This window comes from Chelonia mydas, chromosome 8 (assembly GCF_015237465.2).
Source record: "Chelonia mydas isolate rCheMyd1 chromosome 8, rCheMyd1.pri.v2, whole genome shotgun sequence".
NCBI classification, from domain to species: Eukaryota; Metazoa; Chordata; order Testudines; family Cheloniidae; genus Chelonia; species Chelonia mydas.
The window spans coordinates 62708209-62770966 of NC_057854.1; the positions used below are offsets into that span (position 1 = coordinate 62708209).

General features: G+C 44.8%; 2 protein-coding genes across 2 annotated transcripts; one reads left to right on the plus strand and one right to left on the minus strand.

Annotated features, from left to right (window-relative positions):
• The first annotated feature begins 3294 nt into the window (after positions 1 to 3294).
• Positions 3295 to 14843, plus strand: LOC102942019 (complement factor H-related protein 2). The gene is made up of 7 exons (XM_043520695.1): positions 3295 to 3445; positions 3651 to 3729; positions 6447 to 6599; positions 8084 to 8260; positions 8959 to 9147; positions 11323 to 11505; positions 13579 to 14843. The coding sequence occupies exons 1-7, from the start codon at positions 3386 to 3388 to the stop codon at positions 13770 to 13772; spliced, it is 1035 nt and encodes a 344-aa protein (XP_043376630.1). The 5' UTR covers positions 3295 to 3385; the 3' UTR covers positions 13773 to 14843.
• A 9265-nt stretch (positions 14844 to 24108) lies between these two features.
• Positions 24109 to 60656, minus strand: F13B (coagulation factor XIII B chain). The gene is made up of 11 exons (XM_027826111.3): positions 60558 to 60656; positions 50831 to 51031; positions 48490 to 48675; positions 42220 to 42396; positions 41869 to 42045; positions 36640 to 36819; positions 36021 to 36212; positions 26869 to 27051; positions 25316 to 25522; positions 24747 to 24929; positions 24109 to 24355 (listed from the first exon to the last, which is right to left on the minus strand). Exons 1-11 carry the CDS (start codon positions 60619 to 60621, stop codon positions 24141 to 24143), a joined length of 1965 nt encoding a protein of 654 aa, XP_027681912.1. The 5' UTR covers positions 60622 to 60656; the 3' UTR covers positions 24109 to 24140.
• Between the last annotated feature and the right edge of the window lie 2102 nt (positions 60657 to 62758).

Here is a 62758-nt window from a genome sequence, read left to right on the forward strand (position 1 = left end):
CTGAAACACTTCAGAAGGAGGTTAATGAGTAACAAATAGCAAAAACTAACAAAACGCATATCAAGTGAATTTCATAACCATTTGTGTTCCACTTTGTATAGCTTGCAGGATTTTAAGATGTTTTCACAAATAGACACTTTTCTTTCTGAATATTTGTTAACAAAAATGTAACAATACACATTCAACAACGAACATGAACTCCAATTTTATTTGAGAAAGTATTAATGAATCAGCTTTCAAAAATATTTGCCTAGCTCTAAGTATTTCATAAGTATGACTATTTCACAAAAAGCGATTAAGAGCCAGTTTTTAAAGGTATTTAGGCATCTAACTGCTTTTGGTTTCAGTGGGACTTAGGTTCACAGAGATTCAGATAAATTCCTACTTGGATACTCCAAAGCACATAGGCACTTAAGTTCCATTGAAACCAAAAAGAAGTAGGCACCGAAATACCTTTGCAATCTGGCCCTAAGCCTTGACTGTTAGGGTAGAATCCAGGCTCCACTAAAATCAGTTGAAAAACTCTCATTAACCTCCTTGGGTGCAGAATTTTACTCTATTTCCATGTCCTTCCCCACTCTATCAACCTTCTTCTCCTCTCTCCCACTATTTGTAAAAAATGTATAGTACCAGTGGCCATGGGAAAAATCAGTCTGAAAGGGGAAGGTGAGCCTCCAGCCTGGACTGAACCCAGGCTCCTGCTAGTGTATAGGGTAGTATCCATTTGAATACTTTGTGAGCTCTCTAGTGGTGCTTAACTGTGTTATCTTTTAGAAGCTATCAAAATGCAATCAGAACATCAGTATCTTTGTAGGTAGGCCCTGTATGCTTGTAATATTTTTTGTAAATATGGCTATTTGGGATCCCGCTGTGCTTGCGTGATTTCTTCATGCTGTTTTTGGTTGTGTAAAGGATGAAAGTCCCAACCTATGATCTCAGTATCAAATTGCAGCGTAGCCTGTTTTAAAAACCTGATCAAGTAACTGACAAAAAATTAGTTGCTCAACAGGGGGTGACCTCCTAATGAAGGTAAAAGATGATTGCACTCTTCATGTCTGGAGATACTTCAGGATGGTCTTAAGAGTGGATCCACTTGCCTAATAAGTACAGGTTTCACGATATATAGTTAGAGTCCATTAAATAGTTTAATCATTTTTAGTGCACAGCACAGAAAATCTAGGATGCATGAATGACACTAAAGCTGAGCAATATCATTTCAGCGTTCCACAAAGTAAACTAAGGACTTTTGAAGGCTAATGTACTGTTGCACTTGGCTCTGGATATTGCTCTCAACAAATGCTTTTGGAGACTGAGTATTAATCTCCTCCACCACCTCACCTTAAATATCAAGGTAGAGAGAGAGAATTTATTTGAGCTTTATGAAGAATACAGTCCAAATTATTGTAAGTGCTTCTTTTGCATTACACTGAATTTCTCTCCACTTAGTTGGCATGATCCAAAACCCATTAAAATCAACAGGAAATCTGCCATTGACTTCAACAGGCATTAGATCGGGACAGTGGGATCTATCATTGTATTCACCCTAGTTGAGATCAGTCTTGTTCAGATACCATAATACTTAGATTTAAAACCTCTCCTAGCTCCTAAGAACCTTACTGACCTGGAGCCCATACAGCTGGATGGGAGTCAGTTGGCTCACTTGTTCAAGGAAACGTGGGAGGGGAATTACCGGAAGAAATTGATCTTTTTGAACAACTAAGACTGCTTTTTAAATTAAAATTTGCATACATTTGTGATGCAATATTGACAGAGTGTGGGGCCCAGCAGCGAAGGGATTATAAACAAGAGGACAGCTTTTAAAAGACATTGGTAAGGACAGAGTCCAGGGCACAGCACTACACTACACCAGCACTTTAAAATTGCGGGCCAAGCTTTTGAGGCACAGAGATGACCCAACTTGGATATATTGCCATTCTGGTATTATGGGCGTCCTCCACTGCATTAGGTAAGATGTTAAGATACAAACAAAATACAGACTCATAAAAAGACCATGTAAAGGTACAGAGATAACTAGAAGGAAAAGATTTTTAGCACATACCACCACCTAGGCCTATTGGGGTAGGAAAAGCAGATGGTGACTTGGTAGTACGACTGAGGGGCAAGGTAAAGCAGTGACACTGCTTCAAGGGCAGAGCCTGTTTTGAAGATGCTAATGGAGTAACTGTCACTTTGTCTGTGTAACAGCTATACAGAAAATTCTTCCTCTCCAAATTTAGCTGTTAGCTAGTTTATACCAGCTGAATACGCCAGAAATGCACAATTCTTTGCATCATTGCTGCCCCTTTTCCATAATATTTCACAGAGATTAAGCATCACTAAGTTATTGGTGATATAGTCTTGACATGCTCATCTCACCCACTTCCACCAACCACAGGTGGAGTTCTATTCTTTAGAGCTGGGTGAAATCATTCAACCAAAACTGCTTTCAGTGAAAAATGCAGATTCAGCAACTCTGCAACATTTCACAAATTTGTGTTGATTTTGCCAAATTGTTTCAGTAAAAAAAAAACAAAAAAAAAACACCTTTAAAAAGTCTCAAAAAAATTAAATAATTTCTTGGGACTTTTTTTTGGTTACAATTTTTGATTCTAAAAAAAGATGACCTTGTTTCAAAATTCTTACATTTTATTTTAAAAATTAAAAGTGTTACACTAGGCTCAGAATTGAAATGAAACATTTTGTTCAACCCAAAACAATTTTGGGGGTATTTTTATTTGCTGCAAATTTTCGGGGGGGGAGGGGGGACATTTTTAGCTCAATCCAACATATTTTTTGTCACCAAGATGAAAAATCCATTCTTTGCCTTAGCTCTAGCATTCATACAGCAACTTCTCTGCTACCACAACCGTGTGTGCTTGTCCATATGTTCCATGCTGCCTCACCATATTTGCATTAGTGCATTTTGGGGAAATCGTGGCAGCAAACAAAATTCATTAGCAATGGTGAGAGCTCAATTTAAAAAAAGTCATGTTATATAAACTGCTTTGCCTATTTGTGTGTCTTAATTAACTTTCATTGGTAATTCCACTGTTAGTTACCCATGGCAGTGTTTTCATTTTAAACCTTTACTAGGAGAGTATTCATTTTGTTTCACCCAGAAGATGTTCCTCAGCTTTTCCAAATGGCTCCAACCAAGTTTAAATCCTTTTTCATTCTCTTTAAAATGTATTATGCTGTGCTAGAAAATATCAGCAGAATATTCAACCCGAGATTTCAGAGTACATACAGTATGTCTGAGTTTATGCATTTGCTTTGCTTTCAGCTGTTTCATGTGGTAGCATAGAAAATGGGAGGGTAAAGCCAGGTTCCTTCTTCCACAGAAGAAAAAGAACATTTGAATGTAATGCCGGGTATATAGCAGAAAATGACAACAAGAGAATTGAGTGTACTTCTTCAGGATGGTCTCCTGTACCCAGATGCATTCGTAAGTGAGCTTTAAATAAGGTTAACTTCTTCTATATTGTCCTTCAAAGAGAGATACATTGCAGTTTTTATAGTACTCGAGATGTACTGAAATACTTACCCATTGTACATGGGCTGTATGCTGCTTATTTACTTTCATTATATACACCAGTCTTGGAACAGAACAGTCACAAAGGGCACTCACCTCAGTCAACCCCCTTTTTCAGAATTCTCAGCAAAACACCAATGCCAAGTTCCCAGGAAGCAACTCTGCAACACGGATCAGCTGTAATTACAGAGATGAAGGTAGAGGGCAAACTCTCTTACTGTTTTCCACAGCTCCCCCACCAAATGAGCTGCATCACAAAAATGAAGAACAATATATGTAAAAAGTAAAAGTTTTGTTATCTGGCATGTTGGGGGAATGGGGGGTGCAAGTTCATCAAAAATTCCGGTTAACTAAGAGCTATAGTTACCCATGGAATACCAATTTTCAAAGAATTAGAATACAATAAAATGGGTAAAGTATAGTCGTAGTAGTACAGCACTGCAGAGAGCTTGGCTTCTTGAAGCACTTAGGTGTATACAGGTAACATTTTCTATACAGTAGGTTATCTTATGACACTACACATCACTATGGGCAGTGCATGGCCTACACTCAGATCACTAAAAATACACTTAACACTAAAACTATACTGAACATAATTTAGTTTTTGATGATTCAGAAGGCACTTCAAGATCTTGCAGAGCCTCAGGGTCATCATTAACATCAATTATAATTGTAGATGTAGAGAAGATTGGGCTGAATCTGTAATGGCCCTATGATACACCCTGGAAGCTGCTTTTTGAATAACTGGCTGGTAACGGGGGACAGCAGCCAATGGGAGCTTCGGGGAAGGTACCCACAGGTGAGGGCAGTGCACGGAGTCCTCTGCACCCCCCTCCCCCAAAGCCTGCGGGGATGTGGTGCCCGCCCCTTCTGGGAGCGGTGCGGGGCCAGGGCAGGCAGGGAGTCTGCCCTGGCCCCAGGGCACGCTGGTGCCACCCCAGAGCCGCTCATGGTAAGCGGCGCCGGGCCGAAGCCCGCACCCAGAACCCTTCCTGGACCCCAACCCCCTGCCCTGAGGCCCCCACCCGCACTCCTCCCTGCACCCCTGCCCTGAGCCACCTCATACACCTTGCACCCCTTCTCTACCCCAACCCTTGGCCCTGAGCCTCTTCCTGCACACCACACCCCCTCCGACACCCCATGCTCCCTCCCGCACCCCATCCCTCTGCCCTACATTCTTGGCCTTGCATGCAATTTCCTCACCCAGATGTGGCCCTCGGGCCAAAAAGTTTGCCGGCCCCAGCTTACAGCCTTGTCAGCAAATGGTGGATTCCACATCCATATGGAAGCATTCTCTGATACAGCAATTTCATAGCATCAACCAGAACTGAAATTATCCATCCCACTTCTCCAAATTGTCACAACACCTGCTCCAGAGTGACCAAAACTGATACAGTAACGATAGCAGAAAATTATACACGCTCAGTACATATATGATTCTTTGAATATCATTACACTTCACTTTGTACGACTTTCCATTACATTTACACTGTTATGCCATACAGTTTCTGAACTAGTTTTGTCACCTTTTAGGGATAATTCAATATATGTGTACACTGATAATATCACAAACACAATCTAAAAGAAAAATTAGGACTGCACAAAAATTAGCCAAAAACATGTACAAAATTAGACAAAATAGTGCTATTATAAAAATAAAACTAATGTAGCACCTATGTTTTGGTGAGTAGGTTGACAGCAAGATACTATAGAAGGGATTAAACAAAACAAAATATGGAATGAAATTTTTCAAAGCCAGTGAGAGGATTTAGCTACATCATTCCCATTAATTTATGGGATGTTTATATGGCTAAAACCCTGTCTAGATTTGAAAAATCTTAACCATAGATTTTAAATGAAAAAACAACATACTTTAGAGCACTATTGTCATTGTATTTGCCTTTAAGTACTACAGGTAATGTGCAGCATTACCTCGTCTAGCATTATTGAACAGATTCAATCCTAATCCTTCAAAAAACTTGAGTAAATCAAGCAACTATTTTAGAGAAGAGAGCTCCTTCTCTGCACTTTATCAGTATTATTGTTTATTATTTGTATTGTAATAGCCCCACTCAGGTTCAGAGCTGTGTTATGCTAGGCACTGTACAAACATATAGAAAGATAGTCTCCAGGAGCATTGCATAAACTCTAATAATTTAATGTACTTGGTAGTTACATTTGGATGCTCTTCCTGTTTTAAAAGGGAATTTGCTCATTAGTGGGAATTTTCCATTTGCCTTCACTTAGTCAAGCCAAAGTTACAAAACACAGATAATGTCCAGTTTATGCTGTAAATTGCAACCATGTTCGTACTCAGTTTAGAGAACAACCATGTTTTAATCAAGGACCCTGAGAATAGGTGTATTTTAAGAGTCAACAGAGTTTTTGTCTGCTCATGTTTCCAGTACTTTCATATGAGCTATAATTAACTTTGAGTTTCTGTCAGTGACTTAATTAGATCTAGAGAATCTGGGGTAATGTTTTCAGAAACACCTACCTGAGTTAAAGCCTAAGTCCCAATTTCAAAGTGACTTCGACACCTCGGCTCCTAACTACCACTGAAAGCCAATGGGACTCTGGGTCCTGAGTGCATAAGTCACTGTAGAAAGTCCAGGTGCTTTAAAAACAATTTTACCCTGTTCAAAAAATGCTTAAAGTTTTCAAAAAAAAATTTCATAGACATTTCAAAAATTTTCAAATAGACTTGTCATAAAAATCACAAGTTTTTTCACAAAATATTTTGTGCTTTTTGAGAAAACAAATGTCAAAAATTTATTTTTCTAAATTGACTAGCTCTACTAATAATGCATTGCTAACTATTATGGTAGTACAATATGTTGTATACAGTACACCATGAATTCCTGTATATTATCTGCAATAGTCTTTTTGGTTATGTTGCTCTGTTTTTGTTCAGCAATACAATGTGGAAGGATAGAAAATGGGAAAATAGTGAACAAAGTTGAAGAAAAAACAACCTTTCAATGTAATCATGGATATAAATCTGAAAATGGAATTAATGAAACTACCTGTACCTCTGAAGGCTGGTCTCCAGTACCTACATGTACTGGTAAGAAAGCTTTCATTTAAGATTAACTTCTGCTAGTTTTTTTTTCCCCCTCAGACACATTGTGTTTATTTGAAAAACCATCAAGTGTTTTAATAATCAATCAGTTGTATAAATAATGTGGAATGTAATGTGTTCTTAAAACAGACACCAAACTCTCGAGTTTGGTAATACAAAACCAGGTAAAATTTTTCACAGTACCTAAAACGAAGAAGGACCAGAGCTTGAATCCTAAAAAAAAGAAGTGCCAGAACACACAATTTCAACAGCAAGAATCTCTTATAATAGTAATGTACATTTTTATTGCTCACCTGAAAGATGCTATATGTACGCACACCATATTCTTCATTGTCTACCCAAATACGATATCAGTTTGCTGCTTGTGCTGCCTCTTCAGGTATCTTTTTCCGTGATTTTGTGTCTTCTGCAGATTGATGCTTTGCAAGCCACTTCTTCACGTATGGACAAGCCAGGCCATCGCACTCTTTGACACCCTTTTTCTGACAGCATTACATATTTATGAAGTAGACAATTTATCATTTGTCTTTTTGATAAACTGATGCTGGCAAAAAGCTGGAATTAGTAGGGTTGTGATACAGGATTTTTGAAAAAGCGCACTAATGAAAATTCCGATATTTTAGCATGAATAATCATTGGTTTACTTTACAATTATCAGAAATACCGGAATGCTATTCTGCCTCCTCCAAGAAAAGGGCTAGAATGGTGTTCTGGATCAACATGAGTGCTGAGGAGGACTTGCCTCTCTAAGCAATTATCCCAAACATAGAGAGGCAGGAAGACATTCTTAGTACCGTAAAATATATCTGCTATTCATTCAGAGCTTGATCCTGTACTCAATGAAGTCAGTGTCAAAGCTCTCACTGACTGTAATGGTGCCGCATCCGGGCTTTAGAAATATAAGAAAGTGTGGTGATGTGGAAAGTTTATAAGGAATATGACCCATATTCAAAGATAATGTTGTACAGTGGTGTAAATTAGATCACCATATCCTAGCTTAAACTTGTATTTAGATCCCCTTACACCTATTCTCATCACTTAATGATGTATCAACTTTAAGGTCAAGACATTAATTACAAACAGAAACAATATTACTTCTTTTCTTATGTCAATTAACTGGAGCTTCTTCCTATGGATGTACATCAGTGAAAATAATATTCTAACACAGAAAATGAGAGGAGCAGTGTTTCCGCATGACCCATCAAACATTCATGAAGTTCTCACATCAGACTTTTATTTTCATCAATTTTGATGATGGAAATATCCCCCATTAATTATTATTTGTTTTGTTCTAGCCACAAAGACCCCAGCCAAGATCAGGGCCTCATTGTGATTCTACAGCATCTAACATAAGAAATAATTTTTACCCCAAAGAACTTACCACATAAAATTGATGTAACACTGTTGCTTCTTCAATTCGGTTCCCCCTCGACCCCCATCAGTAATAGGTTAACACGTGTGTGTTGCAGTTCAAGTGTGTCCACATCCAGCTGACATCGATTTGGCAGAAATTGTCAGTGGGGAGAAAGCAGAATATCAGGAGGGTGATGTTGTTCAGTACAGGTGCTACCCAGGATACACTCTGGCGGGACCTGAAAGGACAACGTGCAGTGGAGAAAAATGGACACCTCCTCCAAAGTGCTTGGGTACGATAATGTTTTGATTCTTAATTCATTGGACTAAAGTAGGTAGGGAATAACGTCCCTCTCTTGTCTCATAGTATTATTTAATAATGGATACTATTCTATGAGTGGATACTTAATGTTTCCAGCACTCCCATAGTTTCTGATCCTGCTCCCATACAATGCAATGCCAAAATTCCCATTGACTTCACTGGTATCAAAGGATCATGCTGAAGCATCATACACTATTTAATTTTAGGTAGCGCTGAATACTGATCAGTGAACAGGACTATCTAGTTGATAGATAGTAAATGGCAGATTATCTGGTATGGACAGCGTAGATAACAGTATCCTATTGGCTTTGCTTAACAATACTTTATATTAGAATACCTTTCATACATTCTTTAACAATGGGAAGTTACTGTCCCCATTACAAGAATGGAGAAACTGGGGCAATGAAATTAAGGAACTTGCCAAGACCACACAGCAAATTAATAGTAGAGGTGGGACTAGAACATGGGAGTTGTGATTTACAGTTCCCTGATCTAATAACTTTTGAAAGTAGTCCACTTTTTCTTTGTTAAGCATCATTCATTCTCTGTGTGGTAAACAAAAAGGGAAGATGACTCTAGAAGTATGGAATCTGCAGTACTGTGTTAACGTGGGAGGAGATAGTTAAACTTTTGATCTACTTTTTGTGTGTTGCTCTTTTCTATTTAAAGCTCCATGTATTATCACAAGGCAACAACTGGAAACAAAAAAATTGCTTCTGTCCAATGGCCGAAGACGTACAGTATTGATTCAAAGTGACCAAACAATGGAATTTCTTTGTGGTGAACATTCTGACCTTAAAATCCCCTACCTCATCAAGTGTGTAGATGGGCACATGGATTTACCAACTTGTATATCTGGTAAATGTACTTAGTTCTATATCAGTTCTTTTCCTCAAATACATTTGAGCAATAAGGAGGGAAGCATACGTGTAGTGGGTTAATGTTGGTTCCGGGCACAGTTAAGCAAATCAGTCTTCTTTTCAGATTTATTTGGGACTTGGTAATTCAGGACTTCCTGAAAAAATCACCTTTTTCATGTTTCTATTTAATTAAGCAGATAGCTTTAAAAACTCTGGCACCAGCCAAGCTGGTCCAGTGAAACACTGACAAAGGTAAACGTGGGCAGAAAGCCCACTTCTTTCAAAAACATACATTTCCTTTTACAGAGACAAAAAGCTTTATTTAATAGACAGAAGTAGGGGGAGGGTTTCAACACTAATTCAACAGTCCAGGTCTGAAACCCATAGAAAATGCCTTGGTCTTCTCTACCAGGGAGTAACCTACTTAAAGCGGAGTTTCAACCTGGACTTTCCTGACAATCCTTTCATCTGAAGGGCGGGAGGGTTTTGCCATACTTGAAAATAGCCAGGGATTTAGTATCCTAGAGCCTGAATATCTTAGGCTACCTGTCAGAGGCCAGGCTCATGTGCATGGTGTCCCATTCCTCACACTAGTTCGGTGTCAGGCAAGCAGGGTTCAGACTCATAACAACATGCATTGTTTACTATGGAAATTTAGCTCAAATGCAACATTTGACCTCCCGTGAGATTCTGACGTTTCATCCAAAGTTTCCATGTGTAAAGATGTGATTCACCCAAGGCCCTGTAGGAGCTCAGATGGGATTATAGCCCAAGCGATCTGGGAACTACTTGTCTAGGACTGAATATAGCAAGCCTTGCACCTTGGAACAGTGTAATTCCTTAATCACTTCTCATGCCTGCTCAAGGCCACCAAATACAGGAGAAAAACATTTTTTGTGGTTACATGCATTTTTGTAAAACTGGCAGTTTAGGTAACTGCAAGGCAGGAAGGAATTTTCTGGTATCATCCTGGATCAATTAGATCAGCAAACTGACCAGTCATGTAGATTATGTGCACAAAAATGAAAGGATTAAGAGTGCAGATTATGTTTATTAATGACAAATTTCAATGCAGCTTATTCCATGAGTTCCAAAATAAAGGAACTTATGACCATAGATGTTGTATAAATGTGTGTTAGAGTAGCATGTAGGACCTTGCTTAAATGTATACCAGTTTGATCTTGCCTCATGGCTAAACTACTGATTTCAGTGAGAGCTGGATTAGGCCTGAAAAGCCAAAAAATTCAGAGCATTGTGACAGATGAATACAGTAACTCCTCACTTAACGTCCTTCCACTTAACGTTGTTTCAAAGTTAGGTCGCTGCTCAATTAGGGAATATGCTCATTTAAAGTTGTGCAATGCTCCCTTATAACGTCGTTTGGCTGCCTGCTCTGTCCACTGCATGCAAGATTTTGTGGAAGAGCAGCGACTTTACAAAGGAGCATTGCACAAGGTCCTCTTCTCCACCTCCTTCCCCTCCCTCCCAGCGCTTCCCCCACCACCAAACAGCTGTTTGGCGGTGGGGGAAGCGCTGGGAGGGAGGGGGAGGAACGGGGAACCCCCGAGTCTCCTCTCCTCATCCCTCCCAGAAAGTCCTAAGAGTTGCCAAACAGTTGCTTGGCAGCGCTTAGGAGTTTGGGGGGTTTGGGGGCGGGGGGGGGGAAGAGGGGAGAAGCGGAGATGCAGCATACTCCAGAGAGGAGGTGGAGTGGGGGTGGGAAGAGTGGGCCTGGCGTGGAGCGGAGACAGGAAGAGGCGACCCTGGAGCATCCCCCAGCAAAGTCAGGGCCTGTTCTTCTCTGGGTAAGCTGCCACTGCTGCTGCGAAGGTGCTTCTTAGCGTCCTTGCCTGCAGCGGGCTGTGCCTGTGTGGGGTAAGCCAGGGGTACTTCCCAACCACAGTACAGCACAGTACTGGACAGTATATAATGCCTTTTGTCTGCCCCAAAAAAATTTCCTTGGAACCTAACCCCCCCGCATTTATATTAAATCTTATGGGAAAATTGGATTCGTTTAACATAGTTTCACTTAAAGTTGCATTTTTCAGGAACATAACTACAATGTTAAGTGAGGAGTTACTGTACTGGTGCCATCAGCATGCTACATATAGAATAGCAAAGCCAAAAACATTTGTATCTGTACAAAATCATAACTACAGATATTTTCATTTAGGAACTGGGGAAAAGTGTGGCCGTCCACCTACTATTGAGAACGGAGACATAACTACTTTATCGCTAAATGAGTATGCATTTGGCTCTTCTGTAGAATACAGATGCCAGCATTATTATATAATAGAAGGAGAAAGGAAATCATACTGTTACAATGGAATCTGGACAAAGGAACCAGTTTGTTTAGGTAAGAAAAATATTCAGGAGTAAAAAGTTTTTAATTTATAACTAATTTAATTTTATAAACCATGATCTCCTGGCTACTATTTTGTCATTTCTTTTTCATGAAGCTGAAATTTATTTTCAAAGCGGTCATTGCATTGACTTTTTTTAAAAAAAAAACTAAGTGACATGTAGATTTAATAGCATAATTAACTAGAGTTGATCAAAGTCTGGGAAAATATTTCTATGAAAATGTTTACAAATTTATCTCCCCACTTTTCCATTTAAAATGTTTCAATGGTAATTTTCAAACTAGCTTTATGATTAACAAATCAGCTAAAAAGGAAAGGACAGAGTGAAGTTAATTGGATTAAACTATATTTGCTCCTACCTACGGCAAAGAGCCAGAACATTGTATAGCCAAATATCCAGCATCAAGGAGTCCAGCTGCCATTCTAACCAGACTAACATTCCCATCTGACTATCTGGTAGTTGATGTGATGGTTCTAGCAGGATGATGAAACAAGCTTAAAAGAGTAAAAATGTATTTTTAAATACACTTGTGAGAATGTGCCATCCCCTCATAACTAAGGGTGGGAAACAGGAGTTAAGAACATTGACAAACTGGAAGGAATGAAGATGTAGCAAGAAGCAGCCAGTTACAAAATGGCCACTTTAGGTTATGCCAAATGAAAAAGACTAGTCCTCGGAACAGTACGTTGGGGGAAAAAGTTCCTATAAGAGGCCAAATTCATACCAGCAGAGTTAGTAAGGATCAGGATATCACGAAGGAATGGGTTATTGCTCTGTTTATATGCTGCCTCCATAGCCAGTGGTGTATTACAATCATAGTACTGCAGATGGAGTAAACTGTAGCTACAAAGTTTTCAGCAGCTCCCATGTGTGATACTTCCCACCAGCGAGAAAAAATTGTTGATTTCCCCCCATAGTGGGAGTAGGAATGGGGAAGAAAGAACTTACTTGCCACAAATCTGAGAAGTAAGAGGGCCTGGGGATACCCGAGGCAGCTGGCATGCTACCGGAGCCAGTAGGGACAAGGGTATTGATGGGAATCAGGGGCCAGTGGAGTGAGGGGGGGTGCTATGGAAGGGAGACTGAAAGAGGGATTAGTGATGGAGGTTGGGGTGCAGGTGTGGAAGTCTAGCACAGCAGGGGTAGGGAGGCAAGGGTGGATCAGTGGGAGCTGGGGAGAGGGACAGGAAAAAGGGTGGTTGAGGATATAGAGGAACCTCTAGAATATAGCAACCCTGTCACCTTGGAGCAGTGTAATTCCCTAATCACTTCTCAAGACTGCCATGTACAAGAGAAAAGAAAAAAACAACATTTTTTGTGGTTAACTGCATTTTTGTAAAACTAGCAGCTTCCCTCATTTTGCCCCTTTCCCAAAACCGTCCCTCCTCTGCCCCTCCCGGTCACCACCACCTCCATCTCCCTGTGGATTCCACATGACTCTGTCCAACAGAGGGGCCACCTAAATTACCTCAAAGTAGGCATCACAGCATCACCGACTACCTGGGAAGAGCACTTGCAGCTGCCTGCCCACAACCCAGTTGAATGGGCTTGACATCTCACAGGACACTGAACAGTTCCTGAATAAACTCTACCTACCTCAGAGCTTGGTTTAGTTAACACTTTTTTCAAATACATTTTATTTGGAATAGTTCCTAATTTCTATTTTATGCTAGGCAAAGGCACTTAATTGTAGACAGAAAACATTCCATTAGTTTCATGCTTTTATTGTCTTACTGCTTCATCACTAAAAGGAATGCTACACTCTTCTTGCAAATAGTCTAAAAACAGTGACATTACCCATTAAATTCAGATTCAGGTAACACTAATCATCTGTAGTAAGTGACTTTCAGAAAGTGGAAAAAACTGTTTGCTTTCTCCTAGGACTAAAGTTCCCTACTTGGAATCACATTTACATCACATATTGAAGCCAACGAGCTTCAATGAGAGTCACGGAGGGCACAATGGCCCTTAATTATTTTATCATGGGATCTCCTTCAATTTCACTGTAGGATTTTTCCATTTGGATTTCTATAACATTCTAATAATATTTCTATTGTTGTTACAGAGCCATGTGTTATCACACAAGAAGATATGAGATCACACAACATAGATCTGAAGTGGGCTTCAGCTCAAAAACTCTATGTGTCACATGGAGATTTTGTAGAGTTTAAGTGTAGATCCAGTTTATTGCCAAATTCTTCAAATAATTATAGAGTGCAGTGCAATGTGGGCCAAATACCTTATCCCCAATGCACTTAGAGATGGGTGAATGTAGGAGACTTCACCACATGTAAATGGCAAGTACCCTTTATTATTATGCTTATCAGTGGTCCCTCTGAAACAGATCCCCAGGGTTTTATCATTCAAACAAGAACTACCACCAGATAGCAGTCGCTCCAGGAATTGTATAATAGCAACAACTAACTCATGTTAACCAATGCTATAGCAACACTTTTGGGTGTGCACCTTTTTAGGAGTAATGCCTCCAAAATAATCAGCCAAGATGGTAGAAGACATAAGCAATCCTCACAGAGATCAAACAAAAGAATATAAAATTCCAGAAGCCTTTTAGAATGAAAATTGGGGTTTGTGCTCTTTCTTGCTTTTTTATGTTGGCTAATGGCAGCTTAAAAGGTGGGATTTGTTCTCCCCCATCCTTGCATATTGCACTAGAAATTGAGACCTAGTTTAGAATGAAAGACTAAGATGACTGGAGAATGAGCGTAATTGTGACATCACAAGAATAAAGAGTGAAAATTAAGCAAATAAGACAGGATGTGATTTTTAGTCAGATAGTTAAAAACACAACACAAAGAATTACAGTTTAATTTCAGTTACCAAGATCTCATGCCCCTACAATTAAGTACATTAGAGTGTACAATAAACATGCTCTGAGACCTCGCAGTGGTCCTCCGGCAAAACCAGGGAAGTCCGTATGCCTGGTATTTCTAAGGTAGAAAAAAAAGCTATTCAAAAACTTTGTAAACAAGAAGAGTCCTTTCAGGCCTTCTTGCTACTTTATAAAGAAACAAAAGGGGGCATAAGCTAATTTCTTTTTAAATTGCAGGTCACCTTTAAAGAACATGCTTTCTGCCCTCTCATACATTCACTGGTATCTTCTGAACCCTGCTTAGCTTCCAACAGTGATCTCCCATATTCCTCAGAAGGAATGATGACCATTCTGAAATGGACCCCCATCCCAATTTTATCAAACATTACCCACTTCTGTTGCTTGAGGCAGATTCTCACTTCACCAGAATTATATAAAACCCACTCATACTGCCACTGGCCCATCCACTTCAGGCTTCATATGCTACATACACCAAACCTGGCAAGCAAGAAAGCAAACAAACCTTACATGAGAGAATGCATTAAGCAGATGTCCAAATGGTCAGAGTATCCTAGCTGCCAAATATACACTGAATTCACACTTCCCTATGCCTTCCCAGTCAAGAAGCACAAATAGACCAAAATTGTCTTATCATACCTATATTGTGGTACCTAGTGGCTCAGGAAAATGATTCTTCTCTCTAAGAATAGAGCTTTAACAGAGTGAACAATAACTAGAGGACACATCTTGTAGACATTAATAAAGCTGTGTTGTCACTCTCATGACATTTTATGTTCTTAAAGCCCCAGCTCAAATGATAGATGAGAATCTCAACCTTCAGATCCAAAGCTGAATGTCCCTGGAGTTTAGATCTGAGGTTTTAGGCTTACGCTAATCTCTACCGAAAACAAAAGGTTACAGGATGTACAGCAAATTCACAACTGTGAAGTGTACACTGCTTGATAAATCACAAACTCAATTATTAGAAATGGCTGTCACCTCTTTTATTCAGGTCCTACTATTGTTTCCTACATTATTATATTAATGAACTGTAATCATTTTATATATCTGTTAATAACCAATACAATATGGTGGGGAGGAAAGACTGGAATATGACATATGTTTGAGGACAACTCCAAATACATTGCATTCAATTAAATGATTTTCTCTCTCTGCTGTAATTCCTTCATTAACATTTCTCACTTTACAAAGCAATGCCTTGATCTCATCTAAAAAAAGGTTACTAGAATAGGGCTGATTGTCTATCCGCTTTTTTTTTTTACATTAATTTTTTCATAAAAAAAAATATATACTTCTCCCCAAAAATGGATTTTTCTTTAGAAAACTGAATTTTTTGGCTGAAAGCCTGTTTTTGACAAATTTGAAATTTTCCCATAGAACCTACCTGTTGCTCACTATTTTTCCAATCAACTCCATACTTGAGGTGCCATAATCTCTTTTGATAACCCATGCTTTCCTTTATAAATACAGCGCTCAGAAAAGTGGTGCTGCAATACTGGACAGTTCTTATTAAGGAGATCACTTACAGAAAAGCCTCAGCAACAATTGCAGAAAGCTAGGATTTGGGGGAGGATAAGATAACAGAGGGAAGGCCACGGGAGCTTCTATAAAGTATTTTTAAACATTTTTATTGTAACACATTTAATGGATTTGGGGCAAAAATTCTAATTTTTTCAGATTTCGCCCAAATCTTAGGTGTTGGATTCAAACCCCAGCTACATGATCTCCATGCACAGTTTAGGGGACAGTCCAATGCTCAGATATTATGAGAAATCTTCCATAGAAAGTCTATGCATAGATGGTCTATGCATTATATTAAGGACAGTTTTAGGCAACTGAAAATGGTCTGAATTACCAAAAGAAGATCAATAGACAAAATAAAGTTTTTTGCATGACTTTTTTTATTTAAGGTTCATAAACCAATAAAATATCCAGTGTAAATACATGTTTCTTAAGTTTTAAGTGGGCTACAAGGTCAAACACTTTGTCTTTAAAAATAGTTTAGTAACATTTTATTGGATTTCTAAATAAAATGTGGCCTGTTTCACATCCCTTGAAGCATCAGTGCTGTTGACGTCTTACCTATAAAAGCAAACATAGCTGCTGTTATTCTTTACAATATGAAGTTCACAGATCTTTGAGCACAGTTCTGTAGAAGGTGGAGAGAATAGTGTCAACAATGGCAAAGCAAAAGTCCACCAAAATGACATCTGACATGAATGTCAGTTCTTGTGTATCTAACTTTAAATAAAATGATGCTACATCACACTTGGTTTTATTTATTCTTTATCTAGTATTCTATTAGGAATGGTTTTCCCACAAATCCTATGTGATCGTTTTATTTCCAGTCTAACTGAGGCAGTTATATATAATGCTCCATAGTGCATGAAAAATGCGGCAGGGAGAGAAGCAGTAATTTGAGATCCATCACTGAAATAATCCTAATATGGAATACCTATAACCAGCAGTATAGCTCAACTCAGATGCCACATGCAGTTTTCATGAAGGTTCTGCTTGACCTGACCACTTGTCTGGTATTACAACAACCTGTTGCAACACAAGGAGTTTATTGTATGGGTCCTAGACTAGGAGTCTCACTGCCCAATCTGACATTGCTGCCAAAGCAATGCATTCAGTCCTAAAAATTGAAGGTTTGTGGGGCAAGAGGGCACTTCACTTTGCTCCCTGATATTCCCAATCCAGTGGAAGTGGACAGCAGCACCTGTAGCTGTCCTCCGCTGGACAGAAGGTCTCCACACTGCAGAGTCTTTGAGGAAGTGACCATTCTTGATACACAAAGATGACCAACTGACTTGCCCAAGGTCACGGAGTCAGTGGCTCTCTAGGGATCAGAATCAGGAAGCTATCCAAAAATAGGTTAGCAAAAACACACAGTCATTTGAAGGCATCCATTATTTAGATCAGGCATTCTCAAATTTTTTTCCATGCAGGACATCTTGTCATGGTCCCAGTTCCACAATCCTTTGAGTCATGGTAAGAAATTGAAGCTGGTTTTGGCAGCAAGGAGTGGTGTTGGATTGTTTTATGGGATGGGGGTTGTTGGATGTGGTAGCAGGAACTACTGAATTGGGATTGGAGCTGCCTCTTCCTCTCTACAGCCACACTGCTACAGAAAAGCATCATTAATTTGCTGCTGTGCTACGTTCAATTGGGGAAAACGCAACTGACTCCCAACTATGTTTGAGCAGAGTTTTCCTGGAATGCACCATTGCACAGGCATGTAGGAGGGAAGGGAAGAGAAAAGACCGTTACCTTTTCCATAACTGGTGTTCAAGATGTGTTGCTCATGTCCAATCCACAATAGGTGTGCGTGCTCACCACGTGCACTGGCGCCAGAAGTTTTTCCCCAGCAGTACCCGAGGGGGAGCGCCCCTAGTGGCACCTCTATGGCGTGGTATAAGGGAAGCTGCGCACTCCCCGCACCCTCAGTTCCTTCTTGCCAGACAACTCCAACAGAGGGGAAGGAGGGCAGGATATGGAATGGACATGAACAACACATCTCAAAGAACACCAGTTACGGAAAAGATAACTGTCTTTTCTTCAAGTGATTGATCATGTGCATTCCACAGTAGGTGATTCCAAGCTATATCTGTTGGAGGTGGATAGGAGTTCACAGACTCTTGGGATGCAGTACCGCCCTGCCGAACCTGGCATCCTTCCTGGTTTGGGAGACAATCGCATAATCCTAGGTGAACGTGTGAACCCAAGACCATGTGGCAGCCCTACAAATGTCCTGAACGGGAACATGGACTAAAAAGGAAGCCGACAAGGTTTGCACCCTAGTCAAGTGTGCCCTCACAAATCGGCGGCGGGGGAATTCCCGCCAGGTCATAACAGGTACGAATACACAAAGTGATCCAATTGGAGAGCCGCTGAGTGGAGATCGGCCGACCTCTCATGCGTTCAGCCGATGCGATGAACAGCTGCGAGGACTTCCTGAACAGCTTAGTCTGCTCCAGGTAAAAGGCCAGAGCCTGTCTCACATCCAGCATGTGGAGGCGGCTCACCTCACTGGACACATGGGGCTTGGGAGAGAGCATCGGCAGGAAGATGTCCTGACCCATGTGGTAGGTGGAGACCACCTTGGGGAGGAACAAAGGATGTGGCCGGAGCTGGACCTTATCCTTATGGAACATCATGTACAGGGGCTCGGAGGTCAGGGCCCTGAGCTCCGAGACCCGTCTAGCTGACGTGATCGCCACCAGGAAGGCTACCTTCCACGAGAGGTGCAACCAGGAGCACGTAGCTAGAGGCTCAAACGGGGGACCCGTCAACTTGGCCAGCACCAAGTTCAGGTCCCACAGCGGGACTGGGGGCCTAACGTATGGGAAGAGACGATCCAATCCCTTAAGTAATCGGCCAGTCATAGCATGGGAGAATACTGTGTGCCCCTGCACCGGTGGGTGGAAGGCCAATATGGCTGCCAAGTGCACCTTGACGGACGAGGGCGCTAGGCCTTGGGCTCTAAGGTGAAAGAGGTAGTATAAAATGAGTTGGGTCAGAGTAACCACAGGCAAAACACCCCAACTGGCTGCCCACCAGGAAAACTGAGAGCACTTCGCCAGGTAGGCCTGGCACATAGAGGGCCATCTGCTTTCCAGGAGGACACACTGAACCCCTTTTGAGCATGTCCTTTCCTCCTGGCCTAACCATTGAGCAGCCATGCCTTGAGGTGCGGTGTCGCTAGGTTGTGGTGGAGGAGGTGGCCCTGGTCCTGGGAGAGCAAGTCCAAGCAGGATGGCAACGGCCATGGCGGGGCGACTGCCAGGCTCATGAGTGTCCCATACCAATGTTGCCTGGGCCATGCTGAGGCGATCAGGAGGACCTTTTACCTGTTTTTATCTTCTCCAAGACCTTGCCAATCAGCAGGATCGGGGGGCAGGCATAGAGAAGCTGACCCTACCAGGATAGGAGGAAGGCATCGGAAATAGCACCCACGCCCAACACCCTCCCCTCCCCCCCGGAGCAGACGTGGGGACACCAGCAGTTCAGTTGAGTCACGAACAGGTCCACTTGGGAAGTTCCCCACTCTTGGAAAATCCTGTTCACCACCTTTGGGTGTAGTAACCACTCATCCTGAGAGGAGAAGTCTTGGCTCAGGTGATCTGCCCTTGAGTTCCAGGCACCTGGTAAGTGGTGGGCTTGCAGGCAAATACTGTGGGCTATATGGAAGACCCACAGCCTGAGGGCTTCCTGGCAGAGAGCAGAGGAGCAGCCCCGCCTTGCCTGTTGATGTGAAACATCAAGGCCATGTTGTCCGTGAGAACCCTGACCACTCTGCCATCCAGGTGTGAGCAGAAGGCCATGCATGCCAGCTGGACCGCTCTCAGCTCCTTAACATTACATGCAGGGCAAAGTCCTGCACGGACCACAGACCTTGGGTCTGAACATTCCCCACATAGGCTCCCCACCCCAGGTCCAATGCATTGGACACCAGCTCCACCGATGGGGGCCTGCCCCTGAATGGGACCCCATGGATCACGTTCCCCGGAGAGGACCACCATTATAGGGAGGTGATCACTGGTTCGGGCACAGTGAGGACCTTGTCCATCCTGTCTCTGGACTGGGAGAACACCAAGGCCAACCAGAGCTGGAGGAGCCTCATCCTGAGCCTGGCATGGCAAACCACACATGTGCATGCTGACATGTAACCCAGGAGCTGGAGGCACACTCTGGCGGTAGTCACGGGGAATCTTGTGACCGTGTTGATGAGCCCTTTCAGGGTCTCGAATCTGTCTGGTGGGAGGGAGGCCCTGGCCGATGTCGCATCCAGGACTGCCCCGATAAACTTTATGCGCTGCACCAGGACTAACGTGGACTTGGTGTCATTTACCAACAGGCCCAGGGTGGTGCATGTGGACAGGAGGAATAACACATAATCCCGCACCTGCGACCTGGAGCTGCCCTTGACCAGCCAGTCGTCGAGATGGGAAAGATCTGAACCCCATGACGTCTGAGGTAGGCTGCCACCACAGACATTCACTTTGTGAATACCCTGGGAGCAGTGGACAGGCCAAATCGGAGGATCTTAAATTGGTAATGTTCCTGCCCAACCATGAAGCGTAGGAAACGCCTGTGCCCCTCAAATATATGAATGTGGAAGTATGCATCCTGCAGATCGAGGGCAGCATACCAGTCCCCAGGATCCAGGGAGGGGATGATGGAAGCCAGAAAGACAATGAGAAACTTGAGCTTTACCATGTAGTTGTGCAGGCCTCGCGGGTCCAGGATGGGCCTGAGCCTGAGCCCGAGCCCGCCTTTGGGATAAGGAAATAGTGGGAGTAGTACCCCTTGCATCTGAACTCTGCTGGCACCACTTCCACCGCTCCTAGGCTCAAGCAGGGCCTTATGAGAGGGGTCCCCCAGGAGTGATGGGGATGGAGGATGGTTGGGTGGGGTATAGGTAAACTGGAGGGTGTAGCCCCGGGAGACAGTTTTGAGGACCCAACGGTCCAAGGTCAGCCGCGACCACTCAGGGAGAAAAGCACACAACCAGTTGGAGAAGGAAAGCTTTATTGAGGGTGGATCCCTGATATGAACTGGTAAAGTCGCCCCCGGGCATCCCGTCAAAACTGACATTTCCCCGCCTGTTTGCCCTTAGAAGGCCCAGGCTAGGGGGCAGACTGGGACTGCCTCTGCGGGCGTTTCTTATAGTCCCATGACTTTTTATAAGGGGGATCATATTTAGAATGGGTGGCCTGGGTGGGAGCCTGCTGAGGCTTAAACTTGGTCCTGGCCAGAGCCGGGACATAGAGGCCAAGTGTGCTAAGCGTTGTGTGGGAATCTTTTAGGCCATGCAATTTCACGTCCGTCTGTTCTGCAAACAGGGACTTGCCGTCAAATGGAAGGTCCTGCAAGGAGTTCTTTGCCTCGCTGGACACCCCCAACAGCAGGAGCCACAATACCCTCCTCATGGACACCACGGAGGCCACAGACCTTGCAGGCGTATCTGTGGCATCCGACGCTGCCTGCAGAGTCACCCTGGCAGCCGCTGTACCCTCCTCCACCAGAGCCTTGAACTCTTTCTTGTCACGTTCCTGGAGGGAGTCCTCGAATTTGGGCAGAGAGCCCCACAAATTGAACTCATACTGCCCCAGGAGGGCCTGATGGTTTGCCACCCTTAACTGGAAACTCAAGAATGAATAAACCTTTCTCCCGGATGAGTACAGCCTCCTTGAGTCTTTATTTTTCGGAGTAGCGGCTGGTTGGCTCTGTCTCTCCCTGTGGTTGACAGACTCTACCACCAGGGAGCTGGGGTCATTGTGGGTGTACATTCATGCCCCTTGGCAGGCACAAAGTACTTGCGTTCCGCCCTCTTAGAGATGGGGGCAAGGAAGCTAGGGTTTGCCACAAGGCGATTGAAATTTTTGCCACCCCTTCGTGGAGTGGAGGGCCACCCTGCCCAGTACCGAGGCTGAGAGGACGTTGAAGAGGGAGTCCGAGGGTTCCTCCACCTCCTCGGCTTGAAGGTTGAGGCTCGAAGCCACCTTTTTCAACAGTTCCTGGTGGGCCTTATTGTCCTCCTGCAGAACAGGTGGAGGAGGGGGCGTAATTGCCTCATCAGGGGAGGATGAGGATGGGGGTGCGGTACTCTGCATACCCACCAATACCGGAGGTCCTACCACTTGGTCGCCCTCCGGGCACAGAACCTGAGATGAAAGCCCCACCAATTCCTTTCTGGGAGGCTGAGAGAGGGAGACCGATGGTCTCTCTAAGGCTCCGGCCACCAAGCGAGCCACCAATGTGGGCTGCACCGTAGGCCACGGGGCCCATTGGTACCATGGTGCCAGCCAAGGAGCCCGGTGCCACAGCACCTGCTGTGGCACCAGCGGAGCAGGCTGTTCAGCCTGACTAGCCTGTCCCATTGACTGACTACTACGAAGGGAGACCAGGCTGGCGTACGACCTGCCACTGTCCCAGGACTGGGAGGAGCGGTGGCATCAGGAATGGTGCGATCATGAGACCATGATCCTGGTGTGGAGGAGCAGGAGTACCGCCAGTAGCAGCTGCTCCGCTATTGGCTCCGACGGGAGGATCTGCGAAGGTGAGATGCCGGTGATCGACGCCTGGGACGACAGGAGTGGTGCTGCAGTGGGGTCCTAGAGTGAGACAAAGAACGGGAACAGCATCGATACCTGTAGTGCAATGGGCTACGGTAGCCTCTTGGAGACAAGGACCTCTACGTTCCCTCGAGTCGGAGCAGTGCCTTGAACTCCTGCCAGTTGGAACCCAGCTAGACAACCTGGTGGGTTGAATGGGGACCGGCGCGGACTGCACACGGGGTGGTCGCTGAGCTGCCAAAGGCATCAGGAACATTCCCTAGACAGCAAACAGTACCGACCAGGCGGTGACTGCGGAGATCCAAGCAGCGACTTGCCTCTGGACCGGGAAGCCAATGGTGGCAGTGCCCCTGCTACTGGCAGAGACATAACGTCCCAGGCCGCTTGCAGGGCCTCCGGCGTGGAGGGCACCTGGACATCCGGGGAGGTCAGTGCCAAGTGGGCCGGGCTGCTCCACTTAATCTGAGTCGGAGGCCTGGAGGCTGATGGGGATTGAGAACTGCCCAACTTGGGTCTAATCTCTCCCCCGGTCTTGCTCCGGTGTCTCGGAGGAGAAGACCTCATCTTAGCCTTTTTGCTCCATGGACAAGGAGCGGTGCCGACTGGTAGAAGGCACCGAAGGATTGCCACATACCGACACCGCAGTACTCGGTGCCAACTCGGAACGGCGCACCGGAGTAGGGGTCAACACCGACTCCATCAGAATGGCTTGGAGCCGAATGTCCCTTTCTTTCTTGGTCTGAGGCTTGAAGGATCTGCAAATCTTGCCGCAATCGCTGAGATGGGTTTCCCCCAGACAGTGTAAACAGTCTGCGTGCGGATAACTCACTGGCATCGGCCGCCTGCAAGTGTTGCATGACTTAAAGCCCAGGGCATGGGGCATGCCCTGATCTGGGTGCACTAAACTAACACTAATCTAAACACTACTTTAACTACAGGTACTACTAACTGAACAAACAAGAGTTCAAGAGGAAAGCTGCAGCCAAGCTGGAGCAGAGCAGTTCCAATGCACCTTCAATGCTGGCAAGAAGCAACTGAGGGTGGGGGGAGCACGCAGCACCCCTTACACCGTGCCATAGAGGCGCCACTCCAGGGGTCGCTAGGGGTGCTCCCCTATGGGTACTGCTAGGGGAAAAACTTCCTGCATTGGTGCACGTGGCAAGCACGCACACCTAGTGTGGAATGCACAGGAGCAATCACTCAAAGAACTTCTCCTTTGTTTGCTCCCTGTGTCCAATGGCAACTGTGATTTTACAGTTTCACCACAACTTTCGAGCCAGACTGGTGCCACCCATCTAGAGGTTGCAACTCTTAGTATATGAACTCCTGCCATTTAATACTTTTGATTCAGCCATCAGAAAACTACAGTCAACATCTTTCTGGTTCCTAGGCCTTTGGTTCTAACCGCTAGGCCAAACAGTTTCAACTCACGTCACACAGGAAGATATTTAATTCTTTTCAGAGATTCTATAACAACTACTTCTATTGCTCCCTCTCCAACCCCCAAAAAAGGACCAACCACAAAACTATGTGACTCATAGAAGCCATATGTGAAATGCACATAAATATATTAGCCACATGTAACTATATCAATATTAGTGCTGGTTAATCATCTTGGAAATGGTAGCCCATAAATGGAAATTAAAATATTATACATATGCATGTACAAATTTCAGATTAAATACTGCCTCAGCCTTACCTTCCTCTTTCAACACATCTTGGATATGTCAGCTGTCCTCTGCTACACTCTACTCTAAAATCAAACTCTGAGGTTGATGGTGCTCCATAATGATTCTCTTTACATAGAAATTCAATGTAGTCCCCATGGAAAAAATAAGATTTGTCATCAAAACTCCATCTCAGTATTAAGTTATTTTTGTCCATTACATCCTTCGATAAAGTGCATGGTTCTTAAACACAAAAAAGATGCATAGTTAATCTCCTTTATAACTTAATATACAGGTTAATATTAATGTATGAGACTGCATTATTTGGCTATAGCTAGTATATTAAAATTAGACACAAACACCTTCCTCCCTTCTACTGTATTAGACAAACATCAGATGATAGTACTTTTGGATGTTGCATACATACTCCAATTCTTATAGGCTTAGGAAAACAGGATAAACAACTGCAGGTTTCCCCAGATCTACCAAAGCCCAGAGGCTTCACATCTACCAAAATTGCTCAGATTGAGAACTTAATTTGAATATGGGAAATTAATAATTAAAACCTGAAACAAAAGTTGAATCATTGAGTCACTGTTTATTTTTTTTTAAAACAAAAGCACATCTTACATACCTATGCAATCTGGTGGGGTAGTCCATTGTCCTTTGGAACAATAGACTCTATTGGACCCTTGCAAAAAATGATGATCAAAGCAAGTATATTCAACTGAAGAATCACTCTCATATTCTGTTAGTCGTGGGTCAGTAACATCTCCATTCTTAATAATAGGGGGGGAGCCACATTTTTCTTTGGGATCTACATAAAATAAATAGTGTCAAAAACTTTAACAAAAAGACATACAGTGTGTCTTAGAGGAGAATCTGGCACCCTACAAGAACTTCTTACTTTGTATGCACTTAAATTCTGGAGCTGGGATTCTCAGCAAATCTTTGGGCTCCAAGTGTTTAGAAAGACAAGTCTCACCCCCCTTCTGCAGGCACCCCTACCCCCCAGGAAAATGTGTTATTCTGCTGTGTTCATATCATTTTAAAATACATCTTTGCTATGGAAGGGACAATTTGACCCTAAACTTCTATTGTTATTAATAGCAGAGTCTATGTCTTTACTGTTCAAGCAAAGCTATCTCAGTGTGTCTGAACTGGGTGAGTTACTATAGGACTGCAAAAACAGCTTTGTTTTACCTTTCATAATGCATGTTGGATATATGAGTTTTCCACGGGTACACTGTACTGTTAGCTGAGACTGCCTGCTGGAGGATGACAAATAGTATCCCTGTTTACATACAAAATCTATAGTGTCACCATGCAGGAAAAATAACTCTCCTTCCAGTCTCCATTTCATCTCTATGTTGTTATTGCTAACTTCATCCACATTAAGAGTGCATGGTTCTGGAAAACAAACATCTACATTTATACAAATATTTCGTAACAATTCCCAAATTTAAAAGTTGTTAGCCAAAAAAGGCTTATAACTCAATGATCCTGCAAACTGATTTGAACTTTATATGAAATGCTACAACTTCTTTAGATCTTTACTCACCAGAAATCACAATTAGAATAGGTAAAATTAAAGGTAAGCTGGGGAATGTGAACTGCCCCATCACAGGGGACAAACTCCTTTTGACACAAACTTTACGGGAAATCCGGCTAATTCCTGTAATTCCTGGAAATCAGACTAATCAGTACCAATGATGCATGTGGTATCTCAGGCTGTGTTTACTGATGGTAAATAATTCACTTCTGCTGATAACAGAGATAAGAGCATTAATCCTACTTAGTTACCATAACTGGGAAAATCTTTTTAAGAGGAAAAGAGTCATCTACTGGAACTGATGGCAGTACTAGAGATGCTAGATTTTGTCAGCCATTCCAGGACAAGTGTAGCCAACACCTGGCAAATTTAACTTTTTTACTTAGATGTCTGACTGAGGAATTGATTTGAGGGGGTGGTATTTTTTAATTGTTTGGAGTGTTTGCTTTTTCTTGGTTTTCTTTTGAGTTAAATTGTTACTTTAGGTCTGTTTTATTTTGGTTGTTTTTAACTTGATAGATATGCACATTTTATTACATTAAATAAGTAAATATAATTGTATTGGTCTTCTATTTGCATACGTGCTGGAACTAGGGATGCGGGGGGGGTGCTGCAGCACCCCCCGACTTGAAGTGGTTTCCATTATATACAGCGTTTACAGTTTGGTTCAATGGCTCTCAGCGCCCCCACTATACAAATTGTTCCAGCACCCTCTCTGTTTGTGCTTTACTGTAAGAGTTTTCTAATAATGACATTTTAAAGAAAAACTGGTTACTACTCAGGATCTGCTCTACCATTATTACCCTCTCTGTATATGTACTAATTTTTTCCTGAAAATTTAGTTCTCATGAAAGGTGTTGAGAAACAGCACAGGAGAATAAAGTCTCTGATTATCCAGAAAAAAAGCTACAGCCTGGGAAATGACAATGCAAACTGCCCCACAACTATGCCTCAAAACTGACCACAAGGCAAAAATTCAAAAGGCGAGACAAGGATTCATTCTTTCAGCCATCAAGTACTTGTCTCAGCAAGTCTACAGAGAAAGATATCATCGTGGTAGCTGTTTGTGTGAGGCAGGCATTATCCACCTGAAATTTAACTGAGACCGCAGCATTTCCCATAGAGCTATATGGGTTTGTTTTTCTCATGGTCTTATCAATCACAAATAATAGAATACAACATCTAGTTTTTCTACAAGACTCACCTAAACAAGTTGGCTGAGCTGTCCACTTTCCTTGTATACAATGAACAGTTTCAGGACCCTCCAATGTGTGGTACCGATAGCATCTGTATTTTACTGAGGAACCTGTTGTGTAGTTTGTCAATATGGGTCCAAAACTAGCACCATTTTTAATTGCAGGTGGAGAGGAGCAAGTTTCCAGCTTTTCTAAGAGAAGAACCGTAGCCATAATCTGTATCTGTACATAACAATTCTCTCAGATGATAGTACCAGAATCAATGTAACTAGATTTCTGAGAAGGAAATTAAAGCTACAGAATAAATGGAAATTGGGGTAACAAACAAAATTGCAACTTCTTCCAACAATTTAGCTGCTATTTCTTTTTTTTTTTTTTAAAGGGTTACAAAAAGGAACAGAAGAACCGAGACATGTGAATGCCTTACTGAGTCACCATGCAGTCTCATTGCCATACTTATCCTACCCGTACCATTCCCCCATCCAAATCCCCTTTGTTTATGACTCTCACTTTTTGGGTCATGCTAAATTTAGATTGTATGTTTGTCTGGGACGGAAGTGTCTTTACTTGTTTTCTGAGGTGCTTAACACATTTTTGGCTGCTTGAAAAAATAAAGAGATGAAAAGATATGAACTCTATCATGAAACAATTAAAGTTCATGATTCTAAGAAATGGTAGGAGGAAAAATAGCAGAATAAAAACAAAAATGTTTTACAAACAGAGAACTGGTAGATAAGATGCTGTGGGAAGCAAGTCTAAGTGAAAACACATAAGGAGTGTTGGCAGGTTTTTAAGAGAGACATTATTAAGAGCACAAGAGCATAGGAAAGGTAAAAGTATGGTAAGAGACCACCCTGACTGAACCAAGATAGTGTCAATGACCTAAAACTAAAGAGAGAGTGATTTAAGAAGTGGAAACTAGGTCAAACTATGAAAAAACCATTACTCACTTTCCTGTAACTGTTGTTCTTCCAGATATGTTGCTCATCTCCATTCCAGTTAGGCGTGTGCGCGCCGCATGTACAGTTGTCAAAAAGTTTTTCCCCTAACAGCACCTGTCGGGTTGGCTGTGGAGCCCCCTGGAGTGGTGCCTTGTTGGAGCTCAATACATGACCCTGCTGACCGGGCACCTCCTCAGTTCCTTCTTGCCAGTTACTCCAACAGAGGAGAAGGCGGGCGTGTCTGGAATGGATTGGAGCAATACATCTCGAAGAACCACAGTTACCATTTTTTCTTCTTTGAATACTTGCTCATATCAATTCCAGGTAGGTGACTCCCAAGCCCTACCTAGGTGGTGGGGTCGGAGCTATGGTATGAGACTGGAGCACTGTTCTGCCAAAGGCTGCACCATCACTAGCTTACTGGGTTATGGCGTAGTGAGTGGCAAAAGTGTGCGCTGAAGACAACGTCACTGCCCTGAAGATCTCCTGAATCAGCACCTGGGCCAGGAATGCCATCAATGAGGCCTGTGCTCTTGTGGAGTGAGCCTTGAGAGCCGGGGCTGGAATGTTGGCTAATTCATAGCAGGTGGGGATGCAGGAGATAATCCATGATGAGATCCTCTGCAATGAGACTGGGAGACCTTTCATACAGTCTGCCACCACCATGAATAGCTGGTTCGACTTTTGGAATGGCCTCATGCATTCAATATAAAAAGGTGAGCACCTGTCAAACGTCTGGAGAGTGGAGGCTCTACTCCTGGTTGCTCGCATGATGTTTGGGATAAAACACAGGCAAGAAAATGTCCTGGGTGGAGTGAAACTGGGACACGACCTTTGGAAGGAAAACTGAGTGAGGCCTGAGCTGCACCTTGTCTTTAAAGGAGACTGTATATGGAGGGTCAGAAGTGAGGACCTTGACCTCCAAGACCCTCCTTGCCAAAGTAATCGCAATTAGAAAGGCAACCTTCCATGAAAGATATAGGAGTAAGCAATTTGCCAATGGTTCAAAGGGAGATCCCATCAGTTTCAAAAGAACCAGGTTGAGGTCCCATGTAGGGATCAGCTGCCGAACGTGTGGGTATAGACACTCTAGGCCCTTGAGGAAGTGGACAGCCATGGGGTTGGCAAAGACAGTGCACCCTGCCACTCCTGGATGAAATGCAGATATAGCTTCTAGGTGTACCTTGATGGAAGAAGCAGCCAGATCTTGCTGCTTGAGGTGTAACCGGTATTCTGGGATGAGAGGGATGGGAGCCTGCAATGGTTAAGTGCAGCCGTGGGAGCACCAGATAGCAAATCTCTTCACCTTTGCCAGATAGGTGGCCCTAATAGAGGGCATCCTGCTACCAAGCAGAACTTCCCTGACCGGCTATGAGCACATGAGCTCCATGGGGCTTAGCCATGAAGCTTCCAGGCCAGGAGGTTATTTACGAGCAGAAATGGGAACATGTACAGCAGATGGTCCAACCTAAGCTGCATTCAACCCCAGAGGAACAATATCTTCAGATGCTGGATGTCAGCAATGTCTAGTTTTTTATTAGATAGGACCAAACCTTTCTGCTCCTCACTTCGATTGTTTGTCACATATGCAGACCGAATGAAGTGTTAAGTGGTCTCTTCACAGATGATATCCAGGTGGATAACTTCTTGTATGATGGCAGCATGCAATGTAGCCCAAGCTACACCTTCTCAAAAGGTGCAAGGTCATTCCATGAGCACCCAGGCAATGTTGACAGCATTCATAAGTGACATTCCTACATTGGACGTACTTTTACAAATCACTCGGCCACTACTGCTGTTTCCAGATCAGATGCAAACAGTGAGGCAAACCTGCAGCCAACCCAGAGCTGCTTGCTCAGCTGCCCCTCCAACAGATCTGTGGTGAGTGGCCATTCTGGCATGCGGCAACAACTCAGCTGCACTAAACTTACTGTTCCCACAGAGCCTGCAGTCACTCAGCCTTCAAGTGTGCAGCAGCAGCTTATCCCAGAGTAGAGCCTGGCTCAGATGACCCCCAGGCTCAAGTATTTCCTCAACCACACCAGAGCTGCAGATCAGTCTGTTCAACAGCACTACCCAGCCAGGAACCCTCTTGCAGCATCACAATGTACTAGACTCCCAGCTTGCTCCTGATAGTTTCTGTTCCTGCCCCAGCCTTACCTGAGCCCTGTTCCAGTCTTGTCCTCTTCCTACCCTGATCTTGCTCCAGCCCTGTTACTGACCTGCTCCAGCCTTGCCTCTGTCTGCTGACTCTAAACACCTGGCTTTGACCTTTGGCCTCTATCTGGACTCCAGCTACGATACGGATTTTGGCTTGTCTACAGACTCTGATCACCATTCTGACCCTGGCCTGTCCCCAGATCTCTGTTCTAGTGCAATCCTCGCCCAGTCCCAATCCTATGTTCGGCATTGACTTCTGCTCCAACCTCTAGTCCTGACTATTCAGATGCAGTCCCTGACAAACTGTGGGAAGACAATCCTACATTCCTTGTTTAAATAGAGTCCAAGCCCCAACTCCTACGAGTACTGCTTCTGAGTCACCGAAATAGAATACTCGGCTGCATCTACTCCAAGAAGAAAAAATGGTTACCTACCTGTAACAAGAAAAGGAGTACTTGTCGCACCTTAGAGACTAACAAATTTATCTGAGCATAAGCTTTCATGAGCTACAGCTCACTTCATTGGATGCATTGGCAGTAAGAAGGAATTGAGGAGGCACCAGGTCGGCAGGGTCACATATTGAGCACCATCAAGGCGCCGCTCCAGGGGGCTCCACAGCCAACCTGACGGGTGCTATTAGGGGAAAAATCTTTCCAACGACTGTGCACGTGGCACACGCACCCCCAACTGGAATCCATATGAGCAAGCAGTCGAAGGATGATAGATATTAAAAAACTGACAAGCATGTAGGGACAAAATTAAAAAGGTCATGGTACAAAATAAGATTAAAATAACAAGTGACATAAAGGGTAAAAAAAATTTAAACAAATACATAATAACAAAGAGGAAGAGCAAGGATAGGGTAGGCCCATTACTCAGTGAGGAGGGAAAGACGAAAAAACAGTTACCTACCTGTAACTGTTGTTCTTCAAGATGTGTTACAGACATGTTTTCAACTTAGGTGCGTGCACCTCCAGCACACTGGAGCCAAAGAACTTTTCCTAGCAGCACTCATAGGGGCGGAGCTCATGCCCGGCAGCCCTAGCTCTGCCCCATGCCATAAGGACAGCACCAGCCTGACCCCTTCAGTTCCTTTGCACTGAACGTCGGAGGTACAGACCCCGATTTTCCCTAACCATCTTCCAGAGATGGGGAACTCCCCACATCGATCTCTTCACCACTCAAAGCAACAGAAAGTGCCATTCATTCTGCTCCTTCAAGAACCACAGCCAAGGCTCCATCGCGGATGCCTTCCTCCTATCATGGTCGGACCATCTGCTGTACGTGTTCCCATTTCTGCTCATACACAACCTCACAGCCTGGAAGCTTCATGGCTAAGCCCCATGGAGCTCATGTGCTCACAGCCAGTCAGGGAAGTTCTGCTTGGTAGCAGGATGCCCTCTACTAGGGCCACCTAGTAGCAAAGTAGTAGTAGCAAAGGTGAAGAGATTTGCTATCTGGTGCTCCCAGGGCTGCACTTAACCATTGCAGGCCCCCATCCCTCTCATCCCAGAATACCTGTTACACCTCAAGCAGCAAGGTCTGGCTGCTTCTTCCATCAAGGTACACCTAGAAGCTATATCTGCATTTCATCCGGGAGTGGCAGGGTGTGCCATCTTTGCCAAGCCCATGGCTGTCCACTTCCTCAAGGGCCTGGTAAATACATACTTGGTTCAAGTGAAATTGGGAAACACTTTGGATAAAAACTCAGGATATGGTCTTTGACTTTAGAAAATTGCATGCCAAAGGTTTCTGCTATGAAAGCCTGAAACTCACCCACTCTCCCTGAAGACATTAGTGTCACAAGTCAGTTTTCTGACACAGACGGGAGAAAGAAATAGTCTGAGTCTCAAACAGAGGCCCCAGAAGACCTGCTAAAACTATTAAGGTCTTACAAAGGAATTGGCTTTTTAAGTGGCAGGTGGAGATGAGGGACTCCTTTCAAGAACCCCACTGCTATGGGGTTTGAAAACACCAACTTCCCATGGATGGGAAGATGAAACTCTGAAACCACTGCCAGATGGACTGTTAATGAACTAAGTGCTAGACAAGAAGACTAAAGGTGTAACAGGTACTCCAAGATGGTCCTGAATACAAGCCAGCTTTGGATAAAGTCCCTGGGCTAAATGCCCATATTGAGAACTGCTTCCACTTAGCCAAATAGATCATTCTGGTGGAGGGCTTCCTACTATTGATAAGGACTTGCCAAACTGCTTCCAAACATCATTTCTCCTCCTCAACTAACCACACAGCATCCACCATGATGCTGAGACAGGAGATCAGGATGAAGAGGAAGAGAAATGGGCAGTCAGAACAAACATGACCTTGACCACGCTGGAGCAATGTGAATGAGCTTATCATGGTCCAATTTCAGCTTGAGAATGACCTGAGGGATGATTGGAATTGGAGGAAAAGTCTACAAAAGTATCGATTCCCAGCTCATGTGAAAAACATTGGTCAGGGAACCCAGACTGACATCCCCTCAGGAACAAAACAGCCAGTATTTCTTTTTGTGTCTCATAGCCAACAGATCGATTGTTGGGATTGGAATTACAATTCCCCAAACAGTAAAGATGGACTGCAGGATGCTGCACTTCAGGCACCATTCATGGCTCAGGAAGAAATTTCTGCTGAGATGATCTGGCAGGTGATTCTGGATCCCAGGTACGTGATTAGCCATAGGTGTAATGTTTTCCTCAATGCAAAACTACCAGAGCCTGATCAGTTCCTGACAACATGTTGGAATGTGCTTCCCCCGTCTGTTCACATAATACATTGCAGTTGTATTTTTGGTAAGGATGTGAGCTGCCGAGTCCCTGATACAATCTTGAAGGACCTGACAGGCATTGTAGATGGCACAAAGCTCCAGGACAGTGACATGCAGGGAAGCTTCCTGTTCCAACCACAAGCCTTGAACTTTCAACAACCCCAAATGTGCTCCCCAACCTATTACAGGGACATCAGTGACAAGAGTAATGGTTGGAGGGGGCTGAGTGAAGGGAACATCCTGGCACACATTGCCCTGAGCCATCCACCACTGTAAGGAGTCCAGAATTGGCAGAGGAAGTCCAACCAGTCTGTCCAAGAGATGATGATTTGGATGATAGTCTGAGTTCAGCCACATCTGAAAAGGACATAGGCACAGCCTGCCATATTGGAATACCTGTGTTGATGCAGCCATATGACCGAGCAACCTCAGGCATGCTTGGGCGGTGGCTGAGGGTTGAGACTGCAGCTCCAGACAAAGGTGGCAGATTGCCTGGAATTGCTTCATTGCCAGAACTTCTCTCAAACTTGCAGAGTCTATCAAGGCCCCAAAGAACTTGATTCTTTGAGTTGGAACCAGTGTTAACATCCTTCTGTTTAGGATGAGACCTAGATGACTGAGGAGGCACGGGGAAGTGGACATGACAGAGGACTTCCTCTCTGGACTTGTCCCTCAGTAACCAATCCTCCAGATATGGGAAGATATGAATTCCCTTCTTACTGAGGTACACTGTTATCATAATCATGCATTTGGCAAGGAATCAGAAGACAGGCCAAAAGGCAGCATGCCATACTGGTAGTGCTGACCAGCTACGATAAATCTCCTATGGATCAGAAGAATTACTACATAGAAATAAGTACCCTGAAGGTCCAGGGCAGCAAACCAGTCATTGTGACTTAAGAAACAAGGGAGGATAGTTGCTAAGGTGATCATATGGAATCTCATATATCTGAGGTATTTGTTGACTTCATGGAGCTCGATGATAGGTCTCATCCCTTGGGGATCAGGTAATACCGGAGTAGAATCCCAGTCTATAGTGCTGCTTCTACCTGGAAATGCTACCTTCTACTCAAGGTAGCAACCATATACCTCAGGAGGTCCTGATATGTTTTAAAGTCCTTGGGCATCAAGGGAGAGGATGATTCCAGCACAGTGGAGTTGTCTGAGGAGGTGGTCTGTTCAGCCAATGATGGGTCTTGTCCTTGAATCACAAGATCCAGTCAGAATAGCCCTGGATGTCCCGGGGGAATAGACTCAGTGATTGCTTGCAGTTGAGGTGGTTTGGAAGTGGGAGCCACCATCAGGACGAGTGACCTCGCTGTGGAGTGGGTTGAGGAGTGGGACCTCAGGGACCAAGGAGCATCCCAAGGAGGCCACTGGACCTAAAGATGAGGCATTGGCTGCCAGTAGGCCAGGTCCAAGAACCCCTGTCCCAACTGCAAGACAGGCGTTGATTTCAGTATTAACGGTGATCCCAGGGGAGTCTCTGATGCCTGTCCAACAACTAGTGGGAGGACAACCCCTGACCTGGATCTTGAGTAGACAACAGGGGAGCCAGCCCCGACAGGGCAAACAAATGGTCAGAGTCATCTGAAACCCAATATGGGGGTTGCATCAGTGCTGTAGAGGAATGGGGGGATCAGCACCGGCAGTACTGAATGAGACACAATCCCACCTGGTACCTGGTACTGAGGCTAAGGGTGAGACCGAACTTGAAGAAATCTACCACCAAAATGACAACAGTGCTGAAGGATGCACCATAGTTGAGGGGGACCTTCGGTGCTGGGCCTGAAATCTACCTCAACTCCATAGTCTAAGGCCCAAGCAGCGCAAGCTGTGGTGCCAACAAGCCCGATAGCTCTGTGACGCTGCCCAGGGCACAACAGAGGACAAGGTAATAGAACCCATGGTGGCAGCATACTCTTGAACCAGTGGGGAGTCCAGTGGATGGGAGGAAATCAGTAGATGTGATATACCTTGACTTTACTAATGCTTTTGATACTGTCTCACATGACTCTCTCATAAACAAACTAGAGAAATATGGTTGTGCATCCTACTATAAGATGAATACACAACTGGTTGGAAGACCATATTTAGAGTAATTATCAATGGTTCACAATCAAGTTAAAAGGGCATATTGAGTAAGGTCCAGTTCTATTTATTTCCCACATAAATAACTTGGATAATGGCATAGAGAATACACTTATACAGTTTGTGGATTATACCAATCTGGAAGGGATTGCAAACCCTTTGGAGGGCAAGACTAGAATTCAAAATGAACTTGAAAACTGGAGAAATGATCAGAAATAAATAGAATGAAATTCAATAAGGACAAAAGCAAAGTATACGCTTAGGAAGGAATAATTAATTGTACAAATACAAAATGATTTGGGGGTTATAGTGGATCATAAAATAATTATGAGTCAATACTGTTTCAAATAAAGCAACATCATTCTGGGATATATTAGCAGGAGTGTGGTAAGCAGGACATGGGAAACAATTCTTCCACTCTATTCAGCACTGATACGACCTCAACTGGAATACTGTGTCCAGTTCTGAGCACCACACTTCAAAGAGATGAACAAATTGGAGAATGTCCAGAGAAGAGCAACAAAAATGGTTAAAGGTCTAGAAAATATGACCTCTGAGGAAAGATTGAAAATATTGGGTTTGTTTAGTCTGGAGAAGAGAAGATTGAGGGGGCACCTGGTAACAGTCTTCAAGTACGTAAAAAACATTGTTATAAAGATGAGGGCGATGAACTGTTCTCCTTAACTACTGAGGACAGGCCAAGTAATAATAGTCTTAAATTGCAGCTAGGCATATTTAGACTAGAAATTGGGAACAAACTTCCTAACTGTAAGGAACTGTAAGCAATGGAACAAATTACCTATGAAGGTTGTGCAATCTCAGTCACTGGAGGTTTAGACACTACTTAGTACAGGGGACTGGACTAGATGACTTATTCAGGTTCCTTCCAGTCCTACATTTCTATGAGTCTATGATATAGAAGCCATTAAGCAAAAAAAGCAATTCATGAAGCCTCAGAGTTTGAATATTTCAAAATATTTAAAGCAGCATGGACAAGAAAACAGTTATAAAATATTTAAATACAAGTGCCAGCACCAGTAATTAACTGAAATATAACTGCAAATATAGTATACAATTTATTATGATTAATGACAATAATGACCATTAATCTATCCATCCAGAATGTTCTATCAACCATCTCTGTAGTATGGGAGCACCTCCCAGGGATGAGGATTTATAACACTGCAAGCAGAATACTTACCAATACATTTCGGAGGTGCTGTCCATTTGCCCATTTTACAGGTTATTTCGTTTGATCCATTTATACTGTAGCCATGATCACAACTGTACCTAACAGTGTCTCCTGTGTAATACATCTTGTCCTCAGTTATTGCTGTACCCTTCTCAATAGGTGGGGGCTGATCACATGGTATTTTTTCTTTGGCTTCTGAAACTACAGCAAAAAAATTGGAAACACCACTCTCAAATTATTCATATTTACAAACTATTTCCTCCCCATGAGACACTACATCCAAATGCCCAAGAAAAAAAAAAGATTGGTCTTATAGACTGTGCAGCTGGCTAATAAATCAGGGATCTGGTGGAGCAGTTGGGACCAGTAGGGATCAGACATAAAATTTGGATTCAGATTTAAATCCATCTTCAGATCCCGGCTCTTCCCTCATCCTGTCCCAAAATGATCAATACCTAGTTCTTACATAACACTTCTCATGCATTGGCATCAAAGCACTTTACAAAGGAAGTAAATATCATCACCCCAATTTTAAAGATGGGGAAACTGAGACACAGACATGAAGATTAAGACATGTTTTGAACTGGGTTTTACTTCAGCTCCAAACAGTTGTAAAGCAACTACTAACCAATGCAACTTGGGGGTGAAGTCCATTTTCCATTCTCACACTGGATTTCTTCTGATCCTTTCATTGTAAAATTAAGCTGACATGCCAAATGTACTTTGGCTCCATTATGATATGTTCTTAAATCTGTGAGTATATTGGCATTGGGAGGCTGAGGTGGAGGAGGGCATTTATTTCTTCTATCTAGAAAGAAAACACATATTTGGACATGTGGTGGAGGCTTTAATCAGATCATCTCTGTCAAGAAAGCAAACTGGTTTCCTAAGGTTCACACACACACATGCACATCCATGCCAGAGAAACAAACTTGGTGAAGAAACAACAGAAGCAGAACCTGGAGAGCTCTGGGTGATACATATTGTTCCGATTTTTACCTTAAGAGTCTAGCTCACCACAGTCAGACCTGACACACTTAACCAGCACTATAACAGACATTTTTGGGGAGATGGAGTTATTTTCATAGGTTGACACTCTCAATGTCTGCACAAATCCTGAGTAAAAAAGCCTTTACAGATAGGTTAAGGAAATCCTCCTCCACAATCCAGATATAGGGCATCAGTGCAGCTTGTCCACAGCTTCTTGTCCTGCAAGAGTAGCCATGGTATGCGGTATATACCCCAAAACGATTTTTGTTGATCTGGGGGGGGGGGGAAGAGAGGGGGGTTGCTAGTGATCATTGTAGTTGATGGACACAGTGGTCACGTTCACTTTTCTGAACTGTTCACCAAACCTCCCCTGCTGAGCTTAGGTCCATGATGAAGAAAGGACTACAGAGTCCCACACTTCTTTCTAGGGGTACACTGGGTATTGTCACTCTATTGTAGCCACAGAAAAGGGACATTAATTACACCCACAGACTCAGTCAACCATGTAGTTCAACAGAGTTTAAAAGAGATTGGACTTGACCTAATGATCTTAACAATCCAGTTTACTGATAATTGAAATGCAGTTCTCACTCCAATGCCATTTAAAAATTGGATGCAATTTTCTCTTTCCACTGAAAACTAAAATTTGGAGCCCACAGGTAAAGCTCACAATCAATTTTAAAAAGTATTGAACTTATTCTTGAAACACATGCTGCTTATTCAGACCGTGTCCTAGATTTAAAAAAATCAACATCCCATAGCCACAGGTACTTTAGCCTTCAGCTGCATTAGACTATTCTGCAAATATCAGTTGTGAATGTGAACCAGTTCAGAAGTTCAATCTGACAGTTTCAGTGAAAGCATTTATCTATTAGTAATAAGAAAACAAGAATGTTTATGAAGGTGAAGTTAGACAACACTGAGTGCAAGAAATCATTACAAAAAATTATGGTAAAAGGAGTGTTACAGATTGAGCTTAAACCAACAAAAATTAGAGCTGTCAAGCAATTAAAATTAATTGCGATTAATTGCAGTTTTAATCCCACTGTTAAACAACGATAGAATACCATTTATTTGAATATTTGTGGAGGTTTTCTATATTTTCAAATATAGGCTTGAGGCTGGGGGCTCTGGGCTTCAGCCTCCCTCAGGACGCAGGGCTCCGGCCTTCAGCCACTGGCAGAGCCACATGCTGGGGCTGCCGCTGATGCCTCCTTCCACGCCCAGAGGTATGCGATTAACACATTAATTTTCTTTTCACTCAATCATAGGCATTAACTGCGATTAATTGACAGCCCTAATAAAAATGATAAGATGGAACTGTAAACTGTGACCCAGGACCCGACACTTCAAGTATACACTATTACAGAGCATATCACAATTATATGCGGGAAGAAAGCTAACGTTGTGCCAATTTTTAAAAAGGGTAGACGGGGAGACCTGGAAAATTATACACCTGTCAGCCTTACATCGATCATAGGAGAGAAAATGGAGAAGCTGATACAATACTTGATTAATCAAGAATTAAAGGAGGGTAATGTAATTAATGCAAATCAATGTGGATTAATGGAAAACAGATCCTGTCAAACTAACTTGATTTTTTGGGGGGTTGAGGTGGGGGGGGGAACAAGATTACAGGTTTGGTCGACAAAGATAATATAGTGTTGACGCAATATACATTTAACCTTCTGTAAGGTGTTTGACTTGTTACCACACATTTTGATTAAAAACTAGGATGATATAAAATTAACATGGCACACACAAAATGGATTAAAGATTGGCTAACTGATAGGTCTTAAAGGGTAATTGTAAACAGGGACTCATCACTGAGCAAGTGTGTTTCCAGTGGGATGCTACAGTAATCAGTTCTTAGCCCTACAGTATTTAATATTTTTATCAGTGACCTAGAAGAAAACAAAATCATCACAGATAAAGTTTGCAGTTGACACAAACTGGGGGAGTGGTAGATAATGAAGAGGACTGGTCACTGTTTCAGAGAGATCTGGATCACTTGGTAAACAGGGCACAAAACAATATGTATTTTAATACAGCTTAATCTAAATGTATACATCTAAGAACAAAGAATATAGGTCACACTAACAGGGTAGAGGACTCTATCCTGGGAAGCAGTGACTCTGGAAAAGGTTTGGGAGTCACAGTGTGATGCGGTGGCCAAAAGAGCTAATGCGATCTTGGGATGCATAAATAGGGGACTCTCAAATAGGAGTAGAGATGTTATTTTACAGCTCTATATTTGGCACTGGTGCGACTGCTGCTGCAATACTGTGTCCAGTTGCAGTGCCCACAATTCAAGAAGGAAGTTGATTAATTAGAGAGGGTTCAGAGAAAAGCCATGAGAATGATTAAAAACATGCCTTATAGTGATTGATCTCTCTGAGTCTATTTAGATTATCAAAGAGAAGGTTAAGGGGTGACTTGATTACAGTGTATAAGTATCTACATGGTGAAAAAAAATTAAGAATGGGCTCTATAATCAAGCATAAAAAGGTATAACATGAAGCTAGACAAATTCAGACTGGAAATAAGATGTACATTTTTGACAGTGAGGGTAATTAGCCACTGGAATTTACTAGTGGTTGCAGTGGATTTTCTGTCACTGTCAATTTTTAAATCAAGATCGGATTTTTTTTCCCCCTAAAGAATATGCTCTAGGAGTTATTTTGGGCAAGTTCTATAGCCTGTGTTATACAAGGGGTCAGACTAGATGATCACAATGGTCCCTTCTGGCCTTGGAATCTATGAAAACCCATAACAAAAGTCTGTTGGTGTTGTAAAAGAAGTTAGCTGGCTGAAATGTAAATTTGTGCAAACACTGCTACTAGGTAGCACACCCAGTAATGCCATATATATGCTTTCTGCATGTGTGTCAACGCTGGAAGGCGTTCACCTCCCTGAGGTGCTTGTTGTTGGAAAAATAGAGTATAGTTACATTCAAAATAATAAAAACATCTGCAACATCGTAGAATGAACAGGGATCATACACAGACATGCATCTGCCCCATTCAGAGACAAATCTATAATGGAGAGAGGCATCCACACTATTACATACAACTGAGCACAAAACAGTATGCATCCTGATGTGTGCAGATCCCACCATATCCATGTTGGTTGCATAATTTCAGGATGAAAAATGAATCAATAGCAACAAGTCTCTGGCACAACCCACAGGTTCCCAGAGTCTCCCACAGCAGCACTAATAACTGGCATAAGCCTACATGTGCAGTGACAAAAAGTTCAAGTTAAAGCAGCAGTAAACATGTACAATTTGCTCCGTGTTTATTCTGCTTTTGAAAAGGAACAGAGAGAGAGAGAGAGAGAACTTAATTTCTTTATGGAAGACCATGCACACTTCTAATGTGCATTCAAATCAAGCAACTCGGTTGCACCATGTTCTGACCATTACTTATTTCTTTTCAGTTGTAACTTGCACTCCAAAATTAGATCTATTTTTTGCCTTTGTGTTGATGTTTTCCACATTTGATCCCCTTGAATCAACTGAGCAAGCTAAGAAATTAATCAGGGACCTGAAACTGCTCTCACTGACATCAGTGATAAACTCCATGGCCTTCAAGGGACACATGATTTGGTCCCAGTTTTAAGCTCCAAATGATTGTATGTTGTGAATGTAAAATGCTAAGGAAAAGATCCTGATCCCACTGGAGTCAGTGAGAGTTTTGCCCTTGATTTCAATCGGACAAGGATTTTCCTCTGATAGATAATATGGCATTTAACCAAGAATATACTTTCAGGTTTCAGAATGACGAGACGGTCATGAGACGTGTTTAGAGTCTCATACAAAGTCACATTGCTACTATTATCTATTGGTCAAACCCTGACACATTAAATTATCACACTTGTACTACAGGTAGTGCCGGTAACAATTCTTATAGTAAAGATTGCCTGACACTTTCCATTACAAGATGCTGTTTTCCAATTCCAATATAAAACAGTCAAATTTGAACCGTTAAGGGTGAAGTTTCCCATTTTGGGTGTCTGCATCAAGCTGACTTTTGTGGTGGTGGTGTTGTTGTTAAACAATTCAGCTAAATGGTGCAGCAGTTTTCCACAAGAAGACTAGGGGGAAAATATGTTGTTTTGACCATTATAAAATTTTATTTTTACAACTCTTTTATTGATAAGCTCTAGAGCCTCCACTTTTTGGAGAAAGGACTTTACATTTGGCTGTGGGAAACACTGAGGTAAGTGATGAAATTTTTGCCATCTCTCTGAAAATGTGTCAGTCTCTGAAAATTGCAGTTAGTACACAGTAAGTAGAAGTTTAGAATTAGGCAGCTAAATTTTCTAAAGATTATATCTGCACTGAGCATGCTCCATCCCCTCACATATTCTGCTGCACATGACTTCCCACACAGTAACTAAACATGCTCCATCCTAGGCTGCAAGGGCTGAGCAGGACTTTCCTTGAAATTGCTGCTCCCAGCGGCTGCAGGCCACGAGGGCTTACAAAAACCAAGAGGAGGAAGAGACTCTTTCTGTGCTTTCAATGCTTCTTCTGCTGACACCCAGGCAGTGTGCAGCCTGATTCAAATACAAAGGGATAAAGAGCTGGGACGGGGAGCTGAGGTGGAAAGGGAAGGAGGCAGATACAGGGGCTGGAGCTTGGTGGGGGAAGGTGGAATAGTATGTGATCATGTAATTAAAGGCTATCAATGCATATGCATATGCATAAGGAGGCTGAATTAAGGTTGCACAGGCAGCCTTAATTCTGACATTTCCTAACTTTTGAGGGCTTCACTTTGAAACGTTAATGTTATTTTAATGTATATTTTTAAATGTAATAGTAAGGGTGGTGTAGGGGCAGGAAGAGATACACAGAGAGAGTTACCTTCACATATTGGAGGCTCTGGATACCATCCAAAGTCGTAACACTGAATTAAATCAGATCCATTCAAAGAGTAATTTTTCTGACACAAAAACTGCACCACATCTCCTTCCTCATAGCTTTTCTTCCTGGGATAGAAATTCCCATGTTCTATCTCACTTAACAAGGAGCACATTACTTCTAGAAAAGAAAAACACTCACTGGGTAAAACAGATTTAAAACAACTCTATCAGAATAAATCCATTAAATGTTTGGAACCTTTTCTCCCACAAAAAAAACCCCAAAGGCTGCAGAGTTAAAAAATACCAGACTTCGGAAGATTCAGGTTAAGTGATTCTAAAGACAACAACATACTAGTGCAGTTCGGAGTAAGGGACCATCCATATGTGCCACAGACTGCCTCTTCAGTAGTGTTTCCTCCTCTGGTGTGGTATCCCTCATCACATTCATACATCAGTGTTTCATTCAGTTTGAGGATCCGCTGGGTTGTGGAGTAGTGGCCATGATGTAAGTCTGGTACTAAGCAGCTCTCTTTTTTAAAAAAAAAAAAAAAAAAAAAGACATAAATTTTGGGGCTTATTTCATTAAAAGTTACATGACATAGGATTTTTCTTGCTAGATCCTCATTAAAGTCTCATGTTTTTAGTAGACTATTCAAATCTGACACACAGCATTGCACTTAATTTGTAAATAGCCGGCACACCAGTTATTCAAGTCCTCTGATATACATTTATTAACAAAGTTTGGAGGGAAATGGATTAATTTGCACCAGATGCACGGCCATGTTTGACTACACTGATTCAAATAAGTACATTCAGATACATACATAGTTCAGAAATGTGTCATGCCGAAGTGATGGCCACTAGGAAAGCAACCTTCCAGGAGAGGTGGAGGAGCGAGCATGAAGCTAGCAACTCAAAGGGAGGACCCATAAGACGAGACAGGACTAAATTGAGGTCCCAGGCAAGGACCAGGGGCTTCATCGGAGGATGGATTTTTTCCAGTTCTTTTAGGAAACATCCCACCATAGGGTGTGTAAGCCCTGAGCACCCAGAAAAGCCTGGGTGAAATGCCAAAATAGCCGCAAGGTGAACCTTAAGAGAACCGAATGCCAGGCACTGATCTTTCAGGTGCACCAAATAGTCCAGGATGCACAGGATTGAAGCCTGGAGTGTGAGTACCTGCCATTGGGCACGCCAGATACAAAGCAAAGTGGAAGCGGTTTTCTAAGTGGTTCTGGTAGAAGGCTTGCAGCTTTCCAGGAGCACCTGCTTCACGGGTCCGAATAGGCGAGCTCAACTTGGTTCAACCACGGATTCTCCAGGCCATAAGGTGAAGTGACTGAAGGTCCGGGTGGAGGAGGCAACCGTGATTCTGTGAGATAAGGTTGGAAGTGAGAGGTAGGCGGATCGGTGACCGGATCGATAGGTCCATGAGGGTGGGATACCAGCACTGGTGAGGCCAAGCTGGGGCCACCAGGATGACATCCATCTTGTCCCCGAGTACCTTGAGAAGCACCTTGTGGACGAGAGGAAATGGCTGAAAGGCATATAGTAGTTGACCGGACCATGGGATCAGGAAGGCATCCGCAATCGAGCCCAGGCTGTGACCCCAGAAAGAGCAAAAGGTTGGGCACTTCCTGTTGGCCCGTGTGGTGAACAGGTCAATTTGGGGAAACCCCCAGCCGCGGAAGATGGTGTGGATGATGTCCGGCCGAATCGACCATTCGTGTGTGAGGAACTGCCTGCTCAAGCTGTCCACCAGTACGTTTTGAACATCTGGCAGGTATGAGGCTTGGAGAAGGATGGAGTGGGCTAAACAAAATTCCCATAGAAGGAGAGCTTCCTGGCAGAGAGGAGATGACCAGGCTCCACCTTGCTTGTTTATGTAAAACATGGCCATGGTATTATCTGTCAGCACTGCTACACAGTAGCCCTGCAAGCAGGACAGGAACGCCTGGCATGAGAGGTGGATTGCCCTAAGTTCTTTGATGTTGATATGTAGAGACAGTTCCTCTACTTGCCATAGGTCCTGAGTCGTCATACTCCAAGATGTGCTCCCCAGCCGAGTGCTGATGCATCCGTTACCAATGTCAGAGTGGGCTGGGGGAGGTGGAACAGTACTCCAGCGCTTACCATGCGGGGGTCCAGCCACCATTGTAGGGAATCGAGGGTATGTCCCAGAACGGTCAGCATCATGTCCAGACTGTCGTGGCCCGGGCAATACATGGACACAAGCCACGCCTGCAGGGGCCTGAGCCGCAACTTGGCATGCTGCACCACGTAGGTGCAGGATGCCATGTGGCCCAAAAGCTTGAGGCACTGTCTCACCATGGTGGTGGGAAAGTTGCAAAGGCCGGTGATCACATGCGTGAGGGCTAGATGATGGGCCTCTGGGAGGAACGCTCTCGCCTGGTTTGCATCCAGGACTGCCCCAATTAACTCTATTGTTCGTTTTGGGGTGAGAACAGACTTGTTGACATTCAGAATAACACCTGAGCAGTCGAACGTGTCCCTGACCAATTGTACCTGTGATTCTACCTGCTGACGAGACCGGCCTCGTATGAGCCAGTCGTCTAGGTACGAGCAAACGTGCACATGAAAGAGGCGAAGAAAGGCTGCCACGACTACCATGCATTTGGTACACAGGCCAAACGGAGAACCATGAACTGATAATGTGTCTTCTCTACTATGAAATGGAGAAAACGTCTGTGAAACAGGTTGATTGAAACGTGAAAATAAGTGTCCTTCATATCGAGGGTGGCATACCAGTCTCCTGAATTCAGGGAGGGGATGATCGTGCTCAAGGAGACCATGCAGAACTTTGAGTTGACGATGTGCTTGTTGAGTTCCCTTAGGTCCAGAATGGGCAGTAGGACCCCCCCCCCCCTTTGCCTTGGGAACGAGGAAGTAGCGTGAGTAGAAACAATTGCCTCTGAGCTCCCAAGGTACCTCCTCCACTGCTCCTAGAGCGAGGAGGGACTGGACCTCCTGAATCAGGAGTTGCTTGTGAGAGGGATACCTGAAGAGGAATGGGCAAGGGGGTGTGGGAGGGCTGGAAGGAGCAGAAGTGGATAGAATAGCCTGCCTCTACCATGCGGAGGACCCACTGGTCCGATGTAATAAGGGATCATGCACAGTAGAAGTGGAATACACTGTTCAGGAAGAGAGATAACTCGCTGGGATATGGACTGGTAATCCGTCCTCAAAATGGGTGCTTAGGGCCCGGAGCGGGCTTGGACTGTCCCTGGCCTGTCCAGAGGGAGGACACGATGGTCTGAGCCTGGTGTATCTACTCCTCCTGCGGGAGAAGTCCTGCCTGGGTCTAGTGGGGAAAGATTGCTGCTGGGTGGGCTGGGGCTTAAACGGCTTTCTTTGAGTCACCAGGGTATGCATACCTAGAGACTTAATTGTGTTCCTTGAATCTTTCAGACTATGCATGGGGGGGAATGGGTAAAAAGGTATTAGTATCCCTTAGTGGGGACAAAGTACTTTTTTTCAGACCCTTTGGCCATGGCAGGAATGGAGGTCGGAGTTTGCCGGATTGTTTTGGCATTCGACTGAATGGTCTTTATAACGGGCAGCACCACCCTAGAGGGGTGTCAGAATGTCCACCATGGGGTCCTCTTCTTCTATGACCTCCTCTACCTGGAAATTCATGTTTAAGGCCACTTGCCATGGGAGTTCCTGTAGGGCCCGATTGTCCATGGGTGGGGGGATGGATGCGGATGTACCCGCCACTGCCTCATCAGGAGAAGATGAGGAGGCGGTGACCGGCAGGGTTGGGTCTGAGATAGCCCCTTGGTCCACTGGTTCTGGTTCCTCCTGGGCCCAGGGTGTAGTCTCCACTGGGGTTTGTGCAGGATGACGACTGACGGCTGCCTCAGGAATACAGGACCCAGAACGTGATGGTGGAGGGACGCCTGAAGGGGCGCCCTGGGCTTGGTGGTACACCCAGGGAGTCCAGAACTGCCACTGGGGCTGCCAGCAGGGTGCTGAAGCATCCCGTCTGAGACTGCCCAGATGTGATCGGGGTGCCTCCGATGCTCCCTATGCCCTACCCGACCTGGGAGAGGGTGACTGGGAGCTGGACGGCCAAAGAGGGGCAGTACGCTGTGCTGGGGGGGTTCCACTTCCCCTGATGGGTGGAATGGGTACCATGCAGAGTGGTGAGATCCAGACAGTGATTGGTAGTGTCGTAGTGGAGAGTGGTACCGGGAGATCGACCAGCACCGAGATGTTGGACTTCGGCCACGGGAGTGCCACTGCGACTGGTGCTGCGCCGGGGAATGGTGCCGTGCCAGTGGAGAGCGGTGCCGCGAGGGAGAGCAGTTTCACGAACAGTGTCACGGAGAGGTGCGGTGCTGCGATGGGGAGCTGTACCGCTGCACGGAACAGTGTCCGTTCAAGCGGTGCCACAAGGTTTCAGACCTTGACCTAGACCTCGAGCAGGACCACGACCTGTCAGCCGATGACCACCTCGAGCGGTAGCAGCTCCAAGGATTGAGGCTGTGAGACCAGTGCCGCGAGTCGGACCGACGCCATGAGACGGACCGGTGCAGAGCATGTGTGCGGTACCGGGACTCAGAGCAGTGCGGTGGTGCTGGTCTGGGGGCAGACAGCCCAAAGATAGCCAGTTTGCCTCTTGACCGTGCCGGGGCTCAAGACCGAAGACTTGGGCGTGGTCATCTCAATGAGCCTTCTGGCGGCCTCAGAGTTGTCGGGTGTGGAAGGCAGCATGACCTCCTCAACCTACAGCTGCAGGAAGTCCGGCGGTGCAGGGCTTCCCGGAGAGGCAGGGGCTCGTGTAGGACGAGGCCTACTGGAAGGTCTGTTGGCCATATGTCCCTGGTCCGCACCGCGTCCTGTCGGAGGTGTGACTACTGCCTCGGGCCTTTGTGGGGGTTTCTCCATGGCCGGCTTCTTACGGGTGGCTGGGGAGTGAGAACGGTGCCAGGGAGAGCGCTTTTGGGCCCCCGGAGACCGCCGGGCGCTAGAGGGGCATGCCGAGTCCTTTTTCAGCGCTGTAGACAGCACCGCTGGAGGAGCGCTCCGCACGAGGCGCTCAGGGCCAAGTATTGTGGTGGACGGAGAGCAGACTCCATGAGGAGTTGTTTGAGTCTAATGTCCCTCTCCTTTCTAGTGCAAAGTTTAAATGCTTTGCAAATCCTGCACTTATCCACCTGATGGGCCTCTCCCAGACACCAAAGGCAGGAGTCGCCCATGGGCTTAGACTTGCCACAGGAGCTGCAAGGTTTGAAGCCCTGGGACGGCATGCCCCATAGGGCACTCGTTGAAGAGGGAAATCCCTTCAAGCGTTACCGACTATACGTAACACTAAAGATAACAAATAACTAACATTTAACTAACAAGAGAGATAAGTAGAGTAGCTAGGGAATAGTGGAGCACTTGTGAACAAGAGACCACTGTTCCAACAATTGTCACTGGCAGTAAGAAGGAACTGAAGGGGGAGTCGGGCCAGCAGGGTCATATATAGAGTACCTTATCGGCGCCACTCCAGGGGGCTCCACAGCCGGCCCAAGGGGTAGCTGCTAGGGAAAAAAGTTTGTGACATCCGTGCACGCAGCATGCGCGCACACCTAACTGGAATAGATATGAGCAAGCACTCGAAGAACCTGTTAACCCTCTAAGTGATAACTGGGAATGCTTAAGTGTAGCAGGATGCTATGGCAAAAGCACCTAATTAGCCCCTGCCCAGTCAGCTCCAATCAAGGGAAGCAGATTGGGGCTGATGGAAAAGGTCTGATGCCAGCCTGAGGATTGGCAACACCTGCTGGCCTGACAAGCCAAGGGCTATAAGGGCTGGGAGGAAGCCAGAAGGCTGGGGGCAGCCAGGGAGAAGCCAGTCAGTCAGGGAGGGAACTGGAGGCTTCCTAGCTGAAGGCTGACTCTGCCTGTAAAGGAGGTGACTAATCCTTCAAGCCTTGTAAACAGATAGACACTGGTGGTGGGATAACTGTAGGTAAATAAAGACACAGGTGTTGCACAACCCTGAAGCCTCTCTGAGCCTTATTGGAGGCAGAAAGCGGGCCCCAGGAAGAGGGGCGGGTCGTGGACCCTGTTACATTAAGTAATTAATATAATTAATACATAATCTATAGATCAGTCTACACATTTATGTTTAATTATTCACTGCCACACTTTTACATTGTAAGTTAGTATTAATGTGACATCAATAAAGATTATCACCCACTGTCATTCAATGCTATGGTGTTTGTATAGTAGCTCCCTTTCTGAAGTTAATATCCTAACAGTGGAAGGACACAGAAGTATTAAATGTAAAACAGTATTTATACTATCCCTAACCTCATTAGAAAATGTGGACGGTTTCAATCGTTTAAGCAATTATCTACCTATTTGGCCCATGATCCTATATACACCTTTACATGCAGACTTAACTTTATGCATGTGATGTGAGTAGTCCCAATGGGGACTATCGTCATCTAATGCAAATTGACATTGCCCCAATGATTTCAACCAGCTGAAAATTTGCCACAGTGAGTTTAAACGCTGCCCTAACACAGGGAGACTCCAGCTGTAATGGTATTGTATAGCAGCAAAGATACAAAGAAAGTCAGTTATAAAGAGGAATGTAAATTCATACCAAACTTTTTAGCACAGCTTGGGTGAGAAGACCATCCTTCTGGAAGACATTGCACTGTTTCTTTAGCATTACCTCCTGGAGTTTGATAGCCGGGAGCACATCTGTACAGCAATTGTTCCCATATTTTGTAGGACACTTTTGTATCAGAGAAGATGCCATTTTCCAAGAGAGGTTTCCTACATTTTTCTACATGAAAATAAGTAGGTTGATTAGAAGGAGGCAACTGACAGAGTATTATGCTTCTCTGTAACTTAAGTATATATTTACATGGGGATTTGTCTGCTTCCTATATTTGCCTACAGTGAGGAGATAACGAGCCCAACGATTTTTCTATCTGATTACTCTCCTGACATAGTAACAAAAAACCCAATATCAAATAGATATTTTAAATGTTGAAATTAGAAAGATAATAAAGTCACCTAGTTTGGTGAAGCTAGACAGTGGTGGGGTTCACACAATCTTCTTTCTTGCCAGTCTTAACTATTCTCTTTATTCTGTTCCAGATCACTACTGAAACTGCAGTGCACACAGTGAGTCCTGAGAGTTGGAGAAATTACTCACCTTCCAAGCTATAAGACTCTCCCAGTGAGTAAAATAGGAGCACTTGCAAAGACATAGTGAGAGTTCTCTCCCAGCAGCAAATAAAGGTCACCAGGAAGGGAACTGATGACCATGAGCAGATCATAAGCAGCTGAGAGCACAAGGAGAGCAAGAAAGAGTTCAGTGTTTTGGTGACTTCACTGTCTACCGGCCAGATGTTTCCTCTGTTTTTTTAAAATTTATTTTAAGAGGCACAGATGTTCTCCCCACTCCTCCATAACCTCAGAACTTGATATTACTGTGTGTAACTCTGGAACCTGACATTATTGCAGTCAGCCATTTTGTATGTCCAGCCACTGCTAGCTGAAAACCAAATACCACATAGCTAGAAATAATCTTAGGGCTTTGAGAGGCGAGGCCAAACAGCTGTATGTTTGCAGTTTCTGCTAATGAGAATGGGAGGAGGGGACAGAGAGTTAATGTACCATGAGAATGGAAGGAATGTTTGGACAGTCCTTGGTTTTAAGCGCCCCTACATATAAATTTTAATGTTATGACTAGAGATACACAAAATGTTTTGTTAAGAGATAAATGAGTATGTTGCTTAAATTAGGAGAATTGGTGACCCATTGGGGTTACTGTGGTGACCCACTACAAGTCGCTATGATTTATGTGCTTAGTTTAAGTTAGCTATAAAAGATTAGGCAAAAGGATACACTTTGGAGCAATCCAAGGAAGCTTTTCTTTGGGCAAGGAGCTGGCACCTAAACTCCCTAACGGCTGGATGGAAGGAGGGCGCACGGAATTCTAGTTGTTGATTATTCAAAACCATCTCAGACTTTGGGTAAATATAAATGTGTAGGATGCTCTGAACCTACTGCTAGAGCACTTTTTTGTGTGCGCGTGAAAGCTAATAAAGTAGTTTTAGGTTAAAGCATTCTTGTTTGTACCAATCATTTATCAGACAGAAGAGCTGTCTCCATTGATTTATTCCTGACACTGCCTGAAGAGAAACAGTCAAGTTACCACTGCTTTGGGTTCTGAAAACCCCGGGTAACACCCTAAATATTCTCTGAGATGCTCTTACTGTCTGAGGAAGCAGCCAACCAGTCACCTGCTGGCAACTCCTACTGATGCCAAAGTGTAGCTTTCACTTTGTTTAACCCCTGCTGATGAGCCAGGAAATTTCTGTATTGGGGGAGGGTTTCCACCTGTAAGAGGCAAAATTACTGAAGATGAGGGGAGGCAATGTGAACTAAAATCTGACTGAAATTGGTCATTTGCTCATCATGGAGGATGGAAGGGGAATCCAGTACCACTTGAATAAAAATAATGAAAACACAAAATAAATAGGGATGTTCTGAACATAAGAACAGCCATACTGGGTCAGAATAAAGATCCATCTAGCCCAGTATCCTGTCTTCCGACAGTGGCCAATGCCAGGTGCTTCAGAAGGTTAATCAGAACCGGTAATCATCCAGTGATCCATCCCTGTCGCCCATTCCCAGTTTCTGGCAAACTGGGACTGGAGACACCATCCCTGCCCATCCTAGCTAAGAGCCCTTGATGGACCTATCCTCTATGAATTTATCTGATTTCACAAAAAGGCAATATTGCTGGGTTTGGTACCAATTTTCAGAGAGAGAGAGAGAGAGAGAGAGAGAGAGAGGTAAAAAAAACTGTCAATATCCAGTTCCACTTCCTAATTTTTCCCTAATTTATGGTTTCATTACTACACCCTCTTGGTGAAATCCATTACAGTGCCCACAGGAAACAAAAAAGGCCAATGAAATTGACTTACGATAACACTTTGGTGCTGGCGACCATCCTGTTGCTGTGCATGTTATCCTTGCATCTTGACTCCCAGATTCAGTTGTATAGCCAGCCACGCAGGTGTAGGAAATCTTTTTCTCTTTACTCATTGGAAAATAATAACTTTTGAAACTATAATAATACTGAGCTATCTTCCCATTTTCTATGAGTGGCAAATCGCAAGGCTTATCTACAAAAGATTTAATTATGTTTTGTTCATTACAAATTTATCCCATGCATATAACAGTGCTTTCTGGATTAATTTGAAATTAATTGGCTTGGCTGAGTGCTCTGTAGGTACCTAGGGTTCATACATGAGGTCCAATTCTGCAACCGTTTACCCTTTGAACTTATACTTGACTTGCCTAGTTGTTAGTAATTATACTGAAAACCAAAGACATTTCTTTTCACCTTGTCCTATACTACAAGAAATGGGCAGATTCAGTGAAACTAAAAAGGTAATATATTCAGAAACGGGATGTCAAAATTTATGGCCTAAGGGATGGATTCAGCCCTTGATCTATTTATGTTGCATGCTAGACACATTCAGATAGTCTAGAACCTCAGTTTTCATCTAAAAAGAGAGTTCTAGGCCTCATGTTTGCAATAAATCTAACACCCAGAACCTGCCCCCCTCAGAACTCCTCCCCCCCACCTAAGGCTCTGGGAGGGAGTTTGGGTGTGGGAGGAGGTCTGGGGAAGGGGATTGGGATACAGGCTCTGGAAGGGAGAGACCAAAATTGCTGGAGTCCCAGGGGCCACATTGGGGAGGTTCTCCAGCCGCAGATGGCCTGGGAGCCAGGAGTCTGAGACCCCTGACCTATGGGCTTGTCTACACTGGCAAGTTTTTTCGATGAAACTAATGTCAACAAGAGGAAATCGACAAAAGCAAAGTCGCCAAAGCATGTCTACATTTGTTCCCTCTGTCGACAGATCATGTCCACATTCAGGGCACCTTTGTCAAGAGTGAGAGCAATGGACTGTGGGTATGTATCCCACAGTGCCTGGTGACACCATCCATCGCTAGGTGTTGTGAGAATGTGGAAACAGAGCGCGACGCATCCTGGGATGTGCAAAATGTACTGTCGTGCATCGCTTTGGATCCCACCCCTCCAAAGGTCTCTGGCTTTCTTTCGCGCCATTTTTCCAACTGTCATTCTTTTGTAGTGCGTGCCAGCATCTGCAATGAGAGAGGATGGATCCTGCACTTCTCTCCTCTGCGCTGTTAGCTGCCGTGAGGACATCGCATATGGCAGCACAGTTACTTGCAAAGTTAACAGAGGATGAATTGCAGGCACCCAAGTGCGATATGGACGGCAGCAACTTATCAGTGCTTTGTGCATTCACAGAGCAGCTGCATATGGCAGAGCATTGCTTTTGGGCTAGAAAACAAGCACTGATTGGTGGGATTGCATTGTCATGCAGATGTGGGATGATGACCAGTGGGTACAGAACTTTAGGATGCATAAAGCAACCTCATGGAGCTATGAGCTGAGCTGGCCCCCAACCTGTGGCACAAGGACACCAGATTGAGAGTTGCCCTTTCGGTAGAGAAGCGTGTCGCAATCACTGTGTGGAAGCTGGCAAATCCAGACTGCTACCGGTCAGTCGCAAATCAATTTTGAGTAGGAAAGTCCACTGTTGGGGCTTTATTACTCCAAGTGTACAGGGCAATAAATTGCATCCTGCTGCATAGGACTATGACTCTGGGAAATGTGCATGACATAGTGGATGGCTTTGCAGAGATGGGTTTCCCTAACTGTTTCGGGGCGATTGATGGCGCACACATTCTAATTTTAGTGCCAGACCACCTTGCCTCTGAATACATTAATAGAAAGTGATACTTCTCCATGGTGTTGCAGGTGCTTGTGGATCACCAGGGGCTTTTCATGTACATCAGTGCAGGCTGGTCTGGAAAGGTGCATGATGCATGCATTTCAAGAACAGTGGCCTGTACAGAAAGCTGCAGGTAGGGACTTTCTTTCCAGGCCACAAGTTCACAGTGGGGGAATGTGGAAATACCCATAGTAATCCTCCGAGATCCAGCTTACCCCTTACAGCCCTGGCTCATGAAACCTTACACAGGACACCTGTCAGCAGCAAGGAGCGTTTAACAACAGGCTGAGCAGGTGCCTTTGCCCATTTGAAAGCTCGCTGGAGGTGTCCCAATGGCAGGCTAGACTTTACTGAGGATAATATTCCCCTGGTCATAGCCACCTGCTGCACTTTGCATAATCTGTGGGAATCGAAGGGTGAAATGTTTGCTCAGGTGTGGAGCACTGAGGCAGAGTGATTGGCTGCACAGTTTGAACAGCCAGATGCTAGGGCTGTCAGAGGAGCCCAGAAGGCTGCTATTAACATAAGAGAGGGTTTGAGGAACCACTTTGACAATGAGGGGCAGTAACACGTCTGCTTTGGAGTTGTTTCCCTGTTGCATCCATGTACAATTTTGGGGCCCAAGATCCATGCAACACAATGCTTCCGTAGCCTGTACCTGAGAGTGAATTGATTGCTGTACACTTTTGTAGAACACAGAATAAAAACGCTGTACCATTAAATACCTTTGCCTTTATTGTTAAAAAGGGTAAAACCTCACAACTGTGTGTTGCTCCAGCTATCATTGTGCAAGCTGTAAGAGGGGGATGGAGTGATGGGGAAACTCAGGAGTGCTGTGGAGTGAAAAGGAATGTGTGGGCATAGAGGGGGGTGGGGTTGGCAAAGAATTGTGCATCTGCTGCAGAGGTGCTCGAACTCGGATCTGCTCAGTCTACAGCTGTATCAATGATTTGCGCATCTCCGTCTGATCCTCCATAACTTTTACCATCCACTCCGTCACTTGCCAAGCAAAAGCAGCAGTCTCTTTTCTGTCATGCCTTTCGGCTTCCCAGCACTCTTTCCGTGCCCTGGCCTGTCTCTCATTGCGCGGCAGCACCTAGCTGAACATCTCTTCTTTGCTGCGCCTAGGATTTTCTCTTATCTGTCGCAGCCGGTCCGCGGGGGTATGTGGTGAGTTCTTCAAGGGCTGTGCTGAACAGAAGAGGGATTGTTACATTCCAACAAACGATTGAAACGTTTTAGTAAAAAGGGCATTTTGCTAGTAGAAATCACTTTCTCTCTAGGCAGGCCCACAGCTCCGCGAGCACCTCAATCATGGTGAGTTTCGGGAGTGGGGGGGGGGGAGGGAGTTGTGCATATGGACAAAAAGGTCTCAGCTTGCAGGGAACTCATTCTAAAATTATCCCACAATTTTTCACAGGTGGCCCACCTGCTGGCTAACAACTCGCTAATGAGAGTGACTAGGGAAACCAGGGCTCAGTTTCTGAATGCTTGCGGCTTTCACCCCAGGCTATATGCAGCTCAGCTTTGTGCCACGTTGGTCCCAGCTCCAGTGACTGCTAAATGGCATGGTACAGTTTCCTACAATGGGGGACCTAACGAGACTGCATTCCCTTGGAATCTGAGGTAGAGGATTAACAAGTACCTCTTGGAAACTTTCCAGAGCCTCTCTCTAGAAGATTCCCTGCAGGTCTCGATGTTCATTGACACCCTGCTTGGCCATGCAGATTAGCTACACAATACCTGCCTCCAAGTTTTCGATTTCCTACACAAGCCACAGCAACTTACCTGGAGTCTCATCGGCTTCCTGGTCACCACTGAGCACTTCTGGAGTGGAGAAAAGTTCCTGGCTCCTTGCCCCACCAGGCGACCCCTCTGGGAGCACCTTAACCTCTTCTAGCTCAACTTCTTCAGCCTCCAGGTTACCCCCTCTTTCTGCTGCCTGCAAAGTATCCACGGGGCAATCGGCAACGGAGGTGGGGTCACCACCGAGGATAGCATTCAGCTCTTTATAGAAGCAGTAGGTCTTCAGTGCACCATGAAGCGATGGTTCGCCTCCCGCGCTTTGTGGTACGCCTGCCTCAGCTCCTTTATCTTCGCTCTGCACTGCTGCGTGTCCCGATCACAGCCCTTATCGCATAAGCCTCGAGACATTTGCACATATGTGTCCCGATTCCTACGGGTCACTCGCAGCTGCGACTGAACAGACTCCTCCCCATATACTGATCAGATCCAACAACTCAGTGGTGGTCCAAGAGGGAGTGCGTTTGGGGTAATAGCCACCCATGCTCACCCAGGAAGCTCCTCTGGGAAGCCAGCAAACAGGAAATGAGTTTTAAAAGTCCCAGGGCCTGCAAGGGGGAGGGGTGGGTTGGCTGCAGGGCAGAGGAGTTCAAACCGCTGACCAGAGCGGCAGCAGGGGAATTGTGGGATACTTTCTGGAGGCCAATAAAATCGGGGGGAAAACTGTGGTGTCTACACTGGCTGTTTGTCAACAATAAAGGGAGGGGAAAAGACAAAAGTCTCTCGCAGGGTTTTTTCTTTTGTTTTTTAAAAACAGTGATCTTGCAGTGCATATAGCATTGCTGTTTTGTTGCCAAAAGGCAGTTTGTGGTGACAAAACTTGCAAGTGTAAACAAGCCCTAACTGTGACATCAGCGGGAAATTGCTGGGGACTGGAGAACTGAATCCTAAATTATATTCCAGTCCACGGTCTATCAATCACTTAACATGGAACATGGCCTTCTGCCCCAAGCAAGTTTGGCACCCCTGCATTTTTTTGTGTGTTAGAACAAAGGAAAGTAACTACTACTTACTAGTAACTATTATTGACATCATCAGGCTTGATTAATACTTAGTGAATTAACATATTGCTGTACTAAACAAAAGACAGTCACTTACCTTCTCGTAACTCTTGTTCTTCGAGACGTGTTGTTCATGTCCATTCCACATTAAGTGTGCGCGCACTGCATGCACAAGCATCGGAAACTTTCCCTTAGCAGCTCCCATCAGGTCGGCGGGGGGCCCCAAGTGGCGCCACTGCGCCGTGCATATATACCCCTGCCGGCCTGACCCCCTCCGGTTCCTTATTCTCAGCAACTCCGACAGAGGGGTAGGAGGGTGGGTGGTGGAATGGACGTGAACAACACATCTTGAAGAGCAACAGTTACGAGAAGGTAAGTAACCGTCTTTTCTTCTTCGAGTGCTTGTTCATGTCCATTCCACATTAGGTGAATCACAAGCTTACCTCTGGAGGAGGGTAGGAGTCACGGAACAACTGATCGGAGAACAGCTCTGCCAACTGCCGCATCTTCTCTGGCCTGCTGGTTGACCGTGTAGTGGGTCGTGAAGGTGTGCACTGAGCACCAGGTGGCTGCTCTGCAGATCTCCTGGATCGGGACCTGCACCAGGAAAGCCATGGAAGTTGCTTGCACCCTGGTCAACCTGGCCGTTGTAGTTGGAAACTGGCGCAGGGAGGTCACCGCTTGCTGGATAGCCCAGAATCGGGATACTGGAAGGCTTAACCGGGCTTGCACCGCGTCCATGACCACCCCTTTGAATTCCTCTCTTTGCGTGGGCACGAGATTGGACTTGGGGACGTTGACCAGGAGCCCCAGCTTGTGGAACAATCTCAGGGCCACCTCCATGTGGCCCCGCACTTCCGCTTCAGATCGACCCAGATCCTCTGCCTCTGTAAGAAGGCCGCCACCACCGCCATGCATTTCGTGAACACCTGTGGGGCCGCGGCTAGATCAAACGGGAGAACCGCAAACTGCTAATGTTCTTGGCCCATGGTGAAGCGCAGGAACTGCCGATGTGCTGGGTTGATGGCGATATGAAAGTATGCGTCCTTCATTTCGAGGGCAGCGTACCTGCCCCCCGAATCCAGGGAAGGGATGATGGTGCCCAGAGACACCATGAGGAACCGGGCCTTGACCAGGAACTTATTGAGTCCGTGCAGGTCTAAAATGGGACGAAGGCTCCCTTTGGCCTTGGGGATGAGGAAATACCAGGAGTAGAAACCTTTCCCCTTTAGCCCGTGTGGCACCGCCTCTATCGCCCCCGCCTCTAGCAGCAAGCGAACCTCCTTCTCTAGGAGATGCTTGTGAGAGGGGTCCCTGAAGAGGGACAGGGAAGTGGGCTGGGAGGGAGGCAGGGAGGGAAGGAAGAGAATTGCAGTGAGTACCCGTTCCGTACCGTGCGTAAGACCCAACAGTCCGACATAATGCTAGACCATGAACGGGAGAAACAGGACAGGCGGTTCAGGAAACAAAGGGATGGATCCGGTGACTGGTCTGGTACGCTGTCCCCGAGCACACCTTCAAAAGCCTGGCTTAGTGCCTGGCTGGGATTTGTGCTGACCTTGGTTCTGACCTGGAGCATTATTGTTATTATTGCGCTGTCGCCTGTTATCCCTGCCTCGCCTAAGGTAAGGCTCATGCCTATGGCAAGGCTGGTACTGGCGTTGAGGGGGAAGCTGTGGCTTAAAGGGCTTCCTCTGGGTCGCCAGGGTGTGCATACCCAGCGACTTAAGCGTAAGCCTCAAGGACTTGAGGGCATGCAGCCTCGCATCGGTCTGTTCTGAAAAGAGCCCGAACCCTTCAAAAGGGAGGTCCTTAAGCGTATTCTGGACCTCAGGCAGCAGGCCTGACTCCTGAAGCCACACCGAGCACCTCATGACCACCCCGACATGATTGTTCTAGCCGCCACATCTGCCAAATCCAGGGAGGCCTGGAGAGAGGTCTTGGCTACTGCCTTGCCCTCGTCCACCAGAGCCGTAAACTCCTGTTGGGAACCTTGCAGGAGGTTGTCCTTAAACTTCCCCACTGCCACCCAGTAGTTAAAATTATGCCTGTTGAGGATGGACTGCTGGTTAGCAATCCTCAACTGAAGGCCTTGTGATGAGTACATCTTTCTGCCAAAAAGGTCCAGGCGTTTTGCCTCCTTGGCCTTAGGGGCCGGGGCCTGTTGTCCATGGTGCTCCCTTTCATTCACCACCGAGACTACCAGGAAGCATGGACTTGGATGGCAGAAGAAGAATTTGTAGCCCTTTGACGGGGCAAAGTATTTGTGCTCCACACCTTTGGCCGTTGGAGCACTGGAGGCCGGGATCTGCCATATAGTCTTATAATTCGATTGGATGGTCTTAATGAGCGGAAGAGTTATTCTAGCTGGACCTTCGGGGCTCAAAATGTCCACCATGGGGTCCTCCTGCTCAACCATCCCCTCAGTCTGCAACCCCAAGTTCTGGGCGACCCTACGCAGTAGCTCCTGGTGGGCTCTGTGGTCTATCAGTGGAGGGCCGGATACCGCTGTACCCGCCACCGCCTCATCCGGGGATGACGAGGAGGTTAGCAGCTGCTCAACACCCTCTGGCTGGTCCTCTTCTTCCCCTCTCCCATGGGAGGGGCCTCCAGCTCAGGCCGGTGCGGGAGACCTTGGGGTGACACCGGACTCGGTGCTGGTTTATCCTGGGGGGATGCTGGAGGCCTGGATATTGTAGCTTCCGGCACAGTCAGGCATCGGTGTGGGAACCGGGACTGCTGCACCGAGTTGCTCGCCCTGGACGGGGCCCCTTGGCGCTGTTGATAAGCCCAAAGAGTCCAGAAGGGCCAATGACCTGGAGGCCCCCATTGGGGATGCCAACCCGTCTGAGGGTCCCTGCTGTCTGGAGCACGGTATAAGTAACTGTAATGGCTGGAGTCTGCGCCGGACTGTGGCAACACCGACTGCGAAGGCCACAGCGGTGCCGACAATCTGTGCTGGCGGGAGATCGACGAGCGGCTCCTAACCCAATGGGAGCGGGACCGGTACCAATATCCCCAGGACCAGGACCGGGATCTGGACTGGGATCAGCATCTGAGGGAGTCCTCCAGCGAGGGCTGTCTTGACTCCTCCGGTGCCGGTCTCTTGAGTGGTGCTGGAGAGCGTTGTGCCCCTTCCGCAGATAACTGGGAGTCCACGGACGCGGAGCTCGACCGGGACCAACTCCAGGAGCGATGCCAGGACTGTGTCCTCGAATGGCACACCATTGCCGGCTTACCCCTTGACAGCACCCGTGGCATGGGTGGCAGAGGATTCTCCCTGTATGGGAGGTGGCTCGCCCCTGACAGCTCAATGAGGTCCTTCGCCGCTTCAAAGGTGCCAGGCGTGATCCATTATGTCCTCGAGCCCACCGTCCGCACTGAGGTCACTTAGGCTTGGACTCGGTGGGACTTGTGGTGCCAGAGCCACCGCGGCCGGGACAGCGGCCTTCCCACTCTTATCGGTGCTCGGGGCCTTAGAAGGCGCTGGCCTCCTATACGGGGAATGTCCGTACCTTCCTTCCGGCTGCGCCATAGGTCGCACCGGGGAGGACAAGCAGTGCCGGGGCCTAGTCTGGTGCTCTGGGACCGACAGCATTTGGTGTTTAGCCGCTGCTGGGTCTCTCAACGACTCTGGAGCACTATGCACCGAGGAAGCCAGAGCCGACGTCAGGTGTTTTGGGCCCAGTGGCTGCAATGTGGCCTCCATCAACAACTGCTTCAAACGAAAGGCTCTTTCTTTCTTTGTTCTTGGCTGGAACGCCTTGCAAATCTTACACTGCTCAGTTTGATGCTCTTCCCCAAAGCAACGTAGACACGAGTCGTGGGGGTCACTAACTGGCATAGGCTTGCGGCATGTAGTACAAGCCTTAAACCCGTGGGCCTGTGGCATGCCCCGCGGCAGGTGCTGGAAGCCTCCAAGCACCTAATCACTTAAGTGTCCACAACAAAGGTATGCTAACTAACTGATAACAGCTATCTAACTCTGAGAAAGGCTAAGGGACTGCTCTCATATGAGAGAGAGAGGGGTTGTTCCAACGCTACCATGGATGGCAAGAAGCAACAGGAGGGGTTTGGGCCAGCAGCGGTATATATGCATGGCGCAGTGGCGCCACTCAGGGGGCCCCCCACCGACGGGAGGCACTAAGGGAAAAAGTTTCCGACACTCATGCAAGCGGCGTGCGCACACCTAATGTGGAATGGACGTGAACAAGCACTTGAAGAAGAAACTTGAAATACCTACATTCCTAATTCCTTTTGACAGGTGTAATAAGAGACGGTAAGAGGGGGCACCTTAATTCAAAGAGGTCCTACCAAGAGAGCAGTCTGCAAACCAATCCGCCCTCTGGAAGCTACATGGCACAAATTTATAGACTGACAGCATGTAACTTTCTTACAGTGGAAAAACTAAAAATATAGACAAAAGTAGATTGGTCCAATTAGAAGCGACACAGTCTGCAGAAAAAAAAAAAAAGGTAAGCCACGGATATCCACCTCCCTTGTCATATTATCTAGTCATGGGAATAGTTAGAAATCTTGGCTTCTAGAAAATAAGGGTGAAGGGAGCAGTATCCCATGCTGGAGGGACCAGGAACATAAGGTGCAGAGTATCATCTTAGGTTATATTAGCTATAGGCTAGCATTTGATTCCCTAGTTCTCTTTTACTTTTATAAGTCTGCGTACCTTCAACCATTGCAATTTATATGATTGGTCTACAAACAAAATGGAACTAAAGTCTGTTTCTGTAACTGCTGCAGAATGAGCTCAAAGGAAGTGGTTCCAGAAATAATAAAATGGGATGTTCATATGTTAGTGTCTGAGCCTTTTCCCAGAGGTGCTATATCTGTGTCAATTTCCAGGTTCAACATAGCAACAGCTCACTCTTCATAGCAAGTGTTCAATCAAGAATATTAGAAAGCCAAACCCCACTAGCAAAAATATATCGCCATTAAGAATAAAACCATTTATCAAATTAAAGTGACTGCATAAAGCACTTTCCTAAGAGCAATATGTAAACTATATATTCTAGATTATCATATTCTTTTATAAATAAATGAATGCCTCAGTATTTTTACCTTCTGCAGAGGTTTCTCCTGGATCAACCAAAATTATGAGAAAAATCCAGCTTTTAAATGCCATATTTAGTGTTGTCTCTAACAATATAGTTTTCACCATTCTGTGAACACTAGTGGCTAACTCAGTATTTCTTTTGAAAATTCAGTTAATTATTTACAAAAAGGTATTTGGAGTATGTTTTGTAACACACAAAAACGATATTTCAAAGCACTTCCTGATTTTTATTCCTTAAATGGAATGACTAGACCTGAGGTAGCTCTATTTTAATTAAGAAGCTCAACAACAGTGAGGCATAATGAGAAAAACGCTGAAAATGGTAGCTGCTTTCTCTATAAAATAAATGAACTTTGGCAAATGGTAAAATAGATTAACTGGAAACTAGTAGCCATAAATGCTGGGAATTTTCAGGCCCCCTGGTTTAAAGGCCATTTTGCTGTTATCAATTTATTTACTTTGGTTGATAGCTTGTCTAGTTTTCTCTTCTATTTCTATCCCTAACTGGCTACACTCTACTAGTTTGTTTGCGCTGCTAGGTCCGGGGGGGAAACGGTCATGCCCTTTGTCTACTAGACAAACAAAACTTTGTTGCATGATCAGACTGTTTTATGAATTCCCCGGCTTTAATGGACAGGATAATCCCATCTTTTGGTTTTACAAGTTCCAGCAGAAAACATTCATATTCTGACCTACATGCACACTCTCTTAGAAGTTCTAAGCAAAGACACAACTGATAAATTAAGCTAAAGACATAGTTTCTGAGATACTAGAACAATTGCTACCAGTTGACTCAATAATATGCTGCAAGTATTTTAACAAGGGCTTCCATAAAAGTTTCTTCCTCAGCCTGTAGAACTTCATGAACCAGGGGTTCAGGTTCCTGTAGAAGAGACACAACAAACTGGATGATCTGTTTAGGCAGCTTCCCCCTTTAAATAAAAATACTCTTCTATAATCAAACAAGGAGACACCACAGCAGTTAGACATTTTATTAAAAGCCCTTTGCTAGAAATGTTTATACTTTTCACTGAAAGAAAAAAAAAACAGAGTACGATATATGGATACTAAAGCAGGTAGCCCATCGATGGTGAGCCCTTACCTGGCAGCTGGTGCAATTGGAGAGTTTCCAATGCTCTTCAGAAATAATTATGAGCCCCAGGAGATATTTTCTGGTAAAGATCAGTTAGCAGTACCCAAGAGACAGCAATTCCCTTATAGACGAGAAAAATCATCCCAAATCTTCCCTTCAAAGAAATTATAAAATTTTAAACAAGGAGCTCCCACGGGTCCCCTCCTGCATATCACCAATTTTATTATATTACATGAGTGCCTCTGAAGAGAGATTAAGAACCATTAAAACCAAAAATCAAGAAATCCTGTCTCCACCTATGTGCTGGAGGTATGGTGGTGTTGGTAGGGTTACTTTTGTCGTTAAGTTCTCGGTGGTTAGTATGTATTAGTTTCACAAGACAGTTCATTGGCTACATTGAAAATAAAAACAACTGAAAATTATTAGTAGACACAACCATGTCACATTACTCTGCATTTATAGTGCAGTAACACATGAAGGCCTCAGCCCAGTTGGACCCCACTGTGCTAGGCACCATTAAACATATAATAGTCCTTTCACCAAAGAGCTTAATATGAAATGTTACAGTATTGAATTATCAGTCCCTGTAGTTATCTCTGCCCTAGATGATTTGCAAACTTCTTCTGATGTTGTGTAAATTCCAAAACAATGTAGGCATTACTGCCAACATTACAACCTCCACAGTTCCAGGTATTTCCTTTATTTAGCTAAGGACATCATATGGTTTTATTTAGGTCTCTGTATATGCAGAAATATAAACAAGATCTCAATTGATGGACACATGAGGTACAGACCAAGGGCTAACTCCTCAGAACTGTGTTAATTTGCCCCAAGGATCTTGCCATAACTCAATAGTGACATTGTTACACATGTTTGTGAATGATACAAATGTATCATACACAAGGACAGATTGCATATTGAGAAAGCCTTTTGGGGCACAAAGCCCAGAGCTTATGTTTTTAATACACCTGTGATGGCTTATGTAAATGTACTAAAAATACAGTGCATGACCTGAGGGTGCAACTTAAGAGTTGAGTTCTGGGTAACTATAAACAGGAAGTATAAACGGGGATTTTCTTTACCTTTGTTACAGCAGGCTTCTGCAATTTTGAA

Excerpts from the sequence above, each read along its gene's own strand:
- F13B (XM_027826111.3), bottom strand. The coding sequence starts at position 60,621 with ATGGCATTTAAAAGCTGGATTTTTCTCATAATTTTGGTTGATCCAGGA. Across the intron at positions 51,032-60,557 it reads AGGAGAAACCTCTGCAGAAG|ATAAGCCTTGCGATTTGCCA; the intron begins GTAAAAATACTG and ends AATCTTTTGTAG. Across the intron at positions 24,930-25,315 it reads TCCAACATGCATTATGAAAG|ATCCCAAAGAAAAATGTGGC; the intron begins GTAAAACAAAGC and ends TATTTTATGTAG.
- LOC102942019 (XM_043520695.1), top strand. The coding sequence starts at position 3,386 with ATGACAACAAGAGAATTGAGTGTACTTCTTCAGGATGGTCTCCTGTAC. Across the intron at positions 6,600-8,083 it reads TCCAGTACCTACATGTACTG|TTCAAGTGTGTCCACATCCA; the intron begins GTAAGAAAGCTT and ends TGTGTGTTGCAG. Across the intron at positions 11,506-13,578 it reads AAAGGAACCAGTTTGTTTAG|AGCCATGTGTTATCACACAA; the intron begins GTAAGAAAAATA and ends TTGTTGTTACAG.